Source organism: Passer montanus, unplaced genomic scaffold, assembly GCF_014805655.1.
Source record: "Passer montanus isolate IOZ18808 unplaced genomic scaffold, ASM1480565v1 scaffold50, whole genome shotgun sequence".
NCBI lineage: Eukaryota > Metazoa > Chordata > Aves > Passeriformes > Passeridae > Passer > Passer montanus.
Window position 1 is genome coordinate 6361753 of NW_024369930.1, and position 72089 is coordinate 6433841.

A 72089-nucleotide genomic window follows, 5' to 3' on the forward strand; every position below is an offset into this window, starting at 1 on the left:
CCAAGCTCCTACATATTGCAGCCAGGCTGGGAAAGCTTGTCCTTTACTCTGCTGCCCCCAGAAAATTGTGATAGAAGGTTTGGGCATATGACTCTTAACCCCAATAACCCTTCTGCTGTTTTGTCTGTACTAACAGGTGGCTTTGCTGGATCTAATGCTCAGGGTCAAACACAATTCCACCAACCTTGCCATGCATGGGAGTGACCTGGGCCACAAGCAGAAGCAGCCCCTTGTGCTCTCCCCTGTTCCCACGGGGGAGCTCAGCTGCCTCCCTCCTGTGCTGCCTCCCCTGCCATAACCCAGCCCAACTCCTGCATCCAGCGTTTTGTGGAAGAGACTGTCTCCTTTGATCTGCTGATCTTTGATCATCTAATATAACTAAAGATCCTGAATTAATGCTGCTGTAGTCTCACAGGGAGCCCAAGTTCCAGATATTCTGTTTGGTGTGCTGCTGAGATCTCTGATAGCAGCATTTTTGTGACTGGTTAAATAGCAAGTGTATGTGGAGAGCAGGGTTGATGGGAAGGTGACTGTAGTCCCTGTTGCAATAATTTGGCTAATTATGCAGGAGCAGCTCTTCTGCTGATGTGAATTGTCACAGCCCTGCTGGAAAGCACAAGCCATGAAAATTCACATCAGCTGAAGACACTTCCCATCAGCCGAGAATTTGCTGCAGCTTTGTCTCTCTAATAAAAATATTTATGTGGATGGATCTTGCTCCATCTTGCAATTTTGACAGTCTATGAAATACCTACAGCTTCAGGTAGGTATCTGAATACCTCCTCACCCCTCTGCTTTATTAGAGCTCCTATAGATAGTATTATAAACAGAGCTGTTGCTTGACAGTCAGATTTTTATTTGAATCTTGGTTCCACAACAGGCAGATCATATTACTATTGGCAACAGTTAACATGCTTCTGAATTGCCTTTGTTATTCTTGTGGATATAAGAAGCACAGATTCATTCTGAAGCATTAAAAGATCCACAAAATAATGTACATTGCCAGTTGAAATCTTCCCTATGTCTTGCTTATTGTCTTTAACAGAGCACACAAATCAACCTGTTACATTTTTAGGGCACTGGCTGCTTAAAGCCTAGAGATCATGGTGGATATTTAAAGAAAGGGCAAAAAGAAATGGATCACTATTTTTCCAGACATTTTCTGAGGAAATGCTTGTGAGTATGGATGGGAGAGTAGAGACATGGCATCACAGACCACGTCAGCTGGAGTAGTACCTCTGCTCAATACCAGGCTGAGGCCCACAAATATTGGGGTTTAAATTTTTGGGGCCTCCAGCTGCACCCCCAGGCAAGGCTGGGGCTGGCCCAGGCTGTCAGAAGGAGCTTCTCAGTGTCCATGTCACAGAAAAGATGCAGACATGGCTCCAGCCTGGGCTGGCTCTATCCAGTATTCACACAACACATCTAGCATTACCAAAGGCATCATGTCCCATTAAATGCAGAAATGCTGAACACCAATCTCTTTTACCTAAGGCAAACATGGTAAATTGAATTCCCTCATGTCCCAAAAGGGGATTTGAAAGCATATCTTCCAGGACCCATGTTCTGGCAGCTTGTGGATGTACCCTTGTGCTGAAGCTGCCTGATAGCATAAAAACAGGTATCAGACATCCCAGGGATGTCAGAGAAACAAGAACAAAAGTAGTTGACATTGGTCTGGTGGTCATTGTACTCCCCCAGTCAGAAGATTCCCTATTTATTTTCTGTATTGCCCAGGCTGTCCCTCCGTGGTAGCCTACCAAGTCTTGGGATAAAGGAGAAAGAATGGGGAGAAAGTCTCAACCACCTTCTCCCTCCTGGGCAGGCATTTGGACTGGGTCTGGCCAGGATTGAGCCAGCTTTCCCCAGAGCAGCCTGTACAGTGCTCTGTTTTGATCTGCAGCTAAGCCAGTGCTGACAGCACACCAGGGTTTCAGCTATTGCTGAAAATGCTTGCACAGCATCAAGGCTTTCTCATTTCTGCCCTCTCCTTTCCCCCCGTGAGTAGCCTGGCAGTGGGCAAGGTGCTGGGAGGGAACACTGCTGGGACAGCTGGTCTGAACTGGTCAAAGGGATATTCCATACTGTATAGCATCATGCCAACATCAAAACTGGGGAAGTAAGAAAGGGATATTTTGGGTTTCTAAAGGTGCTGTTGCTCAGTGAGTGGCTTGACATTGGCCTGTTTGTGGGAGATGGTGAGTGATTTACTTTGTATTACCCATGGGTTTTTTATCTTGTTCCTCCACTTATTAATTGCCTTGATTTCAATTCACAAGTTTTCTTGCTTTTGTTTTCCATATTGGAAAGGAACATATTTTTATGCTGGGATCTGTGGAGTAATGAGAAATATTTTCAAACATAGGAAAGGACATTTCCAAAGAATAGAAGAACTAAGAGAAAACAAACCAAGGTCTATGGAAATATGATGTGTTACATTCAAAGGACCATCTAAATTTCCTGCAAAAAGAAATGACAATGGCATGCATTAAATATAAGTCAGAGCAAAGTAGGCGAGAAAACAGTGTACGATGGTTCAATTTACTGAAAAAAAAAGCATGAAGGCTCAATTTTTATTCTCTATTTCAATGTAATTGTAGAAAGAGAAAATTTATTTTCCTGTGAGAAAAAAAAAACCCAAACACATTAATGATTCCTTCTTTTCAAAAGGAAGCAGGAGAATGCAATGTGACAGGCATAAATGTGTGTAATGTCTAAGAATTCTAACTTGAAAGATTTCAAAGCAGTGACAACTGAAAACTCACAGTAGTAGTAAAATCACATTCCTAAGATGCTGAGAATAACTGGATTCATATTTAGATTTCAATTAAATTATGACAGAAGAGAAATCACTCAGTCAAGAATATCAGTACTTGCCAAGGACAACAACTTGTTTTTCTTGTGAACATTATCATTCTTCCTTAATGGGGGCAGGGAGGAAGGGAGTGGTCTGGTGCTAGCATGAAATGTAGGTTCAGTTCTTCATAGCTGTCCTCTGTGCAGAGTCCTCCTTTGTCCAGACAAGCCCTAAGATGCAGAACCCAAAAAACATTTTCTTGCCCAACTCCCACCAGAATTGCAGTGAGGCACAGGCAGGAGTCGGGTGCTCCTCACCTGGGCACTGAGCAGCTGCCTCTCCTCACTCCTTGGTGTTTCCACCTTGGCTAAGCTGCTGGGAAGGCCAGTGCCATGAAACCCAAGTGTACCCTGGACATCTGTGAGTTAATCTGAGAGGCTCCTGCTGCTGACAGCTGCCCAGCAGCTACAAGAGCCAAACCCTCAGCCCTTGGTCAGAGAGCAACCCTGGTATCCCAAGGCACTGGTTGCCTCCAGGGGGTTCCAGCACTGATGGCTCTGGAAGAGAAGACCTGGAGCCACCACAGCTCATGAGATAACAGGTGACAAAGAGCTGAGGCTCCTCAGCACAATCACAGAAATTAGGATGTCAGAATTTCTTTATTCATTTAGATAAAATCAGGTAGGACTGGAGCGGATGCCAGGAAATCAGCTGATCCAACTTCCTGCCCAGTTGCCCTTATAGCACTTCTGAAGAAAAGCTACAAAACATTTTCTTAAATAACTTCCAGGGATGAAGGTGCTTTTGTAGGAAGCTCAATGTGGGTAAGGTGTTTAAAGTGTTGCAGAGAGCAAGGGATCAGGAGTGTGGCTAACTCATGCCAGGGTGAAGGGGAGATCAACCATTTCAGCCCCTAGGGATGTCCCAGTCGCTGACCCACAGCAACATGTGACACGTCAGAAGTTCAGCAGTTGCAGAGGCAAGCTATGGAGCCATAATACAAAGTCAGGGAACATGTCACACAAGGGCATTCTAGAAAAAGAAAATAAAAGCAGAACTGGGTCCTAGTTGCAGTCCTGCCTGTTATTTCCTGTAATCTTGAGCAGCTCAGCCCTGTGCTTCGGTTTCTATATCTGCAAACCAAGGCAAATAGCATCTCCTTACTTCAACATGGACATTGCCATCATCACTGCAAAGAGCTAAGGGTAATTTTGTGTCATTAATATTGTCTGATTCTGTGTTATCCTCAATATCTATGGATGTGGCAAGATAAGATCACAGCCAAAATACTTTTTTTTTAATATGCTGAATGGCCCTATGTAATGGGACCAGGTGAAACAGCAGCATCTGCTTAACTCAACCTCAGCCTTCAGAGAGTGTAAGCTGAGCTTTCCTTGTGCAGCATGAAATTTGTGGTGCAGTATCAACCGCAATCCCACAGGGAGCAAATACAATTCCTGCCTCATCTTGTTAATGAAAGTTGGAACATAGACAAGCTTCACATGGCTTCACCTCCTCCTCTTCCTCAGTCACCAATAAAAATACCTGCCTGACTTTACTGGTAAAACATTTTCTACCACTGCTGACAGCCACAAAAGGCTTTTCTCCTTGAATTATAATTGTAATGCATTATTCAAGCAGTTAAGCAATGTAGAAAGAGCTAGAAACCTGCAAGAAACCAAACAGAGCCCCACACAGAATCCACATGACTTTGCATTTTTTAATTCAAAATTATAAAAGAAGTGGCCTAGCCAATTGGTTGGCCAAATTTTAAATCCCTGATATTAAATGATGTAGCCATGACACAACTGGGTTTGCATAATGGCTTTTTACAAATGTGCAAAACATAGTTGATTTTTCCAAATGTTAGCCATGGCTATTTTTATCTCATAGCTAAACTTGAACTCCATAGGAAGGCTGTTCCACAAATACTGAATGTTTCACAGGCAATCACACATCTGGGAGGCTGTGGACTATTTTATATTAATGGGCCCAGATATTTTCCCCAACAGATGTGGGATCCCCGTGTGACAAATTTAAGCCTTCTGATAATAGGCTTCACATTTTTTGGCTACTTACCTTGTACCAGTGGGATTTAACGGGCTGCAGGTTGAAAGCTGCTGATTTAAATATCAATCAAATTAATTCTGCAGAAGGATTTGTCATATTGTGAGAGAAAGAGCTCAGCCCCTGCAGATGCAGGGAGGAGGGGAGTGGAGGATTAACTTGTGTAGTTATGGCATGGTTATGGGAGGCTTGTTAGCAGGATTTCTTGTTTCACAGATCTTCTGGATGCAAGGCTGAGGGTTCACAAGACCCAGGAGTATCTAGTGAGGACTGCACCAGGCAGCCCCAGCCCCACAGCAACCACCCTGATCTAAGCCTTCCTCTGTCCAGGGATTACACCTGAACTCTGTGGCCAGAGGTAGAATTCCCATGTTCCCTATAGACCAGCATCATTCTGGCCATGACTGGCCAACACCCCTGCACCTCTCTTGTGGTGTGTCCTCCTGCCCTCTCCCTGCCTCTTATCCCTGGCACTTTTCCCCTGTCAGAGTGTGAGGAGACTCAGGCCAAATCTGCATCCAGTCCCAGCTTAACTCTGGCTCCACAAACAAGCCTGCAGTTAGAACATCATCTGGGATGACAAATGTGATGTATTGAACACCACTTCCCCATACCACCTCCCTGATTTTGTAGACTCTTGGTCTGGGCTGTAACTTTGGGGCAAGTACCAGGTTAGACACCTGGCCAGGGGCATGCCCTGTATGTGAGAATGGTTTCCAGAAATGACCCAAATCAAATTGCATCCTTGTCCCAAAAAGTGGGACAGCTTTATGCTGAGGTTGCCAAGCAGGAGGTGTAACATGAATGTCCAGTGATAGCTCATGGGCTTTGATACCAGGGTGCAGCATGGGAGCAACTTCAGGAGAGACCTTCCCTGGGCTACAAGTCAAAAACACATAATACAGGTTAACAGCTTGAGGGGAACCCATAAGATTTGTCTGTTCTTCTATGCATCCCTGTTTCTGTAACTTTTTCTTACATGGTATAGTTCTCAAAGTCCTACATTGCATGCCACAAAAATTTGGGACTGCACACAGTTATCAGTCTGCAAGTGGGAATTGTATCTAAAAAAACATTGCCCATGGACCCACGTCCTACAGACCATAAGGCAGCTTAGGAAGCACCAGGCTGCAATACTTGGTTGTTGCACAAATTCCAGAAAAGCGTTCTATGAACTAGATACCTTTGGGATTAGCCTATTACAAGTCCTTTCATTGAGGCATGTGATATAAAGCCTGATTTTAGGGTCAGAAGCTTTCAGTCTAAGCTGTACATGCAGCATTGTGCAAGAGGATGTACAAGGGAAAGAAACAAACTTCATTGTCGGACACTGACAAGTCTTTTGCTGTCCCTTCAATCTGGAAGAGTTTACTTCTGGCTTTAAATTGTTGCTCAGATAATCTCACAGACTCTACTAATTTTCTGTGAGCTTTGGTCCTGTAAATATCAACTGCTGTCAATTTGTATGATGTGCCCTATTGCTGCTTAAGGGTCTGAGTACTTTGAATCTTTACCTAAATAATGCAGTGTGACTTTTGTTTGGGAGGAGCCACTGAGGACCTTTCAGCTCCTGCATGATATGAATCACAAGTGAAACCAGAAAATGTGTGGCTGGAGTTAGTTTTATAACAGCAGAGGTGCATTACACAAGTGCCCAATCCTCTGCTGAAGTCAAGTGGGGACCTGTAAATCAGGAGACACCACTAGCAATGATGGGATGGTCAACAGGTTGTTGTCAGACCTTGCTTGCTCATTGACAAAAAAGAGTTGCCAAACTGGTGTTTTGCTCTTCCCCTCATCTCAGGCCCTGATTCAGTTGTGGTACAAAGACAAGGACAGGGTTCCAGGTTATTTTGTTCCACTGTTTGCCAAGGGCAGTGGCTGGCTGTGTGTCAGGGCAGCACTCAAGCCATGGCTCCTCAGGGGAGTGCCACTGAATCACATCCAACATAATCCTTCAGTGCTGCCAAACTCTTCCTGGAGGCACTGTCAGGTCAGGCTCATCTAACCCCAGGAGAGGCTGCTCCTCCTCAGGCACCCCAAGGCAGTGCTCCCTGCTGTGTCAGGCTCTGAGATCCCATCTGGGGGACAGCCTGCACACCAGGGCCAGGCTGTGGCACTGAGCCCTGCTGAGGGCACAGGGACAGGTCAGCCCATGTCAGACATGCTCTGGGCAAATGTCAGAGCTGGAGGCAGAAGCTCTGGGCACAGTAGTGGGAGCACTTGAGAAGCTCCCTGCTCCCACACCAGAGCCCCACTCAGGCTGCAAGCACCACAGCCAAAGGTTTTACCTGGCAGCTATGAGGGACAGTTCAAAACAGTATTTTCTTTTAGGTCATGTCAGCACAGGTTTCTGTGACTCCTGAGGCACCCTATGCTGTGCTGTGTGCCTAGAGCAGGAGCCCACCCAGCTGCACCTGCAAGATACATGGATACAGGTCCTTGCTGCTGGGGCTGGGCACATCCTCTGCTGTGTTTCCCTTGGGATGAAGTGCTTGGAGGCTTTCATTTGTCCCTTGTCACCTCCCGCTGCTGTATGATGCTCATAGTTTCTATTTTAAGCAGAAGCAGTCCAAACGAATATGTCACAGTTGAGGTGACTCACGCCTCAAGAACACATTCCTCCAGATTTATAATCTGATTTTTGAAGCCTGAGCAGCCCCACTGCACACTCCAGGCATGCCTGAGTAACTTGTAATAACCCTCTGTAGAGGTTAAGGCAACTTTGTTCAAAGGTATTTCTTTCAGAGCAAGAAAAGTAAAATTGCCCTGGCCAAAGAGACATGAGAGCACTGATCAAGGAGGGACAATGCTGCTTTCTACAAGTAGAGACATTGTGGAGCACTGAGCTGAGGCATCTGTGTTTTAGAAGTGCCAGCCCATCAAACACAGTGCCCAAGTGTGCTGCTGGCCGCCCCTGCTGCCTGCCAGCCACCCCCACTATGGGTTTGGGTCCCCATGAACTTCTCAATGTCTCCTTCCACATTGCCATCTTCTACCCACTGTCACTGAAAGGACAAGAAAAATTCTGCAGCATCCATCAGGTGTTCTGGGAGATCACTGCCTTAGCCCTGCCATGTCTACCACAATCTGTTGTCAGTGCTGAAATATTTGTCATCAGCAGGAGGGCTCAGCCTGTGCACATCCTGTGCCTGATTGCACCAGTGCACCCCTAGTGCTTAGGAGCAGACTGGCTGCTCTTCTGGTTTGGTAGCCTCTTCCAGTTTCTGGGCAGAGGCCTGAGAAATGACAGAGCTGGGCAGCATGACAGGGGATCTGGACCCTATTTTCCTACAATAGCTGCAGAATAATAAAAATGTCAGCATGAATCAGCTGGTGCACAAAGACACTCAGGTCATTTGTGTGAATGAAATGTAACTCTACATTGTTTAAAGAACATCTGCCTAGTGACATCGTGCAGGAGTTTGACATCACTGAACTGAGGTTCAGTTTTTGCCTGCTAAAGGGCTTTTACAGGTGTCTTAAACCTCCCTAGCAATGTTTGCTGAAAGATGTGCTGAGAAGACAGTGGTCTCACAACAAGGGGCAGTGGATTAGCCCATATGCCTGATTCCCACCACTGGCAGCCTGGTGTGTGCCTGCAGAATAACTGGCACATAATGTCAGGGCATGGAGCAGGACTGCAGCCCAGGGAGCTGCTGCAGGTGCCCCTAGGAGCCCCCCATCTGCAGCACTGCCAGCTGGGACAGCTTCTGTACGAGATCAGGGTGCAGGAAAGCATCCTTACAGAGATCCTGACTGGGTAAGCACTGAGCTCAGAAGACCTTGTGATCCGTGGAGCACTTAGCCTATGTGTGCACTGGGGTAGCCTGCAGCCTCAGGGCAAATTTCACCATTGGGTGTAATGCAGGAGTCTGTGGGCATCTCCCATTTGGCACCAGCAATTACATCAGCAGCATGGCCTTGCCTTTGTCCAAAAGTGCACCATGAAGTAGTGATGTGAACATCCCCACTGTTTGACACAGTAGAAATGAGGAGCAGAGTTGCTATCTTGTAAGAAAATCCTGTAACAGTTCAAGTCACCCAAGTTGTAATCCTCTGTGTGGAGAGGTCTGCACGATGTGCTGCACGTGGGTGCACAGCTTGGGGCTCCTGCTGTCTGAAGGGATGTAAGATTTTTTTGTAGTGTTTTCTCTATGTTAAGATTCAACCCCAAATGGCAACTAAGGTACCACACAGCTGCTTGCTCCACTTCCCCTTTTGTCCCCCCTTCACTGTGGTGGAATGGCAGGAGAATCAGAAAAAGATAAAACTAGTGACATAAGAACAGTTTAGTAATGAAAATAAAACATAATGATAATAATAATAATAATAATAATAATAATAATAGTAATAGTAATAAAAAGAGAGAGAACAAAGAGAAGAGAGGAATAAAACCCCAGAAAAAGAAGTGATGCCCAATATAATTGTTCACTACCGCAAGAAGCCATCAGCAGCTCCTAACCAACTCCAACCAGTTTAGTAACTTGACATGATGTTCTCTGATATGGAATATCCCTTTGGCCCGTTCAGGTCCCCTGTCCTGGCCACACTCCCTCCCAGACTCTTGTGCACCTGCTCATTGGCAGACCATGAGATGCTAAAAAGTCCATGCCTGAGGGTCGACACTACTGACCAACATGAAACATCAGTGTTATCAACATCATTCCATACTAAATCTGAAACACAACCCTGTACCATAGACTAGGAGGAAAGCTCTATTGCAGTTGAAACCAAGGCACTCTAATAAACAGGATTTAAAATTATACTTTACAGAGTCTGAGTGCCCTTCTTATAAGGTCTACCATGGACCAGCCCCTCCTGGTGTAGACATCAGGCACTGGGTGTCAGGCTGGTAGGAAGCATCTGCTTCCACAAATGGGGTTTCCTGGAGTGGCAGGGGAGCAGACAGGCTTTTCCATGGAAATTTAACCGGGGTCTATCATGGACCACCCCCTCCAGGCACTGGGAGTCAGGCTGGTAGGAAGCATCTGCTTCCACAAATGGGGTTTCCTGGAGTGGCAGGGGAGCAGACAGGCTTTTCCATGGAAATTTAACCTAACATCAGTCATTTTACCAAGCTGGTGTAGCACTTCTACAAGCTGGTGTAGTACTTCTTTTAGTAACAGTAGTGTCTGGCATATGCTTGAGCACCATGTTCTGCAGAAATGGACAATGAAAATGCCTTTTCTGATTTTCAGCATGGATGACTGTTACAGGTTTTTAAAAAGGGGAAAATGTTATGAGAGGTGATCAATAAAGAAACTCCAGCATTTGGCAAACCACCTCCTCCATAAAGCTTCCAGTGTCCATGTTCTCTATCTAAATGCTGGCCAGGTTATTGCTGGATCAATCCCTGTGATGTTGAATCATTTCCATACAGAGGTGTTTTATTACTCCACTGCCTACAAAACTCAAAATATGACAAAGCTGATAAATAATAGATGAGATCTTTAGCTGTCACTGGTGATCACTCTCTGGAAGCCAGGAAAGCACTCAGCAGAGTGCCCTTGATTTGCAGTACATAAAAGCTTTGGCTTCAAGGATCTTAAACCAAAATCAGATCAGTAACGGTAATAATTATGCTCTGTTGCTACCTTTGCTATAAACTTCAGCTGCTAGAATGCAAGAAATAAGAAAAAAATATATTAAAAAACCAAAATGTCCCCTTGAGAATTGTCATTGCGCTGAGAATTGTCATTGCACTGAGATGGTGTAAATGAATTCAAAAAGACACTTCTCTCTGTGAGTTAAGGAGCTTTGTTCCTGACCCTCTAACAAGGACATACTACTCATTGTGCTGTTCATGTTTATAATAGGTTGTCACCATATCGTGGCAGGAGGGAAACAAGGCTCTCTAAAAGAATAACATTCCCAAGTGGAAAAAATATTTTTACTTCTGTCAGTTCTTGCATGTGCAGTTACAGAACAGTTATTCATAAGACTCTTTCCTTCATTCACCTTGTGTATTGATACAGTGTCAGGACTTAAAGGCTATTTCCATTTTCTGTTCCTCTGTGCAGTCAGGGAGTCTACAAGTTTTTCTGGTATCTGTCCAGTCCTTCCATCTCATGATAAAGGAAACTAAATACAGGGCAGTGTGTGCACCACATTTTGGCAGAAGAACTCAGGACCAGTCAGAGGATCTGGAAATTACTTTCCTCCTTTTCCTCCTTACTGCTGCCCTTTCTGGCACATTGCAACTTGAATCTCCTAAATTTTACAGTAAAATTTTGCATCACATATACTAATAAATGTGTGGGAACTGAAAAAGGACAAAACCTCTTAAGGCTGTCCACAGTCTTCATTCCAGAAGAGATGTAGATGCTTCTATCCAGGTTTCAAACACATATGCATTGGTGAAGCTTTTATTAAAATAATGTTGTTGAGTAATTTCTTAGAGCAAATTTATACAGCAGGTAAGTTAACTGATTCTATATTAGTCAACAGTCATATCTAAAAAGAGCTGAGCATTTTCTAACAGAAGGGTGTGCATGGGTAAACACAGTTGTGTTGAAACCCAGATACCCCAGGAAACAGGATGATTTCAGTGACATTTAATAAGAGAAGAGTGTAAACACCCATTTGGATAAGGCTAAAAGTTTTGTTTGGGTGCCACCAGAACAAAATATTTTTATTTCAAAGTCTAATTAAGATATTTCAATATTAAAAGCACTCACATGCTAAATATTTTAGCATTCAACATGCAAGATTTTAACGTACCAAAGTATTTTTAATTGTGATCTCATTTTGCTTCCTTTAATTAGTGTCCTTCCTACCCATAACACCTGAAGATTCTTGCTCCATGTGCTGCAAATAAGCTGCCTCTGGTTTGTACCATATATCCCAACACAGTGCCTGGAAAATTAAGCTGACCCTGTAGTGAGGAACATGCACTAAAAGCCTTGAGCTGTAAACTAAACACATGACCATGAGCTGCTTTTTAAAAACCTAGCACTGCCTGAGGAACTTCATTCTTTTCCCACAGTCCTAGGCAACATTTCTACTGCAATACCAAAGTGCAAGCCCTGGGTCAGCCTCTACTTTGAAAAGTTTTACCAGGTAGCTGTTTTGGCTGAGAGTGTAGGAGTGTAGTTATCTCAGTCAATATTTCAGAAAAAATTTAGGAAAAAAATTGTTGTTTTAGCTGTAGAAAAAAGAAAATAAAATCCCTGCTGACAGAGTGCTGCAGGTGTGTCCTTATTGCTGACTTGGCCTGAGGCCAAACACGAGGGCCCCACCCTATCTGTGCCTTACATCACTGAGGTTGGATCAGGACACCAGTTTCTGATGAGGAAATAAGCACTTTCCCAAAGTGGGGCCAGAATGACCTTTTTCCGAGGAGTCTGAGTGGAACAGTGGTAAGTTCAGCTAAAATTCTTGGAAAAACTGGTGTTGCAATAGCAGCATAAAAACCCTTTGCTTAAACCTGCTGGGGTCTTGGAAACCCAGATCACGTAGCTAAGACCCTGCAGAGCAGGTCAGATGGGATATGGCCACAGCCCAGATGGGAGGTTGTGGTCAATCCTTTGCAATATCCTTCCTTATCTGTCCTTACCTGTCCTTATGGGACTAGTCCACTAGCCCACTTTGTGTTCCTCCAACTTCACCTAATAGCAACCAGACAGTGGCCTCTCTTGCTGTCTAAACTCAGCTGAAATGTGACACTACTGAGAACTGATTAAGCTCACCATTAGATGAAAAATGTCAAAATTCTGAAGGCACCAGTCCAGGCAACCAGCCTAAGGCCACAGTGCCACAGAGCTGTGGACACGTAACCTCTTCTCCAAGCAAAAGAGACCATCCCCCGTCCTGGGAGAGCAGCCAGGCTGCAGGAAAACAAGAGCTGAGCTTCTGGCAAATAAACTAAAACCAGGTGGAACTGTTTTCCTCAGGAGCCCCCTTGGCATGCCTTCTCCCATCCTGTTGTGTATGGGCAAGAGGGTGCAGAGCTCCCACCTGAAACCAGGCATGAGTGCAGGGCCTGACACACAGTCTGTCACTGCCCAGTGAATACCTCTCTGGTTACTTCAGGGCTGTTACAGAGAGGCAAATGATCTCCATGACCTTTCTGCTGAACAGCAAAGGCCCCAGGAATCTGGGTTCATTCTAAAGTAAATAGGGAACATTTCTGATTTCTCAGATGCCTGTGAGACTGAAACCATCTCCATTTGGGTGCTCCTCATGGGGATTTCTTCTCCAAGATCTGTTCATGCTACAAGAGGGTCTCAGTGCCTGTGTGGCTACAGCATGCAGCATCAGCAGGTCAAAATCAAATGCAGTTAAGACCAAATCCTTCCCTGTGCTTTAATTTACATCAACTTGAAGTGCTAAGGCCATGCTCATTATCTGACAGGGTCAGAGCAGTAGCCAGATCCTGGGGAAGCACTTGTTGCCAGAGTAAAAAAAGCCCAAAAAGACAAAAATCCAGAGTGCTAAAGCGCTCTGCAGAAGGGAAGGAGAGGGCAACATGCCTGAACTAAGCAGAGGGCAGAAGACAACAATTACCTGAAAAAGGCAGTTTGGGCTCCTTTAGCACCATCTCTTTTCACAGTAAATCCAGTGCCACCTCAGCCTTTTAATGCATCTTATTGCTAATCAAATAGCACAGTATAGGTCCATCACTGCTCCCACACAACAGAGCTATTTACTTGGAACCAGCAGAAACATACAGAGCCCTCATGCCCAATTGTTACAGCCTGAATCCTGAGACAAAAGGAAAAAATCAGTCAGAAAGTACCAAATAACTTGTTTCTTTGGAGTTTGGTTTTCTTTTTTAAAGTGGCTGGATTGCCTTCATCCTTTTGATCAGTGCTACAGATTGTTCTGAACTGCAGAGCCAAAAGCCAGCCACACAGGCCCACGTACCACAGGAACAAGAGAGCCACCAAGAGGGTTGTTTTGACAGCAAATGCTGAAATTACAAAAGCAAACACATCAGTTTGTTTTGAAAAGTCCTTAGTGGTGTTTATGCTGAAAAATCAAATGTAGCCAAAACAGCAAGTCTTAAAACTTCTGAATTGTTCCTTCAGTTATAAATCCACTCAAGACTTGAAGCAGCAGAAGAGCAGAAGCATGGATGTCTTGATGGTCCTTGGCACCTGTGTAGGCTGCAGATGGAGACCATCCAGCCAATATTACCCAAATATTGGATGGGGCAGAAAAATGAAGGCAGGAGGCCATTTCCAGAGCTAATGGTGAGTCCCTGTAATTCATAATCAAATTAGGGCTTGTCTTTGCAAGTGATGGAGTGGGAACATGTCCCTGCCCTCATGTTTCACATGTCCAACCCACAGCTTCCATGGCTGATTGGTGGTGGTTGCACAAAGGATGCCCAGTGCAGAACAAAGGTGCCTCTTCACCTTTCAAAACACTTCTCCACCTCTCTCTTCCTAGGGACCAGGACTCATTACTAGGTAGAACCTGTATCTTCCCCAGCATAGCTAGGGCTATTTATGCTTCCACATTTTTTGTAGAAGTACCCTTTATTTTTCATATATTTTAGCATACCATTCAATTAGTTCATTCACTAAGTTTTCTGTGTCAAACTGAAATATTCCTGCAAGCTGGATAGCTGGCAGAAAATATCATTTTGTGCCATGATCAAACAATCCAGAGAATCTGGTTTCAGAGGCTTATTTTCAAATTGGTGTATGACAACAATACACTGGGAGAATTTAAGAGACCTCTGTGGCATTACTTGCAAAAATCACTGCAGGAACTTATCAAAAGTGCATTGTAGAAGATGCTTTTACCTATAGAAAGAAAGATGAGTTTGCAACACATTGCTACAAATAAGTAGCCTCAATTAGTCATCTGAGATTGCATAGGATCTTTGTGGGAGTTTTTCAACTTGAGCATTAAAAACAAACACACACCACAAGAAAAAACACAAGAAAATGACCAAATGGTTCACTACCAGGCAGAGACAACAGAGCTGGACAACAGCTCCAACGTTGCAATAGTATAGAGTGATGGTGACTCTTCAGTGACCTTTAAAAATATATCTGGCCATAGTTAAAGGTCCAGTCAGTGAACATCTGTGTAAAAGAACACTTTGTTTAAAGCTGAAAAGACAGCACGAGGTAACTGGTAATGTTATGAAGGCTCAGACATGGCCTGCAAGGGGGGCTGGTGGCTACATCCCTCCTGGTTTATAGCCAGGAGGTACTTGTGAAGTGTAAGCTGGTCCTGCCTGCTAAAATATTGTGTCCCACAATCTCCGAATATTTTCTTTCCATTTTAAAGAAAAGGGGGGAAAAAAACAAACAAAACCAAAAAACAACAATAACCCCCCAAAAAAACCCTAAAAAAACCCTAAGAAAACATTAAAAATCCCCCCAACAAACAAAAAAATATAGAGAAACCACAATTAAACAAAATCCCGACCCAATAATCAGTACAAACAAAACCCCAGAGAGCTGAGCTATGTTAGAATACAGTCCCTAGAACAAGCCGGCCCTTGTCCCCGTGCCGGAGGCGGCCGTGGCCCCTCAGGCCGCGCCTGACCACAGGAGCCGGCTCGGCCTCCGGCTCTGGCGCTGCGCTTCTGCTGCGCCTCACATGCCACCTAGCGGCTTCCCGAGCGGAAAATTCCTTCTAGAACGTGATTTACAGACACGCCGCCTCTCCCGGCTGCTCCGTACGCCCCCAGCTCGCTGTTGAGGAGCACGGCCCCGGCGCCTCTGCAAACCTGCCCCGCCACAGCCCCCGCCTGTCACCGGCCCCTCAGGGCACCCTCGCACTCCCTCGGGAAATTTCCACCTCCTTGGTCTGTGTTTACGGCTCTCTCCAGTTTTCCGTCGTGTTCAAAGCCTTCACCCATTTGGCAGCTCACCTTACCCCTCTGCCTCACGGCCTTCACCAAATATCTGGCAGAGAGGAGGTTGTACATTTTACTTTTAAGCATTCAGTGATGGCAGACACTCACCACAAAGTTCATGTTAGTAAAAATCCTAGTTTCCAAAAAATAAAAATTAAAAATCAGAAATGTTTAAAGCCGTTTTTCTCTTTCCCTCTTTCTAACCTTTTACAAGGGGCAGGGAGGATTTTATTGTTCAGCTCAACAGCTGCTCTTCAAGTGCCCTACAGCCATTTTCCTTCAGACAAAAGTGTTATACCAGAGCCTTTCCCTTAGGCCATTTCTCTAAGAAATGGGAACTTTTGGTTAAGAGCAATGTTTTGCCTCCAGAAGTGGTAATTTGATTAGTCTTGCTCCCTATTTAACAAGGTGGCCTAACCCCTGTGTTAATTAAATAAATGCCTGTGTGCCCCAGTGAGCCCCAGCCAGCAAAGTGAGACGCTGTCTGCAGAGCAGGTCAGTGCTCACCCCTCAAGGACAAACACCACAGTCCCTCGGGACAAGCCCAGCTCCAGCAGGATGCCTGTCAGAGGACACAGAGCATGCATTTGCTCTGGAAAGGAAGAACTTCATCATCATGAAATCAGGGCAATGGCTGTCCAAGCTGCTCTGAGCAAAGAAAGGAAGTGGACCTGACCCGTGTTATCTCCAGCAGTTTCATTAGGCAGAGGCAGCATTAAAAAAGAAGCCACTTTCCCTAAATATTCGTTTCTTGGTTTCCATTTCAAATGCTTGAAAACAGAGTAGTTCCTCTTGAAAGTTTCCTCTGCAAGAAATTTTATTTTTTTAGGGGAAAAACCCAAACCAAAACACTTAAAGTAACTTTTTTTACATTTCTGAAATTATGTACCATTTGTTTTTCTTTCAGACCACTGGAGAAATTACTTTCTTTTGTGAAAGGCCGGTGCTAGGATTTACCATGGCCAAAAATCATTGAGCTATGCCAACACCTCTAAAATAATTTCTCTCCTCATCAGTGTGGTCCTTATCCTTTATGTGGTTTAAACCCAGATGCTGACCTTGGGTGCTACGTATCACCAGACCCTGAGGTCTGTCCTGCCCTTCAAGCATGGGTTCCTCACCATGGCAAAGGCAATGCAGGTGAAATTATGGCACAAACTGCTGCCCTGTGGCTTGGAGAGCCAGCTTTGCTGTGCAAAAGTCACACAGTTGTCCTTATCAGTTAATGGCCATTCTGAAAATGGACTTCACACTGGTGAGATGCCAGATCGTGTCCATGCAGAGGAGCCGTGTTGCAAACATAGCTGGAGCCCCTGGGCAGGACAAGGACCATCAGAGCTCCGGAAGCATGAGGGGAGGGAGCAAAACTGACTTTCTGTCCTAGGTGCTCTAGGAAAGTCAAGGAAATGGGAAAAAGGGTGCACTCAGCAGCTAGAGGGCAGGCTCATTTTTCCTTTAAACCTTGGAAATCACTTCCTTGCAGCTGCAATGACTGCCAGAGTACCCAAAAGAAGTGGCTAAGAGGTAAGTCAGGCTAATTGGAGAAGTCTTCTGTGTATTAACTAGGGGGAGGGGAGACCCAAACTAAACAAGCAAACAAACAAAAAACAACAAAAGCACAGATGTACAAACTTTATGGTTGTTTCAAAATGCTTAGCTTCAGCCCAGCAGGCTGATTTCTGAAACAGCAGGGGGAGAGAAATCATCTACAAGAAGGAATATTCCACAGGTGTGGCCATGTCTGATTGCAAACACCCAAAAAAAAGGACACACTGGCCTTCTAGGCTTCCATAACAGGAAAATATAATTGAAAGGATTTACAAATAGCATTCATCAAAGCATTCCAGAGAAATAACTTCCTTTTACTTTTTCCTGTTCAGAAAAGGATTGTGAAGCAAGCTAAGAAGTCTCTGCAGAGTATGGTCTCAGGTAAGTTGTATACTTCCTAACACAGAATTTTCCATTACTTTCTGTGGACATAAGATTTGGGAGCTCAGCCCTTTGCAGGGAATGCAGCTGGAGCAGCTGTCCAGGCACACACCTTGTGCTGCTGTCACTGCTGTGCACCCACTCAGACAAGCAATTTCCATCTTCAAAGTCAAATTCTCCTCTTTGTTGCTGTGTAAAAGAGCCATTGAAAAATCACCTCTCTGGTATTACTGTTTGCATTGGAAACTTCCTTACTGAAGTTTCCTTCCTTACTGAAGCAGAAGAGGAGACTATGACACTCCCTGATGTCACTGATGTCTTCCTGTTCATACAATTAAGGGCTAGCCCAAGCAATACTGCACGTCATGCCTGAATATTAACATAATTACAGGGTTTCTGAAAATGGACTTCACACTGGTGAGGTGCCAGGCAGTGCCAGCCTGGTGTGGATGGGGGAGGTTATGCTGTGTTGGACAGGAGGAGGATTTGAAAGCTCCTGGTGTACACCAGCTACCTACCAGTTTAGCAGGTGGAAGCTGAAAAAGCAAATATATCTGGAGGCATTGCAGTTTTCCCCTCATCCTGCAGCAGTGATTGCACCTCCCAGTCAAAACCCCATGGGCACCCTTGATGGGCAACAATGTGGGAGAAGCCTACCAGAGAAAACAGAAACAGTCTGGACCTGAGCACTTCTGTCAGCTGAGCAGCAGCCAGAAATCAGGAAAGTCCACAGAGGTGGAATCCACTGAAAAATACACCACCCTGTGTGTTTTGGTGCCATAGATGGCACACTGCACTGGTCTGAAATGTGAGAGCATGGCTCAACATAAACACAGCCCTCAGCAGTGTATGTTACTGAGAAAATGGTTCCTTTCACTGTGCTTCCTCCTGCCTATCTGCAAATGCCAAATCTTTATGGCCCTAACGTGGACATCTGGTGCATAATTTCAATAGAGAAAGGCTTGAAAGATATTTGGATTTGGACAATGAAGGTCCCATTAAAGGTCTGAAGAGCCTACATCCTTGGGAACAGAGAAAACCATGAGAAGTGCTTTGGCTGTTCACCAGCCAAAGCAGAGGTTTCTCTGAAAAAGCACTATTGGAACACAGGAGGAGAAAGAGATGTTTACACACAGCTGTTGTCAGTGCATTGGGGATTGGGCAGGCAGAGGTGGAGCTGTCAGGAGACAGCCTGGTGGGAGGGCCACCCACTGCCCTCCTCTGCCTGCCTTTCTCTTCAGAATATGGCCACATTTCAAGTGACACTATTAAAAAACCCAACCCCTGACAGCAGCTGGTCGTGATTCCTTGGCAGGGCTGCGCTGCTGGAACGCTGCTTCTGGAGTTGTCCTGTGGCTCAGTCCTGCTGTGTTACGATGACATTTTATCTTCCTGGTAGGTTTTACCTACCAGGTAAGGTAGGTTGGTATGGCTCCTACTCTCTTTCCCCTTTTTCTTTTTTTTTTTTTTGAGAATAAAAAACACTTTCTACATGTGTAAGGTCACATCTGATGCATGTGTAAGGTCACATCTGATGAAGAACAAGCAGTCACTATTACATAGCACATATATTTTTCTTCTTTATAGAAAACACTTCCTACATGTGTAAGGTCACATCTGATGAAGAACAAGCAGTCACTATTACATAGCACATATATTTTTCTTCTTTAACCAGGGTATAAAACCAAGCCATGAAAAGAATGGGAACATTTCACCCTGAACTGAGTGGGAGAAAGAGGTGCAAAAGCAGGATTAGAGGGCAGACCTTCTGCCAGCCATGATAGCCAGCACAATGCCAGATCTTAGATTTAAGAGTGTCATTATAAATAGCCCTGGTGCAACACCGCCATGCAGAAACACAGGAAAATTGACCTAAACTGGTGCTCAGTAAAGAAATTCTCCCTGCTCCCAAAATGATGAACCAATTTACAAACAGCACTTTTCTTAAAGGGGAGGGGTTGGAGGGGAGAGAAGCCAGAAAAAGACGTTTGAGGGGATACATTGGTGGCAGCAGCTGCCTCTGATCCCACCTGTATTATCCCAGTGCCAGCACCTCTGCTCATATTGGCTCCAGGACCCACACAGTGTTAAGCTGCCTTGAGAGCTGAGCTGCCACTTGCTCAAGAGAGGAAATGTTGCATCAGCTTCTTCCTTTTCACACATTTACCGAAATCTCTCTTGCCTTGAGTATCCTGCTCCTTCATTTGCAGCCTCTCACACAAAAAAGCCCTTGCACAGCCTTTCACATTAGGGACACTGGAACAAGGTTCATGGCTGAAATTTCTGCTATACATTCTCCATTTAATGATATAACTGCATGCTACCAGGAATACCTCTAACATAGCAGAACACCAGTGACTTTTCCTGTTGGTTCCTCACTTCTGCCTCACCAGACCTCCATGAAATGTCTGCCTTGGTGCAGGTCCTACCCCAGGACTGTCCCTCCCTGTGCAGTTGGTCATGGGAAGCAAGGGCTGCTGCCCCTTGGGCACAGAGGGGAGGGTAGGCAGCAACACTGGCAGCAGCAGAAATTGTCAACCCAGAACAAGTGCAAAACTACAGCAGAAAATTCACTTGCTCTAAATGCACAAGTTCAGGAGCAGAAGCTGTGTGTGCTGAAATCTGCTGTTTAAAGACTGGAGAGGTACAAGGGAGAAAGGAATGTGTGTTTTCAAAATGCTTTAAAGTAGCTCCCAAAGGGCCAGCTCCTACATGCAAGTTTATTAATGCCTCTACAACCCAATCTGTCCTTCACCTCTGCCAGAAGCAGCACGAGAAGTACCCAGCTCTTGGGCCCTAGAAATTGCTACCTGGATGTGCTATTTAAAATTGTCTTCTTTTCTCAACAAAGAGCAAATATGGAATAGCTATTTGTGGTATAAAATCTCATGCATAGACAAGGTCCTGGTTGCAACCTACTGTAGGGCACATCAGCAAGAGGAGCACCACCACCTCTCACTACTCCTTCTCACTTTCCTCAGCCCAAGCTGAAGGAAATACCCTTCCTGTACTCTTTGCAACATCAGAAGGCCTGCATATAAAATAGCTCCTCTCAACAGCAGAGCCGTGCTTGGGACTGATCCTCACAGCTCCCTCCTACAAGCCAAGCTGTTGACAAATATTCATTAGCATTAACCAATTAACCAGGGCAGATTCAGACCACTGTTAAAGGAGACACAAGCCCTCCTTGTGCCACCCACTGCATGTCATCCACAACTCCTCAGCATCCCTCAAAAATACATATCGAATGCCAACAGTAAGACACTCATTTTTAACAAACCTTTCATTGATTATAACAAAACAATTTTCTAGTCCAAAGCGCTCAGTGGGATTGTACATACAGATCCACAGAAGAGGCACGAGAAAGGTGACAGAACAATTGCCTTTATAATTGTCTCCCAGAAGGCTTAGACGCTGGATGGTTTAGCAATTCACTGCACAGAATTCCTTATAATAAGGAAGAGGAATGGGTGTCTCCCATGGAGAGGCCAAGGAGGGCCCAGTGGCAGACACTGGAGTAGACTGTGCTCTCAGGAGCACACATGTGACCCAGCCTGGCAGGACACCACATGAAAGGAGCCATGTCTTTGTAGTTGGGCTCCTGGTAACAGGAAGCTTCAGAGGCAAAGAGCAAACTGAGTCCAGCTGAACTACAGAGCGCTGAGGCTGTTTACGGTTTGTTTAAACCACAGTTCCTTTTAATAAATCTCAGCTATGTCCTTGCTGGTGACAGATTGCCCACAGTGGCAGCACACACACAGGTGCAGCACCCTTCAAACCCAGTGCTGTGGAGATTGCTGGGAACATGGCCCATCTTTGGCTGGGACAGCTGCTCTCATTGCTCGTTTCCAGCCATCCTTCACAGCATACACACATTTCCTCTGTGGTAGGGAGCACTGCTGGGAAGACAGATCAATCACACCCCTGTCTGGCAGGTTGTTAAGGCAGGAAGGTTTTCATTAAGTCAACAAGGGTGTTAATTTATAGCATGTTTGCTACTTCTCTCCAAATACTCTTCCAGATGAGAGTTCGCTCCCTCACGCTTGCTGCATGCCGAGGGCAAAGATTAACGAGCATTTTGTTTACCTGAGTGCTTGATGCAGTCCTTCACCCCTCTCACCCTCCACTGTGGGCTCCTGGCCTCTGCTTTGGGTTGGGCTGCTGCTCAAACTGCAGCAGAAGATTTTTCTGGTTGAAAGAAAATATACACATGTGGGGATTTCACCTAAGAGTTGTTATTTGTGGATGTAATGTTGCAAGTGACTTCAAGCATTACAAATTAAAAACCAAATTTTACAAAAACGCCTGTTTGGACAAGGTGTAAATTATTGCATAGCAAGAGCTAATCATTAATGGAGTCTGAATCTACCAAAGCAGAACTACTTTTCCACTCACAAGTACTGAATTTTGTCAGCTTTTTGATACCAAAAAAATTTCTCAGAGTTGAACAACTAAAGGTTTATTATTGGATTAAGGACAAACTAGCTAATGCAATGAAAAATATATGTATAGAGTATTAACATTTGTTTTTTTGGAAACTGCAACTATTTATATCACATATTCCAAAGGAAATTTCAATTAATTGCATCTGATAGGCGAGATCATTAGTTTCTAACAAAGTATATTGTGGTACAAAATTAACCTATTACAAGTCATGCTGCATTTTCATATTAGCAGCAAAGACCATAAAAATTGTTCAATAAAAGGAGTAGTTTCATTGTAACTCCTTGGCCTGTACTAGTTCAAATTGGTGTTTTTCTTCTGTAGTGTGGTGTTTCTTCATTGTCACAAAACCTTAAAGAAAAGATGATACCACTCAGGTCTGAGATGTATCTGGAGGCTCTTGAGCCACAAGAGTCAAAGAGCTGCAAGACAGTGGGCATGGCAGACATAAACAGCTTCTGCAAAAGAGTGCATTTCTGTGGGCAACATCTCCCACTCTCTCCTCTTCCCATCAGCCTGGCCTAGCAGCAGGGGATGTACTGAGGAACCATTGGGAGAAGCTCATGAGCCTTTGGGGATTTAGCAAGGCTGTGTGTGCTCACCTCCAGCACAGAAGATCCTGTCTGACACAGGGAACACTGTCTCAGCCTGTGTTAACCCTGAGCTGACACATCTGACATATGCAGAAAGCTGCCCAGGTCTCAGTGTTGGCTTCTTACATGGAAAAGGGTCTCATGCACTGCACTTTCAGAGCATCTCTGTGTTAGGGTGCCTGGGACACTCTCTCCCTGGACAGGCAATTTCTCTTTGAGATGCTGAAGGTGAAGAGAAACCTAAGAAGGAGTAATAAACAAAGTTAGAGTCAAGGGAAAGCTCTCAGGTGCCTGTAGCAGCCCACCAAGCTGCCCATGGGTATTTTACCCTTGTGCTGACATGCACCAGAGCCAGGAAGCTGCTGTGCTGCCATGGAAGGTAGCACGCTCTAACAACACTCACACAACTGGAGGACTTCTTTGGTTTTACTCTTTACTCACACCTTAAGCTAAAAATATGTCCTCTCATTAAGTGGAGTGTGAGAAGCAGCATCTGTAACAAGAAAAGCAGGACTGCCTCTTGGGAAAAAGCATTTGTGTCCTCTGCAGTGAGAATATGCAGCAGAAGGCTGCTGTTAGAAAGCCCTCTGTGCTCTTTGCTTTGAAAAAGAGCAGAGAGCATATCTTCCTGGAGACAGCTCAGAAAAAGCCTGGGCACTGAGCAAAAAAGGTCTGGATTATGGAAGAGATGCTACCTCTCCTGCTGTGCCTGAGTTGGGTTACACCGTGCAGGGATTGGGAATTGCAGTGGCAGTGCCTGGCTGGTCTGTAAGGCTGTGTTTGAGTGTGGCTACGAGCAGTGATGTCGAGCAACATACTCAAAATGTGAACAGGTTACAGGGGGTTTGCTCAGACCTACATCACCTCAGGTGTTCAAAGATGTGTTCCAAACTGTAGTATGGGCCAGTCTGAATGGAGGGAGGAAAAATCAGACCATCCCCATGAGAAAAATCACTGGAAAAGACCAAGAGATATTCCTACATGGAGAAGAAGCAAAGGTTTGGAGCCAGCAGCTGAAGTCAGTTGTTGCCACAAGCATTTTTTAGAATTTCACAGACCTATTGAAAGTTTTTTATGTAGTGCAGAAACGATGTAGCAAATTCTGAATGTCATTAAAACCAGCTCACATTTCCAAATTAACTCTTTGTCTCCCTAACCTTTTCATTAGAGACAGTCCACTTACAAACCCTTGAAAACAAGAAAAGATGTGATGTTCTACTTTCAACTTTTCAACAGGGAAGCTTGGCCAGGAGGTTAATCTCTGAAAGTCTTGAGCTTGGCTAACATTGCCTCCAGTGGTGGAATTCCATGCTATTATTACAGCAAGGCTTGACTTTGCTAGGACTTCAAGAGAGCTGAGATGTCTATGGTATGAAGACTGCATGCCTGAACTGTGCTTTTCTAGTGAAATAGTGAAAAAAGGAGAGTTTTCAGACAGATTTTTTATTCTTGAAAAATCAACATGACTGGAAGACCACTGTCTCCTTATGAAGTTCCTTCCATCATAAATCATGCTGAAGCTTTTTGGAAACAGAAGACATTTCAGCCCTATTCATTCTCATTTGGCAACAGGGAACCACTAACTTCCTTCATGGAATAAACTATCTGGAACAATAGGATCCACCATCCAAAAGGAAGGCACATGACACAAATCTTCTGAGCGCTGGCAAAGCGCTTTGCCGGGTGCTGCCGGGTAGCACAGACTGCAGGCAGCACTCGCTGGAAAACAGCTCAGAGCTGCAAGCAAAGTGTTTCCTCATGTTAGGCAAAGAAAGCAATGCCTGTTCTTTGTAAATAAACAGCTAGGTTTTGAAACAATCCAAACTTTGGCTAACCACTAGGGTCAAAAAAGGCTAATAAATCCTCTTTTTCCTGTTAACAAAACCCACAACTTTATTTTCTATAGTTTTCAAAAAATAAAAATTACATCATGAGTAATTTTGGAAATTCCTAAATATTACTTCATTTGCCTGGCAGGAGCACCCTGTCCTCTCTCTCTCTCTCTCTCTCTCTCTCTCTCTCTCTCTCTCTCTCCCCCTTTCAGCAGGAACAATCTCCCTTCAGACACTGGACGTTTGGTACAACTCTGTTTGACATGATCTCAAACACATGGCAAAGTAGAAAGTATGAAAAAAAAAGAGTATAGCATTTCTGGTTTGTAGGCTGCAGACAATGTATATGAAGGATGATGGATCCAGGTAAGAAATCTGAAGGATATTGTGAGTCTTTGGAGAGATGAAAGCAAGGAAAAGACAGAGATGTGAGCAGAAGAGGGAAGCCAGAGCAGAGAAATGCAAGATGAGGTGAGCAGGAAGGTCAAAAACTTAAAAAGTATAAATACAAAGTTATTTGTGGGGAATACAAGGCCAGACGGTGAAGTCCTCAGGAAGTTCTTAAGAGAGAGAATGACCAGCCCAAATAATGGCAAATAAAATTCAGTCTAGGCAGGTATATAGCCATGAATGCATTTAAGGAGAAGCAGCTTCATTTTCACATATAAATAATGTTTTCCATGCTTACTGCTGCTACTCAGGAAAGAAGCCTTGGTTGAACTACTGTAGATACTTTCTTGAAAATATAAAATCACTGCTCTGCAACAGTCAAAGAACAAACAGATGTTTGGAATTACTACAGAAGGAAAAACCAATAAAGTAGAAAGATCACTGTGCTGCTGTATAAATCCATCTTGTATCTGCACCTTGAATGCTCAGTGCAGTTCTGGGCCCTTGAAAAGGATGGAGAAGAGATGGAAAAGATTCAGGGAAAGTAACAGGGTAAGCAAAGGTGTGACACAACTTCTGTACAAGGAACAGTGCAGGAGAATAGGACTTATAAAGCTGGAAAAGATATGAGATGTGAGACAGTACAGGGAAAGCTATGATATCATCAATGACACAGAGAGGAGGGATAGAGATGGAGTGTTGGTTGTGTCTCCAGGACAATAAGGGATCAGCTCACTAAGCTGGTAGGAGCCAAGTTCCAAGCAAACAGAAGGAAGGCAGTGGACCTGCTGAGGAGGTCCTTTCCAAAGCACCCTGAGGATGCAAGGAACTTGAATGCTCTCTCAAGTGTTTGGAGGGGTCCGTGCCACAGGCAAGCCACAGCAGGTTCAGCAAATCCTCTGAGCTGAAAATAGTTGGAAATAGCAATAACTGATTGATACAAATCTGCTTACAACCCCTATTGCTGGCAGAGTAGATGAATGGGTTAGGTGATCCAAACCAGCACAGCTGTTCTTACCTGGAGTGAAAATAGATAAGAGACACTCAAGTAAATACAGGGATCCCAAAGGGAGCTAAGGTGGCAGCATGCAGCACAGCAGGAGGTAAAGTCAGGGGTTTGGGTGAAACTAGCACAGTTAAACTGCAGGCCAAAGGCCAAAGGTGTAGATGAGGAGGCAGAAAAAAAGTTGCAGTTTCAACTTCATCCATGCTTTGGCTGAGCCTAGACATGCCCCACTATAATCAGGAGCAAAGCTTCCACTGATCAAGCCCTCAAGACATAAAGACAAACAGTTAAGTGAGGAGTTTCAGGGTCAAAGAGTATCTCTAGATAGCAGGAGACATGGCACAGGTGAGTCTGTACAGGCAGAACTTGCAATTTATCTGTCTTACTTATCTACCAGTTAGATCCAAATTATTTCAGTCCTGATTGGATCCAAGAAAATGTTGAATTCAGAGATATTCCTTTTCAGAGTCTCCATGATATCCTAAATAATAACTACTATGTAGGTATTGCCCACAGCACCAATCTATTTAATAAGTACTTTGAAATAAGCAAAGTTGCCTCCACTTCAAGTGTGATATAATCTAGTAGTGAGATGTTACAGAGTCATGGCCCCAAGGTGAGGTGCAAAGCCCCCCAAAAGGCCAAGAGTTAAAATTTTCCTTAAGGGTACGTGGGTTTAAGAAATATCCAAGTGAAAGGAACCACTATTCATTAGTTACTCAAGGCACAATTCCATCAGCAATAATCAGAAAAATAAATATGTTTCTTTACGGAACTGAAGAATGTTTCACATTCTAGGGCATATTCCTAAATACCACAATTTTTTCTCATACAGACAACACTTATTTGGATAATAAATTTGAAATAAGCCTTTCCTGTTCTGAGGTTGTGTTTTTCTGAAGGGCTGATCTTGATTTGTTTGGTTTACAACTCCTCCAAGAAGTTTCTCAATAAGTGCACTCATTATGGTCAGTATTTTGAGAGAAGACTCTTTTATTCTTTCAGCTGAAGTAGACTGCTTTTCCTGGAGTGCTGAATAAAAATCATTTTAAGAGGCTGATTTGATTAACTGGGTTAAACTAGAAAAGTGCCAAATTGCTCTGCAGACATGGCATAGCTGCTGACCTGCACCGAGACTGGAAATCGTTCCAGGCTGTGACGTGCCATGTCTGCTCACGTCAGCTGTGCACTGGGAAATGCACAAGCAAGCAGCTTGCTGAAAATGTCCTTCAGCCTAGGGCTGAAAAAAGCTTCCTGTAAAACATATTGCTTATGAGGAAGGCAGCCTCCCAGACCCAGGGAATGTAGTTTCTCACACAATTTATTAGTATTTCTCAGTTTTCTTCTAGTGTATCCTGGACAGCATGCACAGATGGACACACAGTACAGGTGGACGCACAGCCCTTCACAAAGAACTTTACAAATATCTCACCCCACCTGGGTCTGTTCTTAAGCCTGATCCCACTAGCCCTCAGCAACTCAAGCTGTTTCTTCTTTGCACTATTGAGATTTAAAAAAAAAAAAAAGAAAGAAAAAAAGAAAACTTTCAGCAGTTTGGTTCTGACACTGAAGTTTGACATCTCCGTGTCAACCTTTATATTATGTGTGTTCCCCTGCATGCTGCTCAGACACACAGTTTGCAAAGCTGGGCCTGTCCAAATAGACCAGTCCTTGATCCCCACTATTCAAGGATGCATTTTGGCAGCAGGACGTTACATCTGTGGATCTCAACCACCTTTTCAGAATCCATCCTCCTGTTTGTATTCCTTAGCACATCTGCTCCTCTTGCTCATATTCAGTGGGGAGGGGAAGCTGGCATGTGAAGACAGATGCTGGAAGAAGAGCAGACCTTCCCCAGTGCAAAGCCTCAGGATTGTTGGAGACGTTGCCTAACAGAGCTTTTGTTAACTGTTGGGAAGGAGGAGCCTCAGAGGTCATTCAGCTGCATCTGGTGAGCATTGTTGGAAGAGTCTCTCCCGTCTGTGCCTTCAGTCTATTTTTGTGCTGTCTTCATATCATGCCATCACAACTCAACATGCAGCTGCACCCTAGACCATGGACTGGAATAGGGAACTGATCTGACTGAAAACCCAGCTGAAAGGAGGAAAAAAGGGGGGAAAAAAATCTTTTCCAGCCAGCTGAGAGCTCTGATCTCATTTACCACACAGCAGCACTAACAGCTGTAGCACCACCAGGGGGGTAACCTCTTCCCACAGCTGTGGTGGCTGCTGCCAACTCTTCCTCAGGCAGCAACCCAAGCCTTTGCCCTATGGACCTGCTCCTTAGGAATTGAGTTTTCTCATTTCATTCCCACTGCTAAAGCAATTCTAGCTTGTGAGGACAGGCAGTAACACATGGATACCCAACATGGGATTTCAAGAAGTCTGGTTAGAAAACTCACTTGGGAAAGGATCTGCAAGAGCTTTCTCCTTGTAAATGCAATGGCAGTAAGAGAAAAGTTTCTCTGAGTTTCTCCTATCCCCTTGGGGAATTTAGGTAAATAGTTTGTATAGGCAAAATCTTTTGGTAGCTTCCCCCCTCTCCTTCCTGTTCCTGTTAACCAGTGGATGGAAGCAGCATTCCCTGCCTTGAGACCTCTGGTCCCAGAGGAATTGTTTGACACTACAGTACTTCCCCTCTAGCATGAGTTAGAGTGGAAACAAGAAGCTGGTAACATGTGACCCATTTGCCACACACTTCAGCTCTGTCTTTTAATAGATGTGACCTTTGTGACTAATACGGCGCTGGGAGGTACTGGGAGGGTGCATTAAATCCCTCCCTCCAGCACAGTTGTCATCCTCATCATCTCGTCACCCCTCCAAGTGAGGAAGCTGCAGTTTCAAAGCCTGCCAATTCCTGCAAGACATACAAATGCTGGACTGCACCCAGAAATCAGCCACAGGGTGGGGGAATTAGTGTCAGGAGGTGACTGCAGAAGTGCTGTGCTGTCCTCATGCCTGGAACTAGGTCCCCACGGGGGTGACAGCCCCCCCAGAGCCCTTTCTGTGCATTCAGCCTCCACCTGTGCCAGGCATGCTGCAGCTGCAGGACACAGGGCTGGCAGCTGCAATTGCACCATCCCAGCGCTCTGCAGAGCCTCTTCCTGAGGATAACAGATAACAAGCCCTGGGCTCCAGCACGGACGGGTTGGCTTCCTATTTGCAGTGTGTGTGTGTGGGTGTCAAGGGCCTTGCAACATCTGAAGTGGCAACTCCCTCTGAAGATAACTTGTTACAATCCATTGAAGCCACTCTGCTGCTGGACTAGAGGCCAGGAATTTTTTTTTTTCCCTCAGGTCTCTGGCCTGGGTGGTTCTGTAACAGACCCTCCTGCCGCTGCCGCTTTAAAACCACCACCAACCACCAACCCACCAAATATTCTCACCCATAACATCCCACACCGACACTCCACCCTGCAGTCTCTCTCCCTGGGCCTCTTGCCCCTTCCCCAAGGCCTGTTCTACCGCTGTCATGCCTCAAATCCCACACTTCCCTTGTGACCCAGCCCCTGTCCTTGCCCCATGTGCTTCCTCCCCTCATTCCTCCCTGTCCTCCCCATTCTCTGTGGAGCCACATCCTGCATCCTTGGGGCAGTACATACCTTGACATGGGAAGGTAGGGGACATCTCCCCAAACTCAGCCCCATGTCCAGCTCTGGATACTCTTGTGATGATGTGCTAAGCTCAACTGTCTGGTTGTGGCCACCCTTTAGAGAATTTCTTTTTGCTGTGGCTGTGGGCCAGCACCAGGTTGAGGATGCACCACAGAGCCCACTTAAAGCAATGGCCTGGTGATCCCTAAAGATAGAAGAAACATGTTCAATCGTACAGAATGAACATAAAAAAAATCAGCATGAAAAAATGGTATGAAATTCCATGAAATTGAATGGTATGAAATGGTATGAATTCAGATGTGAAAAAATCAGCAGACAAGGGAAACTTTTATCTTGGGTATCAAAGTGCATGGTCAATTCATGTTTGCATCTCCATCTGGGAAACTTGCAAGGAATTAGCAAGCTGTAAATACTGAATTTGGAGCATGCTCTGGGAACTGAATGTGCAACTTGCAGAGGATACAGAAGCCTGCAGAAGGAAATAGGGAGACAGAGCTGTAGCCTTAGCCCTAAACTTCCAGATAATGCTAACAAGACAAACTTGGAGACAGAAGGAAAAATCCTCACAGAGCAGTGTGCAGGAGACTGCTTCCTGCTGCAGCGCCTGGGCCTCTGGCCACACCCAGCACAGGGCAGCACAGGGCTTAGAACTATGGCCAACAGCAGTAAAGTTGTGGTGGGGGTGGACTCTTACCATCCTCGCAGTAAAATCTGCCAGTCATCCTGTTGGCTTTCCTGTCCCTCCTGCATTTCACTCACAGTGAATTCACTGCCCTTCACTGACTTGTGGCTGTTTTATTGCTGATTTCCTCATTCTTTACTCATTATTGTAGACATTGTCCTCTTGTGACAACTCCAATGTAATTAGAATGAAAAATCTGTGGAAAACTGTAGGTGGAAGGCATACAAATCATTTAGCGGCCAGACCCAAAAGATAAAAGATATTTATAAAAATTTGATAAATAAAGATTTTGTCTGAGGATCAGCTTTGTGCTTCTTTCCCATGTGCATGAGAGGGGCATTAGTTTTCCAGAGTTTTGCTCTTCAAATGTAGCACCCCAGGGCTACCTGTGTGTGTGTGCTGTGGGCTTAACTGGGCTCTCTCCATGCTCAGCCTGTGCCAGTGCTTCTGTTCTGCTAGCACAGCCTCAGAGCAAACCTGTTCAGATGGTTCATCTGGCTGAAAAATATCTACTGGTATTAAAACTACTGGGTTTAAAAAAAAAATTACAAGAAAACCCAACCTTTTGCTGAGTTGCATTCTCTCATATGATTCAGCACATGGAGAGCAGCTGCTTTAGCAGAAGGAGAAAATGCAGGAGCAGCAAAGAGTGATGGAGAGGTGGTGGCAGTGGCCACACCATTGCCTTTTTCATTGTTGCTGGTGAAGGTGAAGCCACAGGATGACTCTGGTCCATATCAATAGCCTGAGAAAGCAATCCAGCCCCTCTCCAAAGCATTGCTACTTTGTCCTTCCCCTTCCATGCACAATCTCTTGCCCTCCAACAAGTAATAATGAACCAACATGACCTACATAAATGTTCCTCCCTCAGGTGCCTTGAGGAATCATTGCAAGGGATCCTCCTTCCCTGTCCCCTGAAAGCCTGGAACAGAGGGGCTCCCCCACTTTGCCAGCCAGACATGGGGCTGATGGTTGAGATTCCCCTCTGCTCCCACACATGGGCTGAACACAGTGGTGAGGAGAGCTGACTACCCCAGCTTTGCAGGTGGGAAAGGTAGAGGTGGTGTGAGTTGCTCTGCCCATGTCCCTCTCCATCTGCCTCTGGTGTCCCACTTTGGGCAGCACCCCTGAACTCATCCCCAAGGGATGGAAAACAGATGACAGGCAGGGGTAAGAGTTTTCTCTCAGGCAGGGCTGCCTTTGCAAGAGATGTGGAGCTGCCTTGGGGATTAGCCAGAGGAACTTGTGCTTCACTAGAGACTAAGAACTCAGCATGACTAAGAACTTCAGTCATGTCTGAACTTTGTTAACCTCTGAACTTCATCCACCTCCATTCCTAAAGAAAATCCCAGGTCCTTGAGATTCCACAGGAATTGTGTTGCTGCCTTCAGTGAGGGCTCATTTCAGTCTTGATTTGGTCTCTATGCAAAAGCTTGTGCCACTACTTTGGGTGTATTAATACACACCACAGCTTTAGGTCACAAATCTACAAACTCCAGCTGGAAATGCAATTTTTTCTTCTAAAATTAAGACTTCAGCTCCTTTTCTCCAAACAATTCTGTGTATTGCTTTTTGGTTTGCAGTTAAAAATTCCAGGGGATAGAAAGCCAGGTCCCAAAAGTTTTCCTGAACCACAAACCCACATTTGCCTCATGGAATAAATGTCTTATGGTCTGGCACTGCAAAGACCTCAGTTCCCTCCTCCTGCCATTGTGTTCCCTCTGAGCTGTGCAGTGCTGGGTGCCCCTCTCACGGCAGGAGCTGGGGAAGGCTGGGGGCTCAGTCTGACAAATCAGAGGCTCCATGGGTTGGTTGCTACCTGGAAGGCTTAAGGGAATACTGCTCAGCCTAGCACAGGAGTTGAACCAAAGGATGAGCAAAGAGTGCCACTGCTGTTAAGGTTAGTGTTTCATTCACTACATTGGACTGTAGTCCCAGGAATGGAGAAGAAGCATCATGCAGTTCTCTTTATACCAAAGTAAATACAGTCATGGTTCAAAATAAACTTAGGGAGGAAAAAAATGTATGTATTGACTGCCAGGAATAAACTTGATAAATGAGCTATTAAAATATTTATTTTATGTAAAGGTCTTTGCCATCCTTGAACCTTCAGGATAATTTTTGAGATTATTATTTTAAATGCTAGAGATGAACAAAAATTTCTAGTTGGAGTAGTCTATTTTTATTATCTTCAGCAGGCTACATGGGAGCATGATAAAACTGGATGTTGTCCTTGATGTTGAGCTCCTCCTTTTAGTGCCATCAGTAGTTCTCATTATTTGAACACACTGGAATGTTTTTCTGTGGCATAATCAAGGCCAAGGATTAGCTGGGGGAAATTATCTCAAAATGTTGAATTATTTTACTATCGAAAATCTTAAGAGTGAGGTCATAGAAAGAGATACTGCTGGCATTTTCACTTTTTTACTGCAAGTCCAAATAACATTAATTGAGGAATTTATCTGTCAAAAATATCATTGCTATGAGATGCAATTTGTGTCTGTAACTCCATTTTTAAACACATACTACTATATTTCAGGGTCTATTTTTTTGACAGTCTTCAAACAGATACATTGGAGGGTTCCGTATTGCACGTGTGACTAGTGTGAGATACTTAAAAGCTCCTGACACAACGTCCCTATATGATGGATGCTCAGATCCCAGATCTGACCAGGGCCATTCTGGGGTCAATGTTAGGACCAAACCATGCTGCATCCCTTCTCCATATTTCCCAGTGTTGCTGCTGGACCAGCAGCCATATTTTCACCAGCTTCTAATTCAGGGTATAAGGGAACTCTGGTGTGACAGGAGTGGCACACTTAGCAAAACAGGTGTCTGGCCAATGGCTCAGAGTATCTGAGGGTGGCTGTGGTGTCAGGGGTGTGACTTTATGCAGATTGGATGAAATTGAGAGATAGGTATCTTCCAAACACCCATCCTGAAAGAGACAAAGAGGGTCCGTGTGAGGAGCACTGGGGCAGGACACCAGGAACAGCTGCACCCACCCTTCTCACAGTCTTCATGTCAGTCAAAAATCCAAGAGCTGGGACAGCATTTTTGCTCTTGATACTGGCAGTAGTTAAAGAATGTAAGGAAATTATGTTAAAACTCTGATGACTGTGTAACTGGTCCTTCTGGAGGTGGGTGGCTGGGACTGCTTAGGCTTGCACAGGGCTGCCCCAGCTATAAGCCACATATGGAGGAGCTGGTATGATGCAGACTCCTTCCCACCTCCCAGCTTCTCTGCCAGAACTACAAGGGGTGATGCCCAGAGCTTATTCAGCATGTTTTGGAGCTCTAAGAGATAGGAAGTGCTGAGAGATGAGCCTGTGGGCACAGCTGGCGTTTGAGGCAGCCAGCCATCACTTTCAGCTTGCCATTCACGTTAAGGAACATCCCACAGGAGTGTACAGGGTGTCTCACACTTGATCTGTGCTGTCTGTGCAAGCGTGCTTTCACCAGCTCTCCAGACTTCATCACAGATTCACAGTGTTTGCTCTTTCCCTTAAATGTGGTTCACAGAACCACCTGGTGAATATAAACTTCACATAAACATTTCCTGTTTGAAGTAACAAAGGTGTAACAACTCACAGCTCCAACAGCAATAAAAGGTTAACAATATCTTGGAAAATATTTTCAGTGCTCATCAGTTGTGACAGATAATTATGGATTTGAAGAGATTTGCAATTTGTTTATAAATACAACTTCAAAACCTTTCTACTGAGGCATCTTCAGCAACTCCTCAGCTTCATTGCTGATTAAGAAATCACATTTACACATGCATTTTAAAGGGTCAAGAAATTACAGGACTACTTCCACTTCCACATTAAATGTTAAATTTTATAATCTTCTGGCTGGGGAAAAAAGAGGAACCTTGAAGGCTCAGCAAACAGAAAGAGCATATATACTGTCACACTGACTGTGTTTTACCTCATTCTTTTGAAATTACTGCCACAAAATTGTTGTTAAATATCTTTCTGACTGAGTGGGTCCAAGGACTGGTTTGCCAAAACTGACTGTATGTCAGCTTTTTACCTTAAAATATATAGTCCAATAGTAGCTGATTTAAGTTTTGGATATTGTAGTCTGTTGCTGACCAATACATTATGTGATTAGAGAACCTAATAGAGTGTATGTGGAGGACATCAATTTTACACCTTCTCTTTCTTCTTTCTTTTTTAAGTACAAGAGGCTTTTCAAGATGTACATGTGGTGTTTCAGCATACACGTGGTGAGAAACAGCTCCAAACCCAGTCTGCCAGCTGCACGTGTGGTGTTTCAGCATACACAGCTCCAAACCCAGTCTGCCAGCTGCACATCCCTCTCTCAGCACCAGCTCCTTCCCTGTGTGTTCAGGGCAGATATTTTATTTTGAGGGGCCCCCTTCCCAGGTAGGGAGCTGCTCAAGTGGGTCAGCATCCTGGGGAGCTGCAGACTAAGTCCTTTCAGGTGTTTCCTATAAAGGATGCCATTGCTTTGTCCTTGTTCTATCAGAGAGTCTGCTACTTACACTGTATCAGGAATGTGTTTCATGCTCACTAGGCAATGACTGATGGTGCTTCCCTTATCAAAATCCACATTTTGCACTGCAGGGTGAATTCCTTCCCACATTCCTTCCTTCCAGCTCTGATTTTCAAGGTTAGCCTTGTGCAGAAATGTGAGCTCCACCTTTCCATACGTGCAAAAATGCATATCCCACAATCACTGATGTAACAGCTCCACTACAGACCTGTGCAGATGAGACTGCACCCAGCAACCTCACAGTAAACATAGCTTACTAGAGATCTCCCAGGACAGCCAGTCTCCTTGTGTCAACTCTGAAAAAGGAATCTAACTTTAAGGATGTTCAGCTGGAGCAGTCTGCACAGAGAAACTATTCAAATCCATGAACACGCTGTGCTTGCCTGTTTTGGAAAGCTGGGAACACCCTTTCTACATATGCTGGAGATGGAAACAGGGATGGACCCAGAGCTGCACAACACAGTTTCTAACTCCATCAATGATTTTTTTTCTCTTGCATACACATGTTTTTATCCAAGCCCATCTTTCTTCTTCCTTGATTCAAAGAACTTGTATATTCAGCCTTGTCCATGACCATGACTGAATATTCAGTCCTTGACCATGAAGCCTGATTTAGGTTACTTTTAAGTTCAAGTATACATGAGCTTGGAAGTCTAGCTCAGATCTATATCTGGTTAGAAACACTCCTGACATGAACACATAGTAAAATATATCTCAGTATATAATAATTATTCTGTGAGCAGATGACCTTTTCTAGCTGCTATGCCCCAATCACATTGAAGAGTCCTCCAGAGACTGCCTCAAATAACACACAACTCCCTAACTGGAAAAAAAAAAAAAACCTCCAGTAAATGAGGTAGAGTAAGCAATCAAAATTTCCACCTGGACCCCACCAACCTGCAGCCCCCTTAGGGCAGGGCATGACCACCCTGAGGGCAGCATGCACAGCCTTAGCTGTAGCTGCTCCTCAGCACAGTTCACATCCCACAGACAGAGAACAAAGTTACATCCAGCTCAAACCAATGCAAGGGAGAAACTTGGATATTGTTCTGTAAGTGCAAATTTATGGCTTAACATATAAAACAGGGGACTAAAGAGGGCATATCAGGGACTGCTGGGTGCTGACCTTCTCCTTTGCTTCATGACGTTGCTCCACCTGGTTGATAAAAATCATATTACCCTCAATTAAGTATTTTTTTTTTCCCCAGTTCTAGGGCCAAAGTCCTGGACACCAGAAAAAGAAAGAGGGGACTAAATAGGGCAGCTCAGGGACTGCTGGGTACTGACCTTCTCCTTTGCTTCATGGTGTTACTCCACCTGGTTGATAAAAATCACATTACCCTCAATTAAGTATTTTTTTTCCCCAGTTCTAGGGCCAAAGTCCTGGATGCCAGAAAAAGAAACTACTTGATGTTTTAGGAAGAATTTATGTCTGTAGCTAACAGAACAATTTAGCACCCAACGGCTAGGAGGGCATCCAGCCCTGAAAGCTCTGTAAATTCAGCAGGTACTTCCCAGAAAGTTTTCTTACCTGCCTGCCCTGCTAAACTCAGCAGAGTGCCACAGCCCATAATTACAGGGCACAGGTGTCTGGAGGTCAGACAGTGGAGAAAGACCAGAACAGCAGAGTCTGGGCTATTGGCATGACCCCTGTGTGTGTGGCTGAAGATCACTCAACAGAGGACATGCACAGAGAGCACAGACGTGCTTCTTTCTAGCACTTCCAGACTCTGAAGGGTTTAACATCATAAGTTTAATAATGTGCTGGGGCCACAGTTTTTAACCTGTGGGTTTGTTCCTAAGTTTTAAAGGAAAAAAACTCATCCTGAAGTCCCATAAATATCATCACACAGCTGGTATCAGGGTGTCAGGAGCAGCATCCATAGGCAGTGCTTGCTGTCCACATGAGCCATCTGAACCCTTTAAAGCTTATGTGGCTCTGTTGGGTTTTTTTTCTCATCCAGTAAGTCAAAATATTCAAAAATATTTTGACTTATTTGCACCAAGCTTTCACTTCAGACTTGGCTCCTTCCAGCTCTTTCTTCTCTTCTGTCCCTTCCACACCACCTGTTTCTTTTCCCAGTTTTCTCCTCATTTAGGCAATTCTCTATGCTTAAAATTAATCTCCAGTACAATCCTAGGGTTTTACCTGGATCAAATGTTTTAAAATAGACATTTGTCTGGATGTTTTGACTAAGTCCTGTGTATTGGCATATGGTAAAAAGAGTGATACTTACCCAACTGTAGCTGAGTTATATTGGATTTGCTCCAGTTAAATCCATGTTATGATTTGCTCCTTTACCCTTAGTTTTGCAATGTAATGCTATCTCAGGGAGCAACTGAAGCCAGCTGTGACATTGGAAAGCTGTTATCTCCCAACCTTGAACTTGGACACTTTGTGTTTGGCATCTATCCACACTCATAATCGACATCCTAGTGCACTTTTCTCACTCTCCACACTAGTTCAGCTTCTAAAATGATTTAGTAACACCCCAGTGTGAACTATTATAAACTAAATTCAAAGTGGCTGGTATTGAGTCTGCTTTATATGAGAAGGTATGAACCAAAGTCAATGTGCTTCCTTAGGAGAAAATTTTGTTGATTTATGCAATCAATTTATAAACTCAGCTTGTGTAACGGGTTGCATTTCTGTAAAGCTGTCTTCCCACTGGAGAGGAAGAAGTTTCAGGGAAGGATCAGCTGCTGGTCAGACCCACCCTTGCAAATGCAAGCAATTCCCTGCTGTGCCTCCATGCTCCAGCCTGGCTGGCTGCTGTTGAGAGGCTGCACCCTCCAACTTCTTCACTGCAAAGTCACACACGCCTGTTGAGCCATGACTCAGATAAAGCCACCTGAAACCCAAATCAGGGAAGCAACACATCCCTGGGTAAATCGGGCAGGCTCTTCTTGTGTCTGCTCCAGTGGCTGCCAGGCCCTTTCATTGGGTTTACACCTTGCTGTTGTGGCCCACTGCTAAAGGACACAGCAGAATAAACCTCTGTGCTTGGAGAAGCCTGGTCCTCCATGGCAGGAAGGGACCATTTTCAGAGCCCTGCCTGCACTGCCCTTCACCCAGGCTTGTGTCTTGCTCCTGTTAGTCCTGATGCTCCTCAGAGCTTAAAAGCAGGGTCCCATATGCTTAAAGAAAACCCATGGGCAGCCTGTAGAAGCACATTCCTGCTTCCTATCAGAGCTACTTCACAGTTTCACCACCCATCTGCAAGTTAAGGTTTTGGCTAGTTTTGCTTGTTCCTCCCTGTGAAATGTCATCACTTTGTTTAATTGCAGAAGTCAACCACTGTATTTGAGAGATGAATTATCCTACTGCTGCAAGAAAGTTTGACATTTAGTAGCTTGGAAGATATTTATGACCAAAGTAGTTGTTATTCTGAAATATAACATTAGTTGTAGAAATTCCCTGTTGGGGAAAGAATAATCAATGACACATAGAACGTGCTAAAGCCCCACCAAAATAACATCTTAACTGTTCCTTAAAATGGTGACTTGTACACAAATTATGAAAAACAACTCAGAAACTTAACCAGTTTAGTCCTGGAGCAATGTAAGCCTTTAAAGATGGATTTACAGTGCACTGAAAATCTGATTATGTAAACTATCATAAATGGATTCAATGTGTTAGAGGCCAACACTAAATCTTCATCTGTTTACTGGAAAAAAAGGCAGTAGGGAGCTATACATTAAAATGAAGATTGATTTCAGAAAGCGTAGCAGGAATGAAATATGCTGACATAATGAGTAAGCAGAAAGAAAGAAAGAAGGCATAAAATTAACAATCGTCAGCTCTTGCTCCAGGATTAGAACTATAAACTAGAGAATGACATTTATTGTAATGCTAGTCCTTGAGATGAACTGCAAAAGTTTTGATAGAGCTTCTCAAAACTTTCCAGGTACCTGGTTTGGAATCTGTGCTGCAATTATGCCTGGTCATTAAAACTAAAGGAAACATTCCTGAAAAATTCTATGCACGAGCTCCTGCCCTTCCTGTCAGGATGCAGCCCTGGAGGGTATAATTTCAGGTGTCAGAAATAAAGATCTGAGGGCCTTTGGCACCACTCTGCTCTTACCTGACACCCTGGTGTTTCTTACCCACAGCCTCAGCCAGCCGAAGTACTTTGTCAGTGTCATCACACTGTGAAACATTACTTTGATGATACTGAACAGTGCATCATTAGCAGGCAGGGCTGCAGCTCCTCCAAGGTGCAGTGGAGTCAGGAGCAGGGAGGGAAACCCTGTCCTTGGGCACCAGCTGGAGCTGGGAACTTCCACTGTCATTGGGAGGCAAACTGCAGTTCATGGATATCCTACTGTATCCTGTGTCAAAGAGTGAGGGACACAAGAGGACGGATTTTTTTCCAGAGTATGAAGGTGAATAACAGTGTTGAGAAGGTTGGATGAAGGAACACCTTGTTCTTAAAGGCCTAGAAGGAATAAAGCCTTTAAATAAATATGCTTATGAAATGGCACTCCAAAAAATTAATCACAAATATCTATGACATAAAAGTAGGCTTTCACACCCTCTTTCTCAAAGCTAGCATGGCCATAAGCTGATGGTGTGGAATGGCTCTGAAGCGGAGGCCACTGAGTCTGGCTCTGGCTGCTCTCAGCACAGCAGCATCCATTGGGATTCACCACACTCAGGGTACTTGGTTTGAGAAATCACATCACATGAGAGTTTTTTGGGTGTTCCTCAGTAAACATACCATACATGTTTGGTTTGGTCCAAGGCTTCACAGCAAAGTTACTCTGAATGCTGTGGAACTTTTAATCTCTCTTTTTTACCTACCTATCTAGGCTGCACTTTTATAACAGTATTTAAATTGCCGTAATCCTTCACCGAAGAAAGAATTTGGTAAAATTTATTTTCACTGAAATTGATTATAACCCTGAAAGGGCTTATCTCTGTTTTGATAAATGTTTTTTGTTAAAATGTTATGGCTTTTTATTTGTTGCTAGCCTCTTCTTTCTCTCTCTCTTCCTCCCAAAAGCATTGTTTAGCAAAAGCACTTAATGATATAGTTATATTTAAAAAGTAGCCAGTGGCATTAGAGTTGAGATTAGAAACTATCCTTTTACTGGATGTGTACAGCAAAATAAATAATGAAAAAGAAAACCAGGGAAACCATCCAACGGAGCATTTCAGACCCTGAAAAGAACACATTATGCTGCCTCTTTTCAAACTAGGTCTCTAAAGCTATAGCTTGGCAAATTAGCAATTTTTCTTTTTGAAAGACCAAATCAGTGCTGGTGGGCACCCAGGTGCACTGCCTGCAGTGCTGGGCTGCTGCACCAAAGTGGAAATCACAGCAAATTAAAAGGTCAAATTAGCACCGAGTCAGTTTACAGGACAGTTTCTGAAGGTTTTGTGACACCTGCTTGTGCTGCCTCCTGCCACCCCAGGGGACAGCAGACCCTGCCACCTGCAGAATGGGAATTCCATACCCCAGGGACTGCCAGGCTTTCTGTCCTTGGCCTTCCCAGGGTTTTCCCACTGCATACTGTAATGGGAACAGCCTCAGCACTGGAGAACCAGCACAGCTGTGTCAGCCCAGAGAACACTTGCAAAGTGAGTTGAGGCTGAAGAGTGCCCAGCTTATTCTGATACAAGTACAAATTTTTGATTGTATATTACCTTAGACTAGAAGCCTGTTAATTTGAGGGTGGGGCAGAGGGAAAGGCTGCCTAGGGCATTTTATCTCAACAAATGAGGTGTTCTTTCATGTGGGCATAAAAGAACTTTATTTTGTCTTGTATTTGTCATGCCAGTTAATCCAGAGGATCTGCCCAAATATTATCTATGCAACAAAAATATAATAAAAGAAAGAGCAATAAGTCATGTAGAGAGGGGTGGGAGACTATGTATGGATAACAGAGCGGGTTATTTTATCACAGCTCAAAATGCATATTTCTGACTCACAGGAGCAGGGTGCATCGCCCATCACTGCAGGCTTTCTGCAGCACAGCCATCAATGCTGGAGCATGCCTTGCAGGCTGTCTCAGGAGTCAGCAAGGGAACCCACACTGTTACAAAAGGAGTCACCTCATGCTAATGCTGGAGTTTAATCTAGTGAAGGTGAATCAGGCCTGATTTCCCTCCAGTGACTAAAGGGCAGCCCAGAGCAGCCAGCTCTGACACAGATGGGTGCACATTGGCATCTGCAGTGAGGTGAGATCCTCAGACTGACCCACTTAATCTGCCTTAAAATGTAATCATGGGATTGATTTTCCCAGATTTTCCTGGACATACAGAGCAAAATTCAAAGAGGAAGGAAAAAGGAGGAACTAGTGTGAAGAACCTGATGTCACCCAGTACCCCAGAGATGAGTCACTCCCATCTCTCTCCCATAGCCAGGAGACAGGCAGATGGATCACATCACTGTCAGCGCACAGACACATCCATTACCTGCAGTGACAAAGTCATGAAACCTCCATTTCTGCTGTAGGTGTATAATTATAGTATGAAAAAAATCTGAGTCATGGATGTAATTCAGCCTCCCTTCAGGTATGTGATGAATAAGGTGTTAATCAGTGGAAGGACTGGAAAATACTGATCACTGTTCAGTACTGGTGAATCAGAAAAGGAAGTTTCTTGGATGTGCCATATAGAGAATATGTAGTTTGAAAAGTGTGGGGGGCAGAATATCAGTGCTGGGTCTTTCAGTGTTTTTTGCTGGAAAACAAGTGTGTCTCTTATTACATGCCTACACTTTTAACTGGATTCTTCCAGGCATTGTCTGGAGTTGTAGGTTTTCTTCTTTGAAATGTATATCAAAATATCTCAGGGTATGGAAGAACCTGCACAACCTTTCCCAGTCATGCAATTACTTAGTGTACAAGTAGAGTGCAGTTGTAACAGAAGAATTCTAATCTCTACATAAATTCAGTTTAGAATTAAGCTGATACTTAAAGATACTTTAAGGAGGGTATTTAATTTTCTTTCTTACTCCATTGTAATTAGTGGAAAGGCACAGGGTTGTTAATGGAAGGAAGCAGGGTTGTTTAGATTCTTTATTTAAATATTTCTCTCTCCTTGTGCTGCGTTGGATTTGGCTAAACCCCTTTTGGTGCTTGTTGCAGCTGTGCAGCAACTGATACTCTGCCAGTCAAGAACCAGGAGCACTAAAATGACCCTTTCTTTGTGAAAGGCTGATCAGAAAATGTTACTGCTGAAGCACAGATCAGTCAGTGCCGGGTAGAATTTGCTCCATCAAGCCACCTCATTTCCTAGGAACACGGCTGCCATGAGGACCACCCAGGCACTGAAGCTGGTGACCTCATCTCTGCATCTTTAGCAAATGCTGGAAAACACCCATAGCTGGGAGCAAGAAAAGGCACACTCACAGGCAGGGCTGGATAAAAATGTAGAAAGAAATTAAATTGTTTCACTGTGCCTTACTCTTGGCCAACCCCTGCTACTTTGTATCTGAGTTTCTTCTCCCCATCACAGTCCAACAGGCAATTTTTTTTATTCAGCCTTTTAATGACTTTGATCTGACCTATACCAGGTCTTTTAATGTTTACCTCTTTTCCAATCTTCTTCAGCTTCACAAACCCTCCAAGATTTCATCAGCTCCCCACTGGAGCCTCAGGATGCTGAGACAGTCTGGGTGACGGATACAAGGAACCATGCAGGTCTGTGAGAACACAGAATGGAGATGGTCCAAGGCTTTTTACCAACTTAGCTTGGATCCAGTTAGACCTGGTAGGGAGTCATGTTAGGGGTGGCTTGTCAGATGGACCTAACAACTTTGAAATTATCCAAACCACCTCCTTCAGGCTGTGCCTAAGCCTGTGATGAATTGTGATGATTCTCCAGGAGCTCATCAGGAAATGTGATATAGGTACAGGTGTACAATCAGCTCACATCCAGATGGATTTTCAGAGAGAAAACTTTAGCTTTGCCCTGAAAGGAAGTAGTTGGACTGTTTCCAGACCCAACCTGACTTTGGAATATGCAATGTTTTTTACATGTGGTGCTGGTGCCAACAAGCCATGTCAGACACTAGCTAGCTCTTTATCTGTGGCACAGATAATCTACAAACTGGGTAATTCAACCACAGATGCCTTAGACCTGCTTTTTGCTGCAAACACCTTCATGATTGCTTCAGCCATGTGCCTAAATACTGTAGAGTGATTTTCATTAGACCAAATCAAGTTGAAAAAATCTAATTGAAGGAGCATTCCCTCTTATCTTCTAGTTTCAGTCCTTCCCCTTTCAATAGTGCTGCTAATTGCATTAAACATCTGATAGCTCATAGCATCTGATAGCATCTTTTTTAGTGAAGGTGTATGAAGAAAAAAAAGTCTATTAAGTAACCTGAGTGATCATGGAAGTCCTGCTAGAATAGGGACTTGCTTTCAAAGGGATGATTTCATTGGCCAGATCTACCAGTCTTACACAGGCAAAAGAAAGCGATGTTTGCCCTGAAAACCTTCTGAATGATTCCTTCTTGGAAAGAGGAAGCTTAAACACTGCTTTGCCAAAGCAGTTCAGGAGCACGGGACTATCTGCACAAACCATCGCTGAAGTCTGACAAGGAAGGAGGGTGCAAAGAAAACAAGCAATGGATCAGCTGTGAAAGCCTGAGCTCAATATCTCCTCAGATTATGCTTTCACCCACAGGTGGAGCAGAAAGCAAAAGCAGCAGGCATTAGAAAGAGAGAGCAACTATAAACTCAGTGCAAGCTCAATATTTGGTACCTTCCCTGCCTCCCATTCTCTGTCTCTTGTGTCCTGTGTTCTGGTCTGCAGCCCACTCAGCTGTAACAGCACAACATTTACAGGACTCTGTTTGAAATGGATTAGGCACCTGATAGAATTTTTAAAAATCCTGCCAAGAAATGTCAGTTGTGTGATGGAAATGAGTGACTGTGAGAATGACTGAAATGAGCATTGCCCCTGAACATGTGATGTTAAGAACCACAGCCCAGCTCCATGACCAGCTGGCTCCACGTTGCTCAGATTTACGAAAGGAGCTGCCATTACAAGAAGGGAATCATCTTTCCTGGGATTTGTTGTTTGGTTTTTTTGTTTTGTTTTGTTTTGTTTTTTAATTTGTGTTGTTTTAAATAACTAAGCACTGATGTTTTCCATAACAACAAATATTGTGGCTGTAATATTCAGCGTTTATGTTTGCCATTTATTGTCATGAAAATGAAATTCAAAGATGAAAAAGGACTGAGAGGTGAAAGTACAAATATTTCAGCAGTTACAGAGTGTAGAACAATAAGAAGAAAATTACAGCAAAACAAAGCTTTGTAAACCAAACAAAGTCATAGGAAAAGCTATACTTAAAAAAATTAAATTAAAAAGCTGCTTTTTGGCAAAATGCAAAGCTGTACTCCAGAGGAGGTGAGTGCCCACCCATGCACACAGGCTGTGACTCCTGCCAGCAAGGCTTTCAGGGCAAAGTACACATCCTATGTGTCCTCATGCTCCCAGACAGGAACCTAAAAGGGTGGTGTTGCTCTTATTTTTTCTGAAATTTTTCTATTTGTCCATAGCAGTGGTTGAAATTCTCAGGCTACCTCAATATCACGACATTTAATAGTACCTGGAGCATACTTCAGCACTCCCTATTCTCCACACCACACAAATTTTTAGCACAGATCTTGACACATTTTGACCAGTGCCAGCTAGCTCTGTCACAACCAGCCTGGGTAGAGATCAGTACCACCATGGGCCAGGGACTGCTCCCAGAATCAGTTTCCATGTGGCCACCCTGTTTTGGAGGGTAAGACAGTTTAATGTTGTGGATGCAGGCAGCTCCTTGCCAACTGGCACATTTAATTTGCTAGTATAGACACAGCTTCAGTTTCTTTGTGCTGTGATTGCTCTCTCACTCACTTGTGTTTTAAAACATTTTTGGTAACATTTTGCTTGCCAGCTGATAGGTATTTTGGACAGCAATTTAAGGAGTTAGCAGTATTCCTTATTTTATTTTCCTAGAATGAGTCCACAGTAAGTCAGGTATCCTGCAGCCACCTCCTGCAGAGCTGGAAGAGCTGCTAGCAATGGACACTCATGCTGAATATTTTGGTGGTGGAAGAGACAGATCCTCTTTATTTTTTTGGCTTTCAAGTGCTTGCAAATACTCTTTCTTTTCATGTACTACAAGTCCAGAGATTTACCTGAGCTAGCACTTTGAGGAAGAAACCAAGCGCTTCTTGGCAGTTCAAAGCACAGTGGCAAACCATAATCTTAATTTGCTAATACTGTGCTGTTTTAGGGAGTTGCCCTTATGAAACTGTCATCTGGAGAGGAGAAGCAGGAGTCAGCCCCTAGTGTCCTGCAATTCCTGTGCTTATGGGCTCTGCCTGCATTTCATCCTCGATGAGCGTGTAGCAGTCAGACCCGCTGCATGTTGGAGAGCCAGGCAAATACTAGTGCCCAATTTAACATGCAGCTCATGTGCCTTTAAATAGCAGCGAGAGCCGAGCCAAGCCATCCACTGCAGCAATTCCTGGACATATGTGCAGAGCCCCCCTCCTCCCCTGGGCCCTCCCAGCCTGGAGCTGCAAGCGCACACGAGCTGCGCGGAGGGGCCGGGGATTGGTGCTGCTGCCTGTCACTTCACAGTCACCCCACTGACGTCTCCTGCACGCTGTTGACTTGATCCCGTTTCTAGCCAATGTAATTATAACATGGAGAAGCAACAACAGTTAACAATTTAGGTTAAATGTAATTTAATGCCCCGAGATTGCTGCACTTAGATGAGATTTTGCTTCACTTGAACCATGCAGAGAATGTGAAGTGCCTGCATACTTCTGCTAAAGTAATTCTGGACAAAGGAAAGATTGGCACTGCCTTCTCCAGACTCTATTAAATGCTTGAGCGACTTTGGCATGAGTTTCTAATCTGTCATTGCTCTTGGAGTTCCACATGTGAGAATAGGACCTGTCTGAGAGCAGAGGTTCCAAATCCATCCTTCTTTGGGGGAGGGTGTCCATATATATGGATATATTCTCCTTAAAGAAGTAGAGCTCAAAATCCCTGCTCATCTCTAAAGGTTTGCTTAGTCCCTTGAAGCGTGTATGCCTAATATTTCACCTGCAGTGCCATTGTATCCATAAACCGTGGAAGATAGCATGAAATGTTGCTGTTACAAGGTCTGAAAAATAAGCACACGAGCCTAGAAACTCAAAGAGCCCATCACAGAGAGCTCTTGTGCTACTGGGATGGCTGCCAAGCAAGGCATGCAGATTGCTGTCGCTGAGCTTTTGAATGATGAGAAAATGACCGGGACTGCTCAGCAGAGCAGACACTCCCCAGAGCACCCAGAGAGGTCAGTCAGCATGGCTGCTGCCTTTGGGAGCCCATTTCTAGGTGGATTGTGCTAAATCCTCGCCCAGAAGTCAGATCCCAGACACACATTTCAATAGGGGTTTCCAGGTCTGCATGTCAATCCAAGAGAAGGCTTCCTGACCAGGGATTATAGCTTTAGAGCTCTTTTGCCTTCTCTGCAGATGCAGAACAGCCATCATTCTACCAGCCTTCCAAGCTTCCTCTACCTGACTAGGAAGGCAAATATTTGTGAGTGAAATTGCCACCTATCCTCTAATTCCTAAGAAACTCAGCAAAAAATAGCCTCAGTAACCTTTTGTGATTTGGTGACAATGAGCCTTTTGTTAATCTTTAGTACTGAAAGAAAAAGGTTATCATCTGACACGCTCATGTATTTTGATTAAGTTATTTATGAGTTTGACTTTGTCAGGATCTATTAACTCATACCTCTGTGCTCCTGAGCAGCTGCTTTGATGACAGCATTTGGATTTACTGGCAGAAGCTTGTTGGCCTGTTCGTTCCCAGCACATAAAAAATGGAGGAGCTTCCACATTGTGTGTCTTAGTGTCAAAAAGTCAATGCTCACCATGGTCTCAGTGACTTCTGTATCTATCCAAGGGCTCAGGAGTAGGTGCACACTGTTTGTAAAGCACTTGGCTCTTGGCTGGCAGGGGACAATTGATTTCCAAGAGCCTGTTGCAAGGGCAGCAGCTCTCCGCCATGCTCTCTGAGAGACTTCAAGGCCCATTTTGATTTGCACCAGCTGGGATCATTACAGTAATTTTCTTGATGATGTCCTAACAGGAATCTCAGTCCTTGCATGGAGGTTTTTAGCAAAGGGCAGATGCCAACCTAAGAAACGGCAACTGCAGCTGACAATCACAAAAAAGTGTTCTGGCTGTAAGTAATAAGTTATGAACTAATCTCACAAAGAAGAAAGGCATTATTATTCTGTGACTTAAGGTAAAGACCAGTTTACATGGAGTGCTTTCTAGCCTACCCAAGCTTTTATAATTGTTTAACATTTATAATCTTCCAAAAGTGTCCACAGGAACTTCTCCAGCACTGTTAATAGTTTTCATAGCTCATATAGTTTAATATGTATTAACACTGATCAGTTGGGTTGTAGTATTGCAATATTACTAAACCAGAAATGAACATGCAACACTTGATGATTTACAAATGTCCATCACATTAATACCACGTTTTATTCACAAATGTATAAAATTGCATAAACTATATTCCTTGAATAGAGTTCCTGAGTTCATATTTCATGTGTAAAACAGACAGGTAGTTCTGACAGTAGTTGACAAGCAAGAAACCAATAAAAAAATGACCTTTGAACAAGAGCCTTCTATGTGGCTCTCTGGAAGAATGACAGTAGAAGCATTTTATACAATTGGAGCATTTCATATTTAGATCCATCTCTTTACTCTTAACTGCAGGATTTGTAGTACAGTGACAGATTTAATGATATGGTTGCATAGGCTGTGGAAATGGGTGCTTTTCTTGTTAGAAGTGGTCACCCAGAGTCAGTGGCTCAGTCATGCAACAGGAAGGAGGCATCACAGCACTGTTCCCATCTTCTTCTCTTCAGATGACATTTCTGTCTAGAAGGACTTGGAATCCCTTTTCAATCATACAGGCTGGACCTAGAGACCCATGAGAAACATTCACGGATATAGCTGAGGATGTGACGGGACTTTCCGAAGAAGGGAAGCAGTAGTGAATCACTGCAAGCACAAAACCACATAGGGCATAAGGGTAATTCCAACATGGATCATGGACTACTTCTATGGTACACTAAATGGACCCCTGGCTGACAAAAGACTGAACCTGGCAATGTAAGGAAGAGAAAAGATCTGGATAATCACATGGATTACATAGGGTGAACTGGAAGCTTCCAGCAGCCAGCTACAGTATAAAGACTCTGCAAGTATAGGAAGTGTACATCCACTCAAAGTGAGATAAAGAACAAAACTTTAGGGAACAGGGGAACAGGGAGCAGGGAACAGGGTCTAAAATTCATTGCAAAGGAAAGGAGGAAATCCACCATGACAGAATTGCATAAGAAAATACCTGGAGATTAAACATGGAGATAAAAATTGCTCCTGCCCATTATGGAGCTTTGTACAATTATTCTGAACACAAGCCACTGAGTAGAGCTGGCTGGTTTCCTTCCCAGGTCTTTCTTCATTGACCATACCTTTACACTACATAATACTAATGAACAAAAAATTAGTAGCAAGCAGTACTCTCACACTTCAGTGATTGTAGGAAAGCATTTGACACCAATAGTGTTGTAGCAAGACACCAAAAATTTATGGATTTCTTTGCAAAATTTTTTATATTTTCCAAAACCTTTCTCAGTATGCAGGTAATCAAATCATTGCTTTGATGCCACTGCCAGCATAGGTGAAGGGACATCATCTCCCTGCAGTGTCTCGTAGTGCTGTGTAACGAATATCTGCACAGAAACTGGAGTCCCAGGGGGGTTGGCAGTCTTGGTTTGCTGAGGATATCTATTCATCACCAGATGAGATACAACAAAGGACAAACAGCTTAGTCAGAACATCGAAACAAAAAAGTCTTATAATCAACAGGTCAGAAAACAAAGGCTATGAAAATAAATATGACCTTACGTGGTAGTGCTGTTACAGAAGGAGTAACTGCAAGCATTGTTGTCACATTTATTTACCCGGGCAGTGTATCTCACAGCCCCTGTGGTGCAGGGCTCAGATGAGCAAGGGAAAGGATCCTGGTGACAATACAGAGTCTCACATAAATAATGTTTTCACTAAACTGTAGATGAGGGAGGACCAAAACGTTCTTCAAGTATTGTTTGAAAAATTTCCAGTTGGAGATGTGTATCAGATGTTCATAATAAAAGCATGGGATAAAGAACAATGACAATATGAGGTGTTTACAATCACCAGTCGATGACCAAAAGTAGACAGAAAGAAGATAGAATCTGTTGGTTGCATCCTGACCATATGAACAGCAGACTTAGTGATCTGAGGGCTAGGGGAGACGATGCTGACTTGAGGACAGCTTGCAGGGTGAGAAAGATTAGCAGATTGATTAAATTAAAAGTATTGGCCTATAATAGGATTACTTAGGGGTAACTGACATCTGTGAGGGTTGGATGCTTTGGAGCATCTTTCAGTATGCTGAAGTTTTCTTCATATAGAGACCAAGCATACAGTCTTCCCCCATTGCCAAGACAATGGATATATTCACAATGACTGTTGTAGGCAGCCTGGAGTTTGCTGTCATGACCGGTTTTTCCTAGTTTACACACTACAAGCCTGTAAACCTGCCAATGGTTGCTTTGAATATCTCATTTCCAATACAGTCATGTGTGGGCTGGATACCTGGCTGGATACCAAGTGCCCACCAAGCCAATAAATTGCTCTCCCCCTCAGCTGAGCAGGGGAGAAAAAATATAATGAAGAGTTTGTGGGTTGAGAAAAGGACAGGGAGAAATCAGTCACCAGTTAGTGTCCCAGTCAAAACAGACTCAATTTGGGAAAATACTACCAATCAAATCATGTAGCATGAAGAGAAATAAAACCAGATCTTAAAACACCTTTCCCCTCCATCCCTTCCTTCTTCCTGGGCCTAACTTCTTTCTCAATTTCTCTACCTTCTCCTCCCCCCAGCAGTGCAGGGACAGGGGAAATGGGGGTGGTAGTCAGTACATCACATGTTCTCTCTGTTTTGCTGCTTGTGCTCTTCCCCTGCTCCAGCATGGGGTTTGTCACATGAGACAATGAGACTCAGTCCTGGTCCTTCCCATCGGCTGCAGCTCTTCACGTCGTGCTCCAGCCCTGCATCCCACATGGGCTCCTCGTATAGCATGCAGTCCCTCAGGAACAGGCTGCTCCAGCAGTTTGTGCTTTAGCAATATCAAAAATGTATGGGCTCCTCGTATGGCATGCAGCCCCTCAGGAACAGGCTGCTCCAGCAGTTTATGCTTTAGCAATATCAAAAATGTATTCCTCAAACATTTCGAGGAACTCAAGTCTCTTAGTACTATAACCCAACAGAACCTATTTCCAACAAACAAGAAAGCTTTTTCTTAACTCATCAAATGTTTACATTGAACTATTTTAAAAGAGTGTTCATCATACAGGGATAAGTTTGTGCTTTAGCAATATCAAAAATGTATTCCTCAAACATTTCGAGGAACTCAAGTCTCTTAGTACTATAACCCAACAGAACCTATTTCCAACAAACAAGAAAGCTTTTTCTTAACTCATCAAATGTTTACATTGAACTATTTTAAAAGAGTGTTCATCATACAGGGATACAGTCATAGGACACTAATAGGGATACAGTCATAGGACAGTAATAATTATACCAAGAAGTTTTGCAAGTCCCAGCATGGCTGTTTACATACCTATTTTTAAAAACAAATACCTACTGAAGGTGTGTGCATGCTGAGGTATTTATTCCTTCATCTCCTAAGGAATATTAATGTAGGCTTTTCTATAGGTACATTGAAGACCATAGGTAGTTTTTGGGGAACACATCACTCAAATCTCATCCACAAGTCAAAAGATACACACATAAAGATAAATCAAAAGGAAGGAAGAAGAATTAGATGGATTCAGAGAGATAGAGGAGAGAAATTTTCTCTTGTTCTATCTTGAATCTAAAAGGGCATCCTTCACTGAAAGTTTTTAACAACATTGGAGAAAAAGTGTATCTCAGGCAAAAAACAAAGACAAATTAATTGCCTTAGGATCCAAGTTTAGGCTGGCCATTTTTTTTAATCCCTCCCATAAAACTTTGAATGATTTGGGATTCTTTTCTCCTTCTGATCACTTTTGACTCTGAGAACTTAATGTCCCCAACAGGAGAGAGAGTGAGCAGGCTGCTGCCACCTCACCCAGGGTTTTGTTGCCAGTGGCTCTCCCCAAAGGCAGTGCTGAGAGGGCTTGGGGGCAATTCTTTTTAGAGGAAAACCGTCTTGTTTTAAGCCAGGTGAGTTCACAGAGCCAATTTATTGCCTAGCCACATAAAGTGTGTGTGTTGGCAAAAGGGAGGACAGGTGGCATGTGTGCAGGAGCCAGGGGACCAGGACTTACCTCCACCAGGATGTGAACCTTCTCATGGATGTGACCATGAAAAAAGAGCCTAAGGTGTTGTTAAGGCAATGGAGTCACTGTAATTAAAGGTTTGTGTTTTCATTGAAGATCTGGTTGTCACTGGACTTCAGCACACAGAAACAATTATTTGAATGTCCTGTTCAGCTCAGTTTCAGAGGTGAATCATGGGCCTGGGCCAAAGGGCAATGTACCAAATTTTGTCAGCCTGAGTTCAGTGTGTATTTGCACTCAACCTTTCAGATATCTTTTTCTTGCACTTCCCCAAGAGGAAACATTGTCATTTATGTCTCCTCCTACAGCATTTTGGGTCTCTTCTGTTCACTTTGATCCGTGAAAGCAGTCAAATTTTATGACAGCAGAACTTGCCCAGAAGGGATACCCTGGTCACAAGGCTCTGATGGATGTGGCCCCTTAGGTTAATACCTTCCTTTTCCCTTCACCATGTGTCTGGAACCCTACTGGCATGGGCTGGCCTATAATAGAGTAGCTATTCTGTTTCTTCAACTGGTGTCCTTTTTGCAATCACATAGGAATTCAGCAACAGCTTTGCACACTTCCTTTTGGACTACAGCCTCATCCTCATTTACTTTTAGAGACTTCTGCATTGCAATTTGCATATTTAATGCACAGTTAATTACTGTTTAAATTAAGCACACAAAAATCAAGATGTGATGATCTGTATTATCAAATCAGGTATAAGATTAACAGCTATTATAAAATAAATAGAATATATAGATAACTCTTACCATTTCAGTGGCTCATTATAGAACCATTAATTCTCTGGGATGCAGAGAACATACAAATGGAGAACAAGTTGCTCATACTAAAAATTCAGTCTCATCCTTTGTCTTCTTTTCCATCAGGCTGCTGCCTAAGCACACCAGAAATTTCCCATGGTTTATGACAATCTGGTATTTTAAACCTTAAATTTTGTCATTTCTTTTGCTTACCTAAATACAATTTTTAGTAACAGTCTTTGCTAGGAAAAAAAAAAGGACAGATCAATCAAAAATTTTAATTTTATTAACAATTTATATATTGCTGTAGTGTCTGTCTTTTCTATCCCTGAAGCAAAATAACAGTAAGGTTGTTGTCATATCCCATCCCCAGCAGAACTGTAGAAGTCTGTGGTCAGCCCTTTTACATAAATACTTCTCAGGCTGCTGCTGAGACCACTCTCTGGGGAAGCAGGGTTTGGGTCCCACATGGAGAAATGGGGATTACATGTAAGACTTCTGCTGCCTAGATAATACTGATTATAGAGTGTTGCATAAATTGTGGATGTCTTCTCTTCAATAAAGAGCAAAAACTACTTTGTACACTTTTCTCATATATACAAATAGTTTGTGAATAACTAAAACAGGATTTAGGGGCAAATTTGCTATCTGCAGTAAAAAAAGAAAAAGTGCAATTTCCAAGTTGCAGCTGTAAGTGTCTTGTGTTTTGTATGCCATGCTTAGTGATGCATCTGAGAGGAAGTAAAGATGTTTTCTAAGTACAAAGTTAATTATTCAGTAGCAGTTCTTAAAGTGATCAAAAAGAAAAGTGTAAGAGATTTTGGGTTTTTCAACACAAAAGAGCTGTTCTTTGAGGTACTGATCAAAGTAAAAAGAAAAACAAATTAATTAGGGATTGGTTTCAACATTATTCATAGGCTTTTGCTGAGACAGAATGGAATATTTTCCCAAGCAACAGCCGTGCCTACCAAGGCAAATTACTTTATTAAAAACAACCTCCATGTTGTTTGTTTTAGTATTCGGCATTTAGTATTTGGGAAAATCCCTAAATGAATTACCAAATTTTTATCTTTGTGAAGATAAAAACCAAGTGATATCTGAGTAGTTATTTTATTTAAATGAAATAAATGTAGCTGTAAGACTGAAGAAAAAAAAAAAACAAAGAAATTTTAAAAAATAAAGACAAAAACAGGAAGTGAGGAAAGGCTTTTAGTAATATGTGTTTGCTTTGTGTCCATGTTGAAGAGCACAAGCCATGAAGCAATATCCCATTTTATGAGGCACAGTGCAATCACAAAAGAAAAGGACAGGGTGTGCTCCGAGTAGTTTACTGTTTAAATATAGCACTGCAGACAGCAGGCAAGTACTGAGTAATGCAGGAGGACAAGGACAAGCAGCCCTGCACACCTAATGCCTGATGTGGCTGTACCAAAGGATGCTCCAGAGAGACTCGTACAAGGGTTTTGGGGAGCTCCCCTTGGCAGTGCTGGCCATGAGCTCACACTCAAAAGTTTTTGCTGGAAGATGTGACAAAAGGATGGTGGATGGTGGACAGTGAACACCTTTCAGGCCAGAAGAGAGATGATAAGAAGTGCTGGTTTTGAGGAAGGGTTTGTGAGTGAAGGTAAGGTTTATGAAACAGGAAAGAAGAGGGCAATTCTGAGGTCCTAGAAACCCGGCTGTGAGAGCTGGAAACTATTTCTTTGCTCCTGGGCAATGAATGGAAGGCTCTCCCAGTTCAGATATAACTTCCTCAGGTGAATGAATATCCATTTTCTTGGCGGGGATCAAACAACAAGCTTGACATGAAGTTGACACGAGAACAGCCGTAGATTCTGCTTTCTTTCCAACATATTTGGTGCCTTTCATTCAGGATAAAACCCGATTTTTCCAATTACCATTCTGTGTGTGAGCCCATTACACACAAAGATAAAAATAAAACCAAAATACAGGGCTAACACTGTGCAGCTCCATTTTCCATCCAAACAGAAACTGTTTCCAGGATGAGCTGGCCTCTGGAGCAGTGTGGGGTGGCCCCATTTGGGATCTCCCTCATACCCCACAATGCTCACAGGTCCAGGAACCAGCTCACATGCAAGGGCAGTAGGTTATCCTTAGAGGACTGCTAAAATGAGCACCTTGAAGCTGAAGACAGGACCTGGCCTGCAGGCTACCTGTTGGGACTGATTCAGAAGTTCTGTGTGTGGTGTCTTTCCTCATTAGATCCAGAAGGTATTTAGCAAAATTATCTTTACTCTTGTTACGTTTATGGAAATGCAGAGGGTGAAAATTTAGGTAATGTGTCCATATCCACATGGGAATTGATGGAAAAGGTGATAAACAGCTCAGTGCTCCCTTGCACGCAGTCCCACCTCTAGAAAATGTCCACAGCTGGTGACCACTTCCAAGAGCAGGAATTGGCTGAGCAGCTCTGCCCTGTCTTGCCTTCAAGTTAGATTTGGATCAACATGCTTATGCCAAAAAAAATTGGTGTCTTTGAAGGCATCCTTTGAAAGGAACATGAAGCAGATGCTTTGTACATAAAAATTAATTAATAAAATCATTCAACTGTTTATGTCTGCTTATCTCCCTTCAGCTGTGATGTAAAGAAGACCTCAGCTGGTAACTGTTAAGAGTCCAAGAGGAGATCAAAGGAATAGAGGAAAGGTATAACCTCAGGACAGGTCTTCCTACTACCTGCACTGGCACTGCTCGTGGTTATGTTTGGCTTTGGCTGCTGCAGTCCTGTCTGCTCTCCCTGTGAGATCTGAGGCAATCTGCTCCTTCACAGCTCAGGTGGGGCAGCCATCCCATGTCCCACCTTGTCAGCTCCCTCTGCATCTCCTGAGGTTTGGAAAGGAAGCGTCTGCAGGACATTGGCACCTCCCTGCTCCAACTCACAACTAAGTCAACACAAGTGATCAATCCCCCCACTTTAACAGAAAAGGGATTGCTGCATCTTTCCAGTGCTGGTGTGCAGAAAGACACGAGTTCTCTGGTTAAACAGAGCCCAGGGAAGCAGGCAGGCAGGAAGGAAGGAAGGAAAGAAAGAACAGGATACCAGTGTGTTTGCAGCCGCCAGGTGGGCTGACTTGAGCTTACATTTGTTTTGAGTTATTTTTAGTTTCATTTGTATTCCTGGGACAGGGGTGTTCCTAAAACAACTTCATGAAGTATCAGAAGAAGCCCAAATGGTGAGATTGAGCCCAGGGAAGCAGGCAGGCAGGCAGGAAGGAAGGAAGGAAAGAACAGGATACCAGTGTGTTTGCAGCCGCCAGGTGGGCTGACTTGAGCTTACATTTGTTTTGAGTTATTTTTAGTTTCATTTGTATTCCTGGGACAGGGGTGTTCCTAAAACCACTTCACGAAGTATCAGAAGAAGCCCAAATGGTGAGACACATCAGAGCCCAGTGTCTTCTGCTATGTGAGTTCCCTCTCAGCCTCTCCCTCTGTCCCCAACCCTCTAAACCCACAAGAAGAGCCATTTCTGAGACTTCTCTGCCAGTACTGCAACTTTTCCATGGACAAGGTGGCCATGGTTTACGGCTCTGTGTTCATGTTTCTTTACACGCTGTTCACATGGCATTAACAACCTGGGTTTATCATGCACTGATAAGCAAGAGCTTCCCTTGGCTCTAGCACCCCTCTGGGTTTGATGCTTGCAGTGAGGCCACAATCTGCATTGCTTTTAAGGTTATCTGAAAATCTCAACGCTTTCTTCTGCTGTGATTCTTTTAAAGGTTGACAACATTTCCCAGTTACAATTGTACAAAAGCCACCCCCCAAACCAAGGCTGTTGTGAGGAGGCAACATAGCATGTGGAGAGGGTAAAAGAAAGTCTAAAGCAGCATATCCAAGAGCTAATTAAAGAGGACATTGGCCACTAACAAGATTGTTGTCAAAACTGCAGTACATTTACTTGTATGAAGAATCACCTGTTTAAACTGTCTCATTATAAATTATTATGTACCCCTGTTTACATAGCAATATTTTGTTTCTTAAGAAGATAATCTGCCTTTGAGCAAACAGATAAAACTCTTTTCTTTGAGTAATCATAAATCACCCTTCCACTATCCTTCTTTCTCCTATTACAGAGATCCTAACTCTGTCCTCTTTGTTATTAATAGATTTTTGCTGACTACTCCCAGTGCCACAGATATCATAGAGACATAAAATCAACTGTAAATTACAAAGTCTCTCCATCGGCCATAAATGGACAATAATCTATTCATGGTAACATCTGTGTAAAGTGGCTTTCAGGAGATTTTTTTTCAGATTCCTCATAATATTTACACATTGAGTGCAGACAAGTATTAAACAGACCTCGTTTCAGTAGTGAGAGCACGCCCTGCTCTGTCAGTGCCAGCTGAGTCCCACTGCGGGCAGGCTCGGCGTCAGCCGGGGCAGCAGGAGAGGTGACCCTGAGCCCCGCTGATCAGAGGTGGTGCGAGAGACAGGGAGCTCAAACCTTCACACCAACAAACGGAATGACTGGCCAAGGGCTTCTCCCTCTCCAGCCTCTCTGGGTGTGGAGTTAGCAGCTGGGATAAGGGGAGTAGACTCAGCAAATGGTGGGAAAGCTTTGGCACTGGGCACATGCACTTTACCCAGGCCAGAGAGGAACAGCAAAAACCAAGGCTTCACACATGGTGAGGTGCTTGGCAGGTCTACAGACTCCTGCCCAAAGCAACCCATGGAATGCACCATGCTTGAAGAGCAATAGCTGTGTTGAGGAACACGGCTGGGTCTTGGAAGGAGGGTGCAAGATCCCTGGATCTGGCCAGAGGCACTCCTCAGCAAGCAGGGCTGCTGGTGTGCTCCATGGGGATTGGAGCCCAGCACCTCTGTGCTGCTGGGAGCCAGCAGCCATGGAGAGGAATGAATTCTGTTTCCCTGTTGAGCAGACTGCCTGCTGCCTGTGCAAGGGCTTTCACAGTCTCAGTGCAGAGAGGAAGGCACGGCACAGAGTATGATTGAGGATCTCCCTTAATTTCTTCTTTTCTGAGGACCACTTTTATACTCAAGTATGTATGTTTGCTGCTCCAAAAGCACCATGAACTCAGCAAATCATAGACTAATAGAAGTGTTTAGGTTGGAAAAAATCTCTAAGATCATTGAGTCCAATCACTAAGTCCACCACTAAACCATGTCCCTAAGTGCCATGTCTTTTAAATAGCTCCAGCACTGGTGAATCAACCACTTTTCTGGGTAGCCAGAGCTTGACAACCCTTTTGGTAAAGAAACTTGTCCTAATATCCAATCTAAACCTTTCCTGGCACAACTTGAAGCACTATCCTCTCATCTTGTTACTTGTTATTTGACAGAAGAGACCAGCACCTACCTTGCTGCAGCCTGCTTTCTGGTAGTTGTAGCAATATCCTCTCATCTTGTTACTTGTTATTTGACAGAAGAGACCAACACCTACCTTGCTGCAGCCTGCTTTCTGGTAGTTGTGGAGAGTGATAATGTCTGCCCTGAGCCTCCTTTTCTCCAGGCCGAACATCCCCAACTCCCTGAGACACTTCTCATCAGACTTGTGCTTTAGAACAAATGAACCAGTCCTTGCTGGTAAGAATTTATCAGAGGGAGACACCAATCCCCACCAAGCAAGTGCTCCCTTAGGCAATTTCATCTCCTCCAAACATTGCTAACTGCACACTCCAGTCACCTTCCAGCATCCACTGGACTCGGTGTGAAAGCTGTGAGGGAGTCCTTTGCTTCTCTCATGGTGGCTGCTTATGTTTGATCATCCCAAATAATTATGCTTCCTTAAAAAAAGATTAACTCATCTAAAACAAATGTCACGTGTTTCCCTGGTCTTCAAGCTTTACTCCAGTCTCAGACCACAAAGCCACACACCTCCTCTCTTTATGCCCCAGCAACTCTGCTGTGGACCACCTTTGGCTACCAGCAGGGAGGGCAGATAACCCCACATCACCACCCTGCAGTGTCTGCTTGTGAAAGATAGAGGAATTTAATTAACAACCACAACCTTCCCTGGGCTGCCAGTGGGTGTGAACCTGCCAGAAAGGAGAACAGCCCAGGGAGGTGACCCACACCAGTCCCAGCTGGTGACACTTTGTGCCTTGTACAAAGAGTGACGGGCAAAGGACTCATCAGCCCAGCCCTTAGGGAGTCACCAGAGAGAGGTGGAGTCAAATTCCTGTTGGCAGTCGTGAAATACAGCTCCTTGGAGTGTGGTCTGTGCTCTCCCATGGGGGACAGTGACGCTGCAGCTCCTGCAGTAGCAGCAACAGAAAAAAATTGCCAATTTGTTCCTCGGGTATTCCTTATGAAGACCTGAAATAAGATAATTTTTTTCACATCAGATGCAGAGAATTTTGTTTCCGCTCTTATTCATTCACCACCCAAAGAGGGAAAAAAAACAATTAAAAAAAAAGGTAATGGGAAAAGATAAGCTTTGTTTCGGACCACATTGCTTAGGGGTTTTAGGGATTTTTTAAAATTTTGGCCAGTGACCCATAAATCAATTTTTCCTATAGGCTCTATATGCTCCTGAGGGCTATGCATGAGCACCCACCCACCACCTGGATAATGAAATCAACTGCTTAATTTAATCAAATTGACAGAAACATGTTCAGGCATAATGGGAAGAGGCTTTGTATGAGGATGCATTACCAAACCTCTTTCCTGCTTTGTTCCCACTGCAATCCACTGCTCCAGTTGTAATTCTGTAGCTCATGTCCCCACACCCGCCTTGTGCTTCCTCTCAGCTTCTCACCAACCATTTTTTCCTAGGTTTCTTTCCTTCTCCCTGCGAGCCTAGGAGGCTTTAGCAGCCTGCCCAGCTCCACCTCCTTTTCTGCGTGCTGCTTGCTCTCCCTCCTCCCCCTCATCTCCAGGCTTCTCAAAACTCAAGGCTTCTGCTTCCAGTATTTTGATTTCCTTTTCTTCCTCTTACCAGCTTCTCTCTCCATTGGGCATTAAAACAACCCCTCCACCTCTTTCTTAAGAGCAAGAGTTGCTTTTTCATTTTTCTCTACTTCTCCCTCACCTTCAACAGCCAAGTGTATCCTTCGCTCAGTGAGATTTTCTTCCTGGTTTTTTCCTTTGTCTTCTTCTTATCTTTGGTGGAGGTGCTACCCTGCTTCCCTTTTATATCTGCTTATTCTTTTCTCCAGTTAAAATGGTTACATTTGTACCAACAACTGTGAGTACCAGTCAGATCCACATATTTTCCTTGCTCTCTTCTCCTGCAAGGTCTATTGATATCCCAAAAATTTATTAACAGTTTTTTGTCTTTCCCTTTTTCTTCATGTCTATTAAAATTACTCTAAAATATTTGTCAATGCCGCTTTTAACCAGGATTTTATTTCTGGCTCCTCCACCTCCTTCTCTGTGCTCAGACAAAGGCCATTCCATGATTGCAGTAATACTTCTGTAAATTCCTGGTAATTATCCTGTTTACTCATCCTTGCTGCTCAGGCAGTGTTTCCTTCTCGTTCAGAATACTTGTACATCTTCCTCCCCAACTGCTCATCTCCCATCTTTGACCACAGCTCTCCCCAGTCAAAATCCTGCCCTGGATTTGCCTTTCATGTCATGATCATAGCTGCTGTCCTCATCTGCAGAGCAGTTCCCATTGCTCTGTGTGCTGCAGCCGCCTGCCAAAGCGCTCAGCCCTGGCACAGAGCTGTGCTCAGGGGTCCAAGGATCCCTTTTTGGTATTACAATGCATTTGTAGACAGTCTAGTATAAACACAGGGGAAAATGTGTTTGTATTTTCGGAGAGGGATGTATAGTTAAATCTCTCTTTTATCATATCACCTTCTCTTCCATATGTAAATTCAGATAAATGCAGTTTATGGGTTCTTAATTAACACTGAGGTTGAATTTTTGTAGTTTTCTCTTTAGGAATTCAGCTGGAAGATAAATCTTCAGATATCAGAGAGGGAGTGTTAGTTTATGTCTCACATCCTTTTATAAACATGGGTTTCACTGCTTCCTCCAGCTCTCCCAAAGAAGGACACAATACACAGGCTCTGTAACACCAGCAGCCTTAAAGGAGAGCGTGATTGTTTTTAACCTTGGATACCAGAGTCAGACATGCTGCACGGGAGGCAGGGCATGGGCAGCAGCACCTCCACTCCTTCAGGGAGAGCTCCTTCCCAATCTGTGGAGGCGCTCTGGCCTTGTCCTGCATCCTTGGGGACCATAGGCTGAGGTGCAAAGGAAGAACTGGTCTTGTGCAGCCACAGAACCTGGACCCTTCGGGGAGAATGAGCTGGCACAATCCACAGCCCAGGATCCCCAAGGGCCCTGGGGAAAGCTGGGAACAAAACCCCCTTAGCTGCCATTCAGTCTTGTGAAGAGAAGACGGGAGAAACTGGGAATTATATATATAAATTAATTTCTAAGCTGGAAATACCAAAGCAGAGAGAATTTTTTTTCTTCCATTAGTAGTAGATGCACCCAGATATGACAATGTTTCAAGAAGCTGGCTGCAACCTCTGAGAGCCTTGGAAATTCTAGTAGTAATTAAAAATGTATTTTAACTATGTCTGCAATTTATAGCTGAATAGCTTCTGAAATGTGGAATGAACAACAATAAATACAGGTTTCCCTGCAGGGAAAAGTCTCTTCATCAAGGGATGATGAGCACATTTGATGTTTCAGGTTCCTTCTTTTAAAATGCCCAGTTGGGAAATTTGCCCAGATTGCTTTGTAAAACCAAAATAGTTCATCCACTTCAGGTAGAATTAATCTGAACACATACTTGAGTATGAGAATAAAATCTAATTTGGAACAAATATATCTCTCTAACCTTTACAGTAATTATAAAGAATGAAAATAGATGGTAATTAATCTTAATAATTTAGCATGCAAAAACAGAATCATTACGTACCAGAATTTTAAAATATGCGTTTTGAAAGCTTATGCATATGCTTACAAAAGTACCCACTATCCTCGAGACACTGATTATCCCCTCCTCCCCAAGAGCTGCAGGAATACTCCGTGTGCCTTGCACCCACTTAACCAGGGTGCCAGTGTTTTTATCTCAACTGGAGCAATATATCCGTGCTCCTCCAGGGACCTCTTACAAGGGTCTCTGGAGGAGCACAGAGGTCTTCAAACTCCCATAATTCTCAATTTCCCAGCCTCTCTTTATGCTACTTTACTACCACTTCAGCATAGAAAATGAAGCCTGCTGACATCCTGTGTGAAGGAAACACACTGCTGATCAACATGTCAAGAAAGACAAGAGCTACACAGGTGCTTAAGGCAGCCTCTTGGGGTTTAAGTTATGCTGTAATGCTGAAAAAAATAGCTAAAATGATAAAAAAAATCATGCAAATCTAATCTCATGTGAAAGGCAAACCAGTCTTAGATTTTGTGCATTTAAATTAGGAGGAGACATCCCACTTCCCTACGATGGATCTTGCATTTGAAAGTGCTGCTGGAACACCTGCCTTGTGGCAGAGTAAGCACCAGAGCCCACAAAACATTGCTGACACCCAACAGCAAACATACAGACTGGAGCTGTAAAACCAAAAGCCACAGCCCTAATGAGCCAGAGGAAGTGAGCACAAAGGCACCACCAGCATCCCAGACCCCTGCAATGCCAAAACAATGCTGTCTTTGTTATGAGTCGCTGTTCCAGCCCTCCTTCCACTGAATTCAGAGGGATTTTCAGTAGGAGAACAGAGCAGAGCAGAACCAAAATCGTCCTTCTTGCCCAGAGACAACTGCTGTGCTGTGGTTAAGATAACAATTAGAACCTGAAGACAATGAAATACTTGTAAGATGGGCTCAAATCTAGCTCTTGTCTCTAGAAGCAGACAATTTATGCAGGACAAGCACAATACACCAGTTGGAAAAAAAAAACAAACAAACAAACCAAAAGCAAAAACAAAAACAACAGATCCTGAAAATCTTGTGTTTGATTTAAAACATAAAAAAACTAGAATTGTCTTTTAAGAGATTGGAATTCACATGCTCCATGGTTCTAAAGGTTAGGCATGCATTTTCCCCCCTCCCTCTTTTAATGAAAATTGAGTCTCATATAATGATAGAGCACTTGGTGCTACAATGGGAAAAATATTTTGAGGTGCAAGGTGGTATTATTGGAAGTAGCAACATGACAATCATCCACACAGACCTGCTCACTGAAGTTGCTATGTGATTCACTGAAAATGCTGATCATGATTTTCTTGGATAACCAGAGTTCCTTGTGAGACTTCAAGGAAAGTCTTCCCTCTCTCACCAGTTCCTTGCCACAATTTGGAGTTTGTCAGTATATCACAATTTGAGTTTTGAGTTTCTGTGCTGAACTAATAATAAAAAAATAACCCTATATTTTTACTAAAATGAGTAAGAATTTCTCCTGGAATGAAATGCAGGCCCTATTTCCAAGAAATGCACTCTTCTCCAGAAAGAGGAAAAGACTGATAGGGACTTGCTCCAAGAAGTCTTATCTTTCACACATCCAATGAAAGGATAAAATTCTGAAAATGCTTCATATTAGAACCAAATTTGTTTGAAGTATTTGTTGCCAAGAATACTCAGACTGAGTGCATCCCTTTTATTGTTCTTGGCACAAAGGGTACTTCCATTCTAGTGCTATTGTTATTTGAGCAGTCTGAAACAAGACATAAAGTAATACCAAGTCTATCTCTATGTTAATTCTCCTCAGCAATGCTGTTACCATAGCAAGGTTATACTTGGATTTCAGTGGGCACACAAATTGAAACCTATTGGCTTTTGAAGTCAGTTCAGCATGTTTACAAGTCCTATGTCTGCCTTCTGGATTCCTTGCAAGCTTCAGGAATTTCACAATCTCATTTTTCTGTAAAATCAGTGGTTTTTTGATTGTATAAGAAAATAAGGTATTAATTCTACTACTTACTTTCTAATAGAGAAAAAAGAGTGAAAATTACAATGTCTAACATCTCGTCAAATGTATAAAAAATTCAAAACCTGATATTTTTTTTTTACTCATTTGTATTAATTTCTTAAAACAGTACGTTATTTTCAGAGACTAGGTAAACCATGACTTGTAATTAAGATATTTGATTAAAGAGGTGCTACAGTCACCACAAATCAAATCTGTCTTTATACACACACATATATCTCTACAGCTATTCATCACCAACTATTTGAGTCAAAACATTTCACACATTACAAGGATTCTACAATGCATTTTGTTTGTATGCTGGTATGTGAAGTATATACTTAAGTTTTTTAGGGTTTCACTATGTAAAAAATTGCTGCTTTTTCAACTTTAAAAATTTTCAGCTGTTATCCAAATTGTTTTATAATTAAAAGCTGAAAATATCAAAATAGCAAGTGGAAGAATATACATGGTTACATTTTAGATGATTGTACACTTAAAAAATAAAATCTTGACACATTCCTAAAATACTTTTAGGCAGTGTGAACTATTAGTGTTTCAACTATAGCAGACTGTGAAAATCTTAATGAAAAAACATTTACTAAAAGGTGTTGGGGTTTGTACTCTCTAGTTTATAAATCAAGAAATTCATTCTTGTTCAACCTTGTGTCCAAGCCTCCCACTGCACAATGATTCATTTTCTCTGAAGTTAAGAAAACAGAAGAATTCTCTCATGAACAAAACCAAACATAAATTCTGAAGATAAATCCTATTTCTTTGGAACTTAAGTCTGCAGAAAAAGAACACTATCAATTAGAGGTGAGTGGGAAAGCAATGGCTAGTCCTTTCCTCTCCAAGATTTACAGAGGATAGAAACGTGGACATGACATAAATTAAACAAGGTAAGTTTTCACTCCCAATTTCTGTAATTTTTTTCTTTTAGAAAAATAATTTCTTAGATTGGAAACCCTTTTCTCATCTTGTTAAGGGATTCCTGAAATGCAGATCACACCACTGTCTGAGTGCCAAATACAATACTGTCTCATAGAATTATCATCACTGGAGCCTGCCTTTCACCACCCTGAGCACTGGCACATACTGTACTGTTGTGGTTGTTTTCCCGTGGATTTTTTCCAAGTTATTGCATCTAAAACCATACTCTTGAAGGACAGATTTGGCTTTGTCATATCCAGTAATGACTTCCCAGTAAGGCATTGCACAGGCGAGGGCCAGCGACCAAGGACACCTTATCTCCGGTGCTGAGGAATTTGGCCTTGAACAGAGGGAGATGATGTGCAGCAGCAGCAGTGGGGATCAGACTGCAGAGATGGACAAGGACTGGGAATCAAAACAGAAAAGAATTGTGTTCTTTGACGCCACCATTGCATAAATCCATTGTGTCTCTATTTTGTTTAAATTGTCTGAGAACTGTAGTCAAGTGTTTGGGTGACAAATTACGGGGAAGTAGTGCTGTAGCTGCGAACCCTGCCTCACCCCCTCCTTGCCACACCCTCAAACCTCAGAGCTTGTGCAATGACCACAGTGGCTTCCCCATGTTTAGCTCAAAGATACAACGAGCACTCAATCAGGTGAACATCTCAGGCCTCCTTCCTGAGCCACTGCCACCCCTGGGTCTCACACTCTCTGTGTGCAGACAGAAGGCAACAGATCTCACTGAGAGCCCCTAAATTCATTGCAAGTGTGGAAAAGGAAAAGGCACATACAGCACAATATAACATGTAAGAAACTGGGTAACTACAGACTGACAACCAAGGAGGATGCAAGAGCAATGAATCATTCAGTGATACATCTTCTAAAAAATAGTCTTTAGGAGTGTGGCAACACCCAGAAAACAAACACCAGTTTTGCCTCAGCTGAAAGGAGTCTGGCAACTGAAAAACTCAAGAGACATAGGGACACAAGTGTCAAATCTTGTGGAAACAGACCCACAGGCTACATTTGATTTTCCCTTTCAGAATCTTCAGAAGGACGGCTCACCAAAACTGCAGCTGCACAAAATAAAATTGAAAACGCCAATATTTTTGTATGGAACTGGACAGGATTTTAGGAAAAAAGGAATAGGATGTGGGATATACTGTCTATATTGCATTATGCATCCTATCACCATCGTCCAGATGCAAGGCAGACTAGAGGAAAATATATATCCCAACAGCTGTTAGTAAAATCCTAGACAATGCAACAGCCTGGAAAGAAGTCTGGGATAGGGGGAAAGCTGTTTTTCTGGGAATGCTTTGTAACCCCAGTATAAACATGTTGGTTTTTGGTAATATGCAAGGGAACAAATTTAAGGTGAACCCAAAGGGGACTGCAATTGGCAGTTTAAACCAGGAGGGGCTTTGGAGTGGCCACCATCACATCACCATCTGTGGAGCAGACAGGGTGCTGAGTGACAACCCAATAGTTGAACCTTAATGCAAATTCTGAGGGCTTGCTCTGCACAAGGAAAGCAGTGCAATGACTGAACTGGAGCCTCCAGCTAAGAAGAAAGTATCCCAAATGAGAGATACCAAGTCACTTGGTATTTGTCAAGGGAGAAAATGTCCCTTGTTAAGGGTTTGGGATTTAGATCCATGTCTACTGAATAATTTTGCTTCCAATCTTGAAGCTAGATATCATGACTTCAGCTGACACTAGAAGTTAAGCCAGCAAAGATTCAAAACATTTAAGCCTGCTCTGTTAAGAAGCAATTTATCCTGTAAAACTGTTCATCCATGCCACAAGGTGCATGATGTTTGCTTGTCAAGACTAGGGTGGGAGCACATTTGGTCAAGTTCAGAGGGGAAAACCCTTCAAGCATTCTGCACCCAGCACACTTCTGGATATGGGCAGACAGCAGAGGCACATGGCTATGGAGAAAGAGCCAGGTAAACCTCTGAGAACCTCACCAGGCTGACTCTGAGTCCTCACAAGATTTTTGTAGCAATGTTTTGCACCTTCTGCACAAGACTGCAATGAGCAAAAGTTCATATCCAGTGATTAAAACTTTTATGTATGACTGCAAAATTTTGACAACTAAACTGAATATATCCACAGCTCCCAGCAGCTAAATTTGTAGGTTGAAGTGGGAATTATGTCACTGCTATGTTTTTAAGTCCTGCTTTAGTTAAGGTTCTCCAGCAGTGCTCAGAAACTCAGTGTATTCCAACAGCTATCTTTAAAACTTTTGGGTTATTAGAAACTCCACCTAAGCAACTGGGCTTCAGTTTTCTTGTAGGAGGTATTATGGGAGGCAAGAACTAAAAAGTCTGAGGGAAGCCACACACGAGCCTATAATCTCCTCATAACACAGCCTTCCAGCTGTTCTCACTTCACATTAGATGGTGGGTTTTGGTCTTTCTGGTCTGTGAACTATAAATGGGTCAAAACTTTCTCTCAAGATGCCCTATTCCCAGTGCTTTATGGATCAAGCCCAGAGGGGTACGAGTCCTGAGGAAATACTTGCCTATTTTGATAGATGCAGAAAATCAACCAAAAAAAAGATGGTCTGGAAAAGCAAAAATTGCTGCTCTTTGTTTCTGATAGTTGTATCCACAGACCATCTAGGTATATTCAAAGGTATTTGGTTTATCATGGAATTGTACTTCTTTGGTTATTTGTTCTGCTGCTCAGTGCTTTTCTCTTGAGAACATCCCTCTAGGATCTGTCCCTAGAAAACAGCAAGCTATTTTTATCTCTGAGCTAGGCAAAATAATTCTGCTGGGGGGAAAAGGGGATGGCTGAGAGGCTACTTAACAGAAAGCAAAAGAGATGGGGCTCACAGTGCACATTTGGACAGGCTGTGAGCTCTGCTGCGCTTACACGTACCAGCATGGGGAAATCTGGGTTATGGCAGATGTCTTGAAAAACCTCTGCACCAGAGGCTGATGAGGGGATAATTCACTGGCCGTGCTGTGGTCTGCAAAACCAGCAAAGGGGAGACTGACCTGTGCAGGAGTGTAAAGGACACTGGAGCTTCCCAAGCAAACAAGAAATGCTATTTTATCCCTTCCCATTCTTTGAAAGCAAAAGAAAAAAAATAGCCTGGCATAAAATGGTTGCCACTAGTAACAAGGTGTTTTAACATGCTGGCAGTTTCAATAGTACTGAGAGCTGCTGAGCACAGTTTTATGGGGACATATATTCTGTCTGGAATACAGCCACAGCCCTAGCATCAGCTCTGTGGGATTTGTAAAGACAAAAGGAAAGCCCACGCTTTTAATCACTATGTGAGACAATTTACATTTATCACCTCCTCACCCATTGTGAGAAGGAAGGAAGGAAGGAAGGAAGGAAGGAAGGAAGGAAGGAAGGAAGGAAGCTCCATACTGTTCGGGTAGGGTGCTTTACTCCCACCAAAGACTGATTTGAGCTGTCTGCATTGGAGACATTTGAGCCATGCCACCCCCAGGAATTTGTCTGTATATTCAAGAGCAAGCCATAATCTTCCCAGTTTAATGAGGCACAATTCAGCAGCTGGCAGCCTCCTGGTTCTGCTATGGGTTATGTTGCTTCTGGGTACAATGACAGCCCTCTTGAAGCACAGCTAATGGGTTGTATCAGTTTCTCAGTTGCAAACCCACTGGTCTTCTGGGATGCTGATGTCCTCAGAAGAGAATAGTAGGAAAGGGAAAAAAATAGAGAAGAACAGCAAAGGCTGGGGAAAGCAGGACAAGTCAGGGTTTCCAAGAAAGAAGATGACATAGGTGTCTGAGAAGGAACAAAATAGTCACAAAGAACTGAGGTCTGGCAGTTGCAAGGAAACCTGAAAATGCTGCAGGTCCCTTGTACAGCAGGAGACACATTTGGGATGTTGCAGTATTGGTAACCACATGCTGATTTAGGTCACTACACAAATAGCAGTCATTGCCTTTGGGCCCAACTCTGCTATTTGCACTGGCACAAGGAGCAGGCACCAGTGAGTAAGGGGGTGCAATGTCAAACCTGTCACATCCTCAGATGCTGCCTTCATCTCCTAGATCAGCCAGCCCTTTCTCTGGCTATGCCTGCACTGTTCATCAGTTCTGGGTCTGAGTTTGTGCTCAAGCCCAGCACCCTCTACCACCCATGCTGGTTTGTGAATGCTGAATTCCAGACTTGCCTGCCTGGAGTGGTGAAACCTTAAATACCTGCATTATGCTATCACATGCTTCCAAAGTTTCCTTCACATAGTCTAGACAGACTGACATGAGCTGGATTGAATTAAAGTGGTCCATCATGAGATGTCCTGAAACTCGGGTCTTCCTAAGCACACCCCAGATGATTTATGTCTAAACTGCAGCTACGAAGATGAAAATAAAATGGATGGCTAATATGGTTGAAACTCTGTAACATGTCCCCAAATTCATGTTCCAGCTAGCCTCAAAATAATCATTGGTGTGTGTGATGGAACTTCTGTGCACAAGAAGCCTAGAGCCGGAAACGGGATGTGCTCTGGGCTTTGCAAACCCATGCAATTTTAAATGAATTTTCATAAGCATTCCCAACTTTCATGGGAGTAGTAGAAGACTGCTTTGTTACCAAAGGTCATCTGCACTTCCCCGCAGGTTCTAACATCTGGGGAATCCTGATCTGACCTAATTTCCATTGCTCAAAACTCTGAGTAGAGAAAGGGAAACTGTGCCTCCTTACATTGCTCCTGCATCCTCTTCCTTTCCTATAGCCTTGCTCCTCATCAAATAAAAAACCAACCAAACCACACACCCATTCTCAAACCCTATAACCATGTCAATGAATGCTCTAATATAGATGTTCTTATACATGCAGCAACTCCCTTCTTCTCAAGTAATTCTATTCTGGGAAGCTGTCTAGCTTTCATCTTCATGGGCAGGGTTTGCTGGTTGCAGTTCTAACAGGAACCCCTTTAAGTGGAAACAAGCTCCCATGTTCAGCTCCCATAGCAGCAAAAAGCTGCTTCTCTGCACTACATTGCTCCTGCATCCTATAGCCTTGCCCCTCATCAAATAAAAAACCAACCAAACCACACACCCATTCTCAAACCCTATAACCATGTCAATGAATGCTCTAATATAGATGTTCTTATACATGCAGCAACTCCCTTCTTCTCAAGTAATTCTATTCTGGGAAGCTGTCTAGCTTTCATCTTCATGGGCAGGGTTTGCTGGTTGCAGTTCTAACAGGAACCCCTTTAAGTGGAAACAAGCTCCCATGTTCAGCTCCCATAGCAGCAAAAAGCTGCTTCTCTGCATGACTCTCTCATCTCCTGGGGTGCCTGCTGCCCAGACAGATTCCAGACAACTGTCTCCAGCCTGCTGCTCCTGTTCACAGGCAGGGTCTGGCTCCCTCCCAAGCCTTGTCTTGTCTGACCCACGACTGCCAACTCTGGGATTTTATTGCCAGGATCATGGTATTTGTTGTTTTTCTTACTGTCCATGTTCCTAGACTGAGAAAACTTATTTGTCATCCAAAATTAAAATTAGATTCTGTTCTTCCTGAAGGCAAAGAAAATCTTGAAAAGCATGATATTTTGTGACTTGTATAAGTTGCAGGTACATATATATAATTTTTAAGTATTTTGATTTTTTGTAGGCCTATCTTGTGATGGTGGAAAGTGAGCAAAATTATTTACACATTAATTAGCAACACTGCTGACATGAAATATTATTTCCTTGTCTGGCACTCCAGATATTCTGTAGCATTTTGGCAAGGCAGGAGCTGCAATTCTGATGTGGTGGTATTTTACATTCCATGCCCAAGAAAAAGCCCTACACCATGGAGACAGACCCATGTTTCAGGCCACCTTCTCTCAGGGAAGGAGTGCCATGGGAGAGGGGGAAGGCTAAGCATCAGCAGGGGTGACACAGCAATCCTAATATCCTGTCATGTGTGCCAGGGTTGTGCCCAACACAAGGACCCTCCTGCCCAGCTGACCTGTTCACGTTTCACAATCCCTTTAGGTAGGTACTTACACAGCCCTGCACTAGACACTACTAGCAAGAAAACCATGGAGATAATAATTAAAAATAAATTATTTCCAGTGCTCATAGATATATTGTTCTGCATTTAAAAAAAATCCAAGTTACTCAAATAATGAATAAAAAAAGTCTGAGTGTCTTTCACCTTCATTATCTTTTCTAGAATGAAAGCTTTCAAACATTTAGTTCAATGAAAGACTGTCTGTAAAAATAAAAGATGTTTTTATAAAAATGTCAACAAAATAAGTCATGTAAAAGCAACAGGCTGCTTTGTGCTTTTCTTTTAATGGGACATTTTTCATTAAGACAAACTTATTTTTCAGGCAGCTCTCCAAATTCCAAGAGGTTTTGTTTCATTCCAATTGTTTCAAGTAGTCCATGATCCCAGAAATTATGATTTTTTTTTTAATAGGAAAGGGATTTTTACATACAGTAAAAATATGGAAGAGGAAGCTGGATGTGAGTTAACAGACAATGATATAAGTGTCAAGCCAAATCAGAAGGGTACAAAACCACCAGGGAATTATTAAGACACCTGGTGTGATAGAAAGTTTTCCATTAGATACTGGACAATGAGGTGAAATTTATGTGCAGATGGAAGTAATTTATGCACATTTGTTACACAGAAGATCATTATTTATTGCTAATAAATGAGCACATTTGATGGATCTAGTCAGGATTCAAATACTTAATATGTTTTAAGAGCACCTAGGGTATATTCTATGTAGCACAACTCACAGCACTCAGGAATTCTGTCAAATTACATGGAGCTGCAGTGAAAGGCTGGATCATAAAACAAAGGTAGTGGTAAAGTAGATGGAATAATTAAAAAAAAAAATTGACAAAAATTTCCTCCACGTTCTCCTTTACCTCTTTCCATTTGTCCAGAAATAAGTATTGGGATGTTTCTGTTCAGCATCATTAATTTTATCATACAAGCTGAGATGATAAAAAGCTCCAAATGACATTATGGTCACAATGAACAGATTTTACAATATCAAAGATTAGCACCATCTTTTTTCATGGTAGATTTCATAGAGTTATAGAATTGTTTGGGTTGGAATGGACCTTAAAGGTCATCTAGTTCCAATCCCCCTGCCATGGACAGGGACACCTTTCACTACACTAGGTTGCTCAAAGCCCCATCCAATCTGTCACTGGCCACAGCTCTCTGGCTGCATCCATCTGGCCAATTCCTTATTCACCAATCAGTTCACCCCTGCAAATTCTCCAATTAAGAGATCAGGATGTCATGCGGGACTGTGTTGAAAGCATTACAGAATTCTAGGCAGGTGGCATTGCTTGGTCTTCCCTTGACCACTGCAGTCACCAGACTGGTCAGGCATGATTTGCCCTCAGTGATCTCTCAGATCACCCCTCTGTCGTCCTTAACATTGCTTCCTTGAGGAGCTGCTCCGTGCTCTTTCCAGGCAGAGAGAAAAGGCTCACCACTCTGCAGTTCCCTGGGTCTTCCTTTCTCCTCTTTTTAAAAATAGGAGTGATGTTTTCTTTTCTCCAGTCTCCAAGAACTTGGCCTGACTGCCATGACTTTTCAAATACGACAGTAGCTTGGCAATGCCATCAGCCAGTTCCCCCAAGACCCTGGGATACATTTCAATACAGGAAAATTTGCCCCCGTATTGTTTCTAATTAATTCTCTCCCTATTCCTTCTCTTTTCATGAGTAGTTAGGATGCCTTTAAAAGACCACTTCTCAAAACATCTTTTATCTGTGCTTGCTTGTGGAGGATGTTGTTCAATAAGGTTAACCTCTGTAAATCCCTTCCAACCTGAGTTATTTTGTGCTCCACAGGCACAACTTCCTAAGCAACTGATACATCTTTCGGGGGGAAAGAATAGGCTGGGCAGCTCTTAAAAAATTAAAACCTTGAGTTTCTTGAAAGATCTAGGAATGAAAAGAAAATCTGACTATTCCTTATTATAGCCTAAGCTACAAAGTACTGAGAATTTCTACGAAAAACCACACCTGACATTTACAACCACATTAAAGCCCACTCAGAATCAGCACTGCACTGCTTCTGTCTGTTCACAGGATAAGGTGCTCTGTGTTTTTTTCCTGGGATAAGTACTTAACTGGAAGGCATTTTGTGGCTGCGCTGTGTGACCCTTCCTGCTGAAGGCCACTCAACAGCAGCAGGAACTGCACTTCAGTATTTCTCCTAAGAAAAAATATTTGGTTTAAGATTTTCTGCCTCTGGTTGCTTCCTCTCTCAAACTGTCACTGTGAAAGTAAAAGAAAAATCGGATACCCATTCTTCTGGAAGAGCTGAATTCCCCTTACAACCTTCCAAGTCCACAAGTGCTAAGTTGAGATTATACCACAGCTTTTTAGTATTAGTGGATTTACCATGAGGCAGAAGTCTATAGAAACCTTACTGGAAAGGGTTTCTGGATGGGATAACCATTAGGAAGTACATAAGGTAAATTCCAGGAGGGAT

General features: G+C 43.4%; 1 long non-coding RNA gene across 3 annotated transcripts; it reads left to right on the plus strand.

Moving 5' to 3' along the window:
* Nucleotides 1-17025: 17025 nt before the first annotated feature.
* Nucleotides 17026-28297, plus strand: LOC120509278. 3 transcript variants are annotated; one of them, XR_005629220.1, is made up of 4 exons: nucleotides 17026-17210; nucleotides 17567-17615; nucleotides 18931-19033; nucleotides 27218-28297. It is a non-coding gene; the product is annotated as an uncharacterized LOC120509278 (long non-coding RNA). The 3 variants fall into 3 exon arrangements; XR_005629219.1 differs by lacking the exon at nucleotides 27218-28297 and adding an exon at nucleotides 23820-24557; XR_005629221.1 differs by lacking the exon at nucleotides 27218-28297 and adding an exon at nucleotides 23820-24557 and having other exon boundaries at nucleotides 18931-19010.
* The last annotated feature ends 43792 nt before the right edge of the window (nucleotides 28298-72089 follow it).